This window comes from Equus asinus, chromosome 13, assembly GCF_041296235.1.
Source record: "Equus asinus isolate D_3611 breed Donkey chromosome 13, EquAss-T2T_v2, whole genome shotgun sequence".
Taxonomy (NCBI): domain Eukaryota; kingdom Metazoa; phylum Chordata; class Mammalia; order Perissodactyla; family Equidae; genus Equus; species Equus asinus.
In genome coordinates, this window is record NC_091802.1 from 10,657,471 (window position 1) to 10,729,559 (window position 72,089).

Below are 72,089 nucleotides of genomic sequence, written 5' to 3' on the forward strand. Positions count from 1 at the left end.
GTATATTTATTAATGCTATTTTAGGATGTGTTTCTGCTACCTCATTTTGTATTTTCTATTTACTGTACTTTCTTTCTACTTCTTTCCATCTTTGGAATTGTTCAAAATTTTCTTCCTTCAATTGAAAAGTTTGGATTTTCTACTTTTCATTGGTGGGATCAAATTATTCTTTAGAAAAATAATACATTCCATTTATACCCTTCTCATTATTAACCCTGACTTATTATGATCCTTACTTATGTTTATTCTTGCCCGCGTCAATTTCTTAAGCTTAAAAAAATCTATATGTTTCCTTAGGCAAGACAAGTACCTTAGCAAACTTCCATCACCTCCAGCCTTTCCTCCTTGTGCAAGTTCCCCACATCCCTTCCTCAGCCATACTCCTAGTCTGGGGCTTTATTTTTTAATTATCTGATATATATTTTTTTCAGGGAAGAAACATTGCTAATTTAAGTAACATTACACTTTTCTAAAATACATTCTCCCTTTGACTTTGCATACCTCAATGCTTCATCCCAGACTCATTTCTCACCCTACTGAGGTACTTCTCTTAAAAATGCTTTCAAGGGAGATAGAGTTCTGGAATGGTGAAGTGAGGACCTTGGTGAGCCACTCTCCCACAAAAAAACCCCAAAATACTAGCAAAATCAATGATTTAAGAATTCTGGAAATGTACCAAAGCCACCAGATGAACTGAAAATCACCTATCCAAGAGAAACTACCGAACTTCAATAAGACACTGGTGTCTGTCACTCTTTAACTTGGAGCTTTTCCCGTCCTCTTTCTCTCCCCAGTTTGGTGGCCCAGAATCCATGAAAAGTCAGCCGTCTCAGAGCTAATGGAGAAGACTGACTTCGTTCAGATCTCTGTTAAAAGCCCCGTCTCTAGTCACAGTCAACATTTTGTCCACACTAGGTACCTGGACAATCTCCATTCCCAAGGTGTTGGGGCAATTTGACTTGACGCACAGCTTAGCTCAAGGGGGAAATAAAAACTCTCCCTAGGGCAGCATCAAAAACAATCGCGATCTGCTGGCAACATCTCAGCTGCCTAAGGCTGTGATTTTTGTTGGAGCCAACAAGAGCCTAGCCAACAACAACAAACGTTTAAAAGTGAGCCCTGGAGAGCTAGAAAACCACAGGGAACTTTGAAAAGCTCCAAGTATTCCTGGGGATCTAGAGGGAGGTGCACATGTACATGCTTGGGAAACACCTTGGAAAGAAGAAAGCCCAGTCGCTCACCTCATGCTGACCTTCAGGCCCTGTGCACTCAGGACATGAAAGCTGAGGTAGCTTTGTAAACTTCCTGAAGTTTGAATGTGTGCCTTCAGACACAGATCCCCTTGTCAAAGGGTGGAAGACATATAGACAAGGCAGTTAAGGAAATCTGCAGACCAATCGTTGGCTCACTGCTAAATTATGCTGAACTGGGAGTGAGCCCTAGGAAACCAGACTTAAAAATAAAAACTTTTAAAAAAATTAAAAAGGCTAACAGAGAACTCAAGGGCTGCACACTGCAGGGAATATAGAGTCTGCAAAATTAACTCAGGAAATTCACCAAACAAAGAAGCAGCCACAAGAAAAACAATAACAAAAAACCAGCAACAACAACAAACTTGGGGAGAGGGAATCTGGTTTCAAGTTGTTAACAACATATTATTTTAAATGTCTAGTTTTTGACAAAAATTTACAAAATATGTGAAGAAATAGAAAAGCATGTCACATACACAGTAAAATAAACAGCCAACAGGAAATGGGGGCACAGATTCTTAATTTAGTAGATAAAGACTTTACATCAGCTATTATAAATATGCTTAGGGGCCAGCCTGGTGGCACAGCGGTTAAGTTCGCACATTCCACTTCTCTGCAGCCTGGGGTTCACTGGTTTGGATCCTGGGTGTGGACATGGCACAGCATGGCAAAAGCCATGCTGTGGTAGGCGTCCCATGTATAAAGTAGAGGAAGATGGGCATGGATGTTAGCTCAGGGCCAGTCTTCCTCAGCAAAAAGAGAAGGATTGGCAATAGTTAGCTCAGGGCTAATCTTCCTCAAATAAATAAATATATTTAAAGAACTTAAGGATATCATGTCTAAAGAATTAAAGGCAGGTATAACAACAATGCCTCACCAAATAGAGAATATCAACAAAAAAATAGAAATAACTCCAAGTAGAATAATTCAAAGAGATCCACATCTAGACACATCATAGTCCAACTAGTGAAAGTCAAAGACAAAGAGAAAATCTTGAAAGCAGTAAAAGAAAAGCCATTTACCATGTACAAGGGAGCCTCAATAAGATTAACAGATGACTTCTGGTCAGAAACCATGGAGGCAGAAGACAGTGGAATGACATCTTCAAAGTGCTGGAAGAAAAAGACCATCAATCAAGAATTCTATACCCAGCAAAAGTCTCCTTCAAAAAGGAAGGAGAAATTAAGATATTTACAGGTAAACAAAAACAGAGAACTCATCACTAGCAGGCCTTCCTAGAAATACTAAAGGGAGTCCTTCCAGCTGAGATGAAAGGACATTAGACAGCAAGTTGAACCCACACGAAGAAATAAAGAGCACTAGTAAAGATAACTATATAGATAAATATAAAAGACAGTATAAACATATTTTTGTTATATCTCTTTTCTTCTATCTGATCTAAAAACAACTGCATAAAGCAATAATTATAAACCTGTATTGGTGGGCTTATAATGTATAAAGATGTCATTTGTATGACAATAATAGCACAAAGAAGGAGTTAGGGAATGGAGGTATACTGGGGCAAAATTTTTGTAGACCATTGAAATTAAGTTAGTATCAATCCAAACTAGATTGTTTGAAAATAAAATGCTAATTGTAATCCCAAGGGCAGCCACTAAGAAAATAATTTGTTAAATGGTTTCAAAGACGGTTTTGATGTGGTAAACTTTTTGAGGATTTATGTGCCTGACAATATTTTTAATTCATGGTCCTATTTAATAATAGCTAAAATGCATTAAAAAACTTCTAGAATTTGAAAACTTCTTGTCTCGTGAAGGAGAGAAATGGCATGGTCTGGACCCTGATCTTGGTATCTGGCCCTCTTCTGCTCTAGACTGCCATTTGAGAAAGACAGAGAGATGCATCCCACCACTTGCTGCCTCGCTAGGGCTTTCCTCCTAGCTTTTGTGTCTGGCTCAGGGATCCATCAAGCTTCCTCCCGCCTCTGTAGCGTCTCCAGGAACAGGAGCAAAGAGCCTCTCCTGGTTTGCAATCTTGCAGGAAACCTGAAGTTAGCCTCATTTGGAATCCTGGCTTTGCCGTTGCTAAAAATGAAGTCACATCTCTAAGTCTCTATTTTTTTTTTCTTTTACATAATGTGAAGTTTGGAGAAGATGATCTCAAGTTGTTCTAGCTCTGAAATTCTGTGATTCCATGTGGTGAATGAAGAGGCGGCAGGTAAAAGACGCTGAGATATTTTGAGACCATACAGTTTCCAAGGAGACAAAGAGACATAATGGGGAACACCCAACAAGAGAGAGTTATTAGCAAGAACAGATGTCAATTTTGGAGGATGGAATGTCAATCAAGTCTCAAGGAACACAGAGAAGAGGGAGGATGTTGGCAGAGGTTCACAAGAGAAAGGGAAAACCGCTGATTGAAGGGGGGTTTGGAGGAGAAGCAGTAAGTGTTGAGAATGACTAACATGATTAACCACCATGGGAGCAGAGGCAATATTCTCTTTTTAACTTATTAATAAATATTTCTGACATAACAAAAATACACAGAATAATATAATGAACACTTGTGTCCCCAGTGCCTGATCTAAATTATTACTCATTACCAATTTATAGAAACTTTCCCTCCATCACAACCAACAGGCAGTAACCATTATCCTGAATTTGTTGTTGATCATTCTCAGTAGTCATTCACACTTTTACTACATGTGCATGAATGCAAAGGCAATATTTTTTCTTTAAACAATCAGCTTTGATGTTTGTGCAAGGCAGTGGCCTCACTGAACCCAGCCATCTTTTCACAGAGTGATTCTGTTGTTTTATTTTGGCAGTTTGCTGAGGCTGAGGACAACAGGCCCCTTCTGAGGCGGTTTTAAGGATGTTTGAAGACCGAGGAGTATGACTATTGAAATAGTATGATTATTGTTTGAGGTAAAGCAAAGCGTCCTTACTGAAGGGGTCCCAGGCTAGGAAAACAATAAAATGGATGGAATAACTCAGATCAGAGCATGAGAAGCATCTTCCTACTCATTGGAGTCTCTCATAGGTGACGAGCTCACTGGCAGAAGCTCCCACCCACGTGGGAAAGGGCCACGCTCCTGGAGCATCGAGGTCAGAAGGAAAGAGACCATTTCAGTGCTGTTCAGCAGAGTGTTCGTTTGGACCAGTGGGAATTCTCTTCCCAGAAACACCAGCATTGGGAAACCAGGCATCAAAACACAGCAGGGAGTCATTTACCAGTTCAGGGACAAGCCGCAGAGCAGGCTGAGGCTTGGGGCCACGCTCCAAGATCAGAGTTGGCCCATGATGAGCCAGTGAGATGAATACAGACAAAGTTCTGCCTCTTCCTTTCCCTGTAAGAGGCTCTTAAAACTGCCTCTGGAGGGGCCTGTCATCCTCAGCCTCAGCAAACCGCCAAAATGAAATAACAGAATCATTCCATGAAAAGATGACCGGGTTCAGCGAGGCCACTGCCTTGCACAATTCTATTAGTGAAAACCCACCTGGGCCATCTTTAGAAGTCTGATCTGCAGGGAACATGACTAAGCCCTGGATCAGTGTTAGCAAACAGATTAAAATGCACTCCCATCCGCACTAAATGTAATTTGGGGAGAAAAAGCAAGAGAATTTTTACAATTTTGCTCTTGAAATTGTCTATGAATAACTCATTTAATTCTCAATTTGCTTTTATTTTTTCCCCAAAATCTGTGCATAACTGGGAATTCTTGAGAAGTGAGGAAATCAAATCCACAGATTACTTTCAAATGTGTGAAATGCTGTCTGAATGCTAAAGTTAACAACTCATGAAGCTGGAATATTACATTTGTATGCATTTAATTAAACATTCATTCTCTATTTTATGGTTTCCGTTCTGCATTTTAGAACCAGTAATCATTTCCAGGCTTCAAACATTGTTGCAGGTTCTTGAAAAGCTCATAGACCCTAGGCCCTGGGCCCTGGGCCCACAAAGCCTGGAGAATAAACAACCCAGTTGAGGAGATGTTATGAGAAGTGCCTGGGTCTGTGGGCACTGACTGGCTCCTTTGTCCCAACTCCCCACCCCTTCCCGCTCATGGTCACTTGAGGTGGTAGTGAGGGCAGTATCCTGAAGACAACATCCCCAGATCACCAGAGTTTGTTGATTCCCTGCTTCCTCCCTCAACCAAGGGAACAGTGGGGACCTTGTTTTGTTCCCTGCTGCACCTCCAGTCTAGAAGAGCGCCAGGCACATTGCAGGTACTCAACGTAAGTATTTGTTGCACGCATAGTTACCTCTGGGAAATGGGATCGAATGGTAGATAAATAAGGCTCCAGCTATGTCTAGATTGTTTGAATGATGTATAACGAGAATGCATTCACTTATTATCCCTCTAATTCAAAAATAACGTAATTGCACAATGAGGTATCACCTCTCACCCATCAGGATGGCAACTATCAAAAAACGGGAATAACAGGTGTTGGTGAGGATGTGGAGAAATTGGAACCCTTGTGCATTGCTGGTGGGAATGTAAAATGGTGCGGCTGCTATGGAAAACAGTATGGAGTTTCCTCAACTGGAAATAGAACTACCACATGATCCAGCAATCCCATTTTTGGCTATATACCCAAAAGAACTGAAGAAATATTTGGCCTACATGTTTATAGCATCATTCACAATAGGCAAAAGGTGGATGCAACTCAAATGTCCAAAGACAGATGAATAGATAAGCAAAATGTGGTGTACATATATGCAACAAAATATTATTCTGCTTTAAAAAGGAAGGCAATCTTGTCACATTCTCCAACATGGATGAACCTTGAGGACATCATCCTTAGTGAAATGAGGCAGTCACAAAAGGACAAATACTGTATGATTCCACTTAAATGAGATACTGAGAGTAGTCAGAATCATAGAACCAGAAAATAGAATAGTGGCTGCAAGGGGCTGGGGGGAGGTGGGGATGGGGAGTTGTTGATTGACAGGTATAGAGTTTCAGGTTTGCAAGATGAAAATGTTCCAGAGATTGGTTGTATGACAATATGAATCTATCTAACAAAACTGAACAGTACACTTAAAAATGGTTAAGATGGTACATTTTATATGTGTATTTTACCACAATTAAAAATAAACAAAATTTTAAAATAACATAATTCTAAAAGTAAATGGGTCGGAATACACTTATAATTTTAAGTTTAGAATACTTTTTTAAACAAAACAAAAAAAGTCCCCTCAAAATAAACAAATGATCAACACATTGGGCTAGATAAATATTTCAAATTTCCATGATAAAAGAAATCATAAACAAAATAAAAGACAAACAATAGGCTGGGAGAAAATATTTGCATATATACGTTGGGCAGTATTGATCATAAGAGAAAACTATTGTATGGGAGGAGGGAAGTGACTTGGATTTAGTTAGTAGAAATCAAATTACTAAAGTCAATGAATTCAGAGGAGACACCAGGAGAAACAAATAAGACAAGGAGGAGGCGGTTGCATAGTGTTGATGTGTTTGTGATCACAAAAGTCACCGAGCTGAGAACACAATTATTCAAGCAAATGGAACTGTGCAGGCACCACTCCAGGCTGGCTCCATCACAGGACCTCGCCTATGTCACTGATGCCATAAACCACATGCAAATAAGGCAAGTAAAGTCTGAGAGGAGTCTGGGAAGAGTTCGTGCAGTGTCAAAGAATGAGCCCACAAACAAGTGGACTTCGGTTGTTAATAAGAGTCTGCACTGAGTCTGAGAGCTCAAAACATTCTCGGGGACTGCAGGTCTGCTGTATCTCCTGTGATGTGGCTACAGGGTAAAAAGACCAAAGTTGCCTCCCCTCTTCTGCTTGGTGCTGTCTCTGCTCTCAAGAAGGTAAAGCTCATTCTCCTAGTGACGTGCTGAGTCGGCTTAGGGTACTAGGAATTGGTCACCTTGCCCTTGGTTGCCTTCCCCGCCTCTTGTTGCATCTAATGCAGGGCAATCCACTCAAAAATATTAGGGTGCGTAGAAGAGAGCATCAAAATTGTAGGATTACTATCCAGAATACATAAAGATCTCCTATAAATCAATAAAAATACAAAACAACTCAATTTTTAATGTGCATTGGATATGAACAAGAAACACACAGAAGAAATGGCTATGTATATGAAAAGATTCATAGCTTCACTAATAATCAGTGAAATTAATTTAAAACAACAATGAAGTATCATTTTCACCTATCAGACTGGCAAAAAAAATTAAAGATTGGTAACAAACAGTGTTGGTGAGGATGCAGGCAAATAAAGATTCCATATACTTTTGGTCAGAACTTAAACTTCAAAGTCTTCAGAGACTCAGATATGACTTATGCACCTCATTGCATCAAGGTCATATTCCGGCAGCTCTCACCAGGGCAGAAAAGAGAATAGTGTCATTTTCATTGGATATCCTGCTACATAATTTATTTTTACATTTAACTCTAATCTGTAATTTAAATTTGTATACTCTCAAACAACCACTGGGTCAAAGAGGAAAATCAAAAGGCAACTTAAAAAATATCTCGAGACAAATGAAAACAAGAACAAAACTTACGGAATGTAGCAAAAACAATACTAAGAGGGAAGTTTATAGTAATAAATGCCTACATTAGAAAACAAGAAAGATCTCAAATAAGCAACTTAACTTTACACCTCAAGGAATTAGAAAAAGAAGAGCAAACTAAACCCAAAGTTAGCAGAAGAAAGGAAATAATAAAGATCGAGCAGAAATAAATCTAATAGAGAACAGGAGAACAATAGAAAAAAATCATAAAACTGAGTTGATTTTTTGAAAAAATAAAATCAACAAATCCTTAGCTAGACTAACTAAGAAAAAAAGAGAGAAGACTCAAATAAATAAAATCAGAAATGAAAGGGGAGACATTAAAACAGACATCTTGGAAATAAAAAAGATCATAAGGGACTGTTATGAACAATAATATGCAAACAAATTGGATAACCTTGAAGAACTGGATACTTTCCCAGAAACATACAACCTACCAAGATTGAATTAAGAAGAAATAGAAAGTCTTGGGGCTGGCCCCGTGGCCGAGTGGTTAGGTTCGCGCGCTCCGCTGCAGGCGTCCCAGTGTTTCGTTGGTTCGAGTCCTGGGCACGGACATGGCACTGCTCGTCAGACCACGCTGAGGCAGCGTCCCACATGCCACAACTAGAAGAACCCACAACGAGAAATATACAACTATGTACTGGGGGGCTTTGGGGAGAAAAAGGAAAAAATAAAATCTTTAAAAAAAAAAAAAAAGAAGAAGAAGAAGAAGAAATAGAAAGTCTGAACAGACCAATAACAAATAAGGAAATTGAAGTGGTAATCTAAAAGCTCCCAACAGGCTGGCCCGGTGGCACAGCGGTTAAGTGCGCACATTCCACTTTGGCAGCCCAGGGTTCACAGGTTCGGATCCCAGGTGAGGACATCGCACCGCTCAGCAAGCCATGCTGTGGTAGGCGTCCCACATATTAAAAAAAAGCGGAGGAAGATGGGTGTGGATGTTAGCTCAGGGCCAGTCTTCCTCAGTGAAAAGAGGAGGATTGGCATCAGTTAGCTCAGGGCTAATCTTCCTCAAAAAATAAAATAAATAAAAAATAAAATAAAAGCTCCCAACACAGAAAAGCCCCGGACCAGATGGCTCCATGGCTGAATTCTACCAAACATTCAAAGAGTTAACACCAATCCTTCTTAAACTCTTCCAAAAATAAAAGAGGGAATGCTTTCAACTCATTTCATGAGGCCAGCATCACCCTGATACCAAAGTCAGACAAAGACACCACAAGAAAAGCAAACTACAGGCCAACATCTCTGATGAACATAGACGCAAAAATCCTCAATAAAACACTAGCAAACCAAATTCAACAACTCATTAGCAAACCAAATTCAACAACTCATCAGAAAGATTATACACTATGACCAAGTGGGATTGATCCCTGGGAAGCAAGCCTGGTTTAACATACAAAAGTCAATCAATGTGACACACCTTATGTGCAGAATGAAAGATAAAGACATGATCATCTCAATAAATGCAGAAAAAGCATTTGACAAAGTTTAACATGCATGCATGATAAAAACCCTCAAAAAAATAGGTATAAAAGGAAATTTCCTCAACACAATGAAGGCAATTCATGAAAAGCCCCCAGTTAATGTCATAATCAATAGGTGAAAACTGAAAGCTTTTCTTGTAAATCCATTACAAGGTAAGGATGCCCACTCTCACCACTTTTATTTGACATAGTGGAAGTCCTAGAGAGAGCAATCAGACAATAAAAAGAAAGAAAAGGCATCCAAATCAGAAAAGAAGTAAAATTGTCTGTTTACAGATGACATGATCTTATATGTAGAAAATCCTAAAGACTCCATTAAAAAAATGTTAGAACTTATAGATGAATTCAGTACAGTTGCAGGGTATAAAAATCAGTTTATTTTCTTTACACCAACAATGATCTCTCCGAAAAGGAAATTCAAAAAAAAAAATCCTATTTACAATAGCATCAAAAAGAATAAAATACTTAAGAATAAATTTGACCAAGAAGGTGAAAGATCTATACACTGAAAACTATACAATGTTAATGAAATAAATTGTAGAAGACACAAATAAATGGAATTCCATGCTCATGGATTGGAAGAATTAATACTGGTAAAATATCCATTCTACCCAAAGCCATATACAAATTCAACACAATCCTCACCAAAATTCCAATGGTATTTTTCACAGAAATAGAAAAAACATTTCTAAAATTCGTGAGGAACCACAAAAGATCCTGAATAGCTAAAGTAATCATGAGAAAGAAGAACAGAGTTGGAGGTATTACACTTCCTGATTTCAAATTATATTACAAACTATAGTCATCAAAACAGTATGATACTAGCATAAAAGCAGACACATACACCAATGGAACAGAATAGAAAGTCCAGACATAAACCCAAGCATAATATGGTCAACTAATTTTCAGCAAGGGTGTCAAGGATACACAATGGGAAATGGATAGTCTCTTCAATAGAAGGTGCTAAGAAAACTGGATATCCACATACAAAGGAATGAGATTGGATCCTTACTTTACACCATAAACAACCCAATTAAAAAATGAGCAAAGGACTTGAACATTTTTCCAAAGAAGACATACAAATGGCCAACAGGTATATGAAAAGATGCTCAGTATCTCTAATCATCAGGGAAATGCAAATCAAAACCATGAGCTATCACCTCACACCTGCTAAGATGGTTATTATCAAAAAAATAAAAAATAAGTGTTGGCAAGGATGTGGAGAAAAGAGAATCCTAGCACACTGTTGGTGATAGTGTAAATTGGTACAGCCATTATGGAAAACGGTATGGAAGTTCCTCAAAAAATTGAAGATAGAACTACCATATCAGCCAGCAATCCCTCTCTTGGAAATCAATCCAAAGGAAATGAAATTAGTACCTCAAAGAGATACCTGTTCTCCTATGCTCATTGCAGCATTATTCACAGTAGCCAAGACATGTAATCAACCTAAGTATCCATCAACCGATGAATGGATAAAGAAATTGCGGTATATATATGGACAATGGAATATTACTCAGTCTTAAAAAAGGAGATCTTACCATTTGCAACAACATGGATGAACCTGGAGGACATTATACCATGTGAAATAAGCCAGACACAGACAGACACAAACTGCATAATCTCACTGATATGTGGAACCTAAAAAAGTCAAATATGTAGAAGCAGAGAGTAGAACTGTGGTACCAGAGGCCGGATGTGGGGCAAATAGGGAAATATTGGTCTAAACAAAGTTGCAATTATGTAGGACGAATAAGTCTAGAGATGTAATGTATAGCATGGTGACTATAGCTAATGATACTGTATTGAATGCTGGAAATTTGCTGCTAGTAGATTTCAGGTGCTCTCGCCACACGCAAAAATAGTAACTGTGTGAGGAGATGATATGTTGATTAGCTTGATCATTTCACTATGTCTATGTATACCAAATCATCATGTTGTACTCCTTAAATATATACAGTTATTTTTAAAATAAAATGAATAAATTGGTATATATTTTTCTTTTTTCCAAATAATTAGCTAGTTACCCTAGCACCGTTTGTTGAATAATCTACACTTTCTCTACTGGTTGAATGCCCCAATATAATGCATATTACTTACATAAACGTGTGTCTATTTCTGGGCTTTTCTATTCTGTTACATTGTATCAAGGATCACAAACTGGAGCCATGTGAGCCCAATCAGACCTCCAGATGTGTGCTTTGACTTGCTTTGTTTTTGGCCAGAGGTGATTTTTAAACTGTGAGTTTTAACGACTTCAGGCAGTTCAGAGTCAACCGTGTCTTAGGCCAAGTTACTAGCCAGAGCCCTGAGGGCATCTGAGGTTTTTCTGCCTGGAGAGAAACTAGCAACATGTTGTTTTAATATTTGTATCTTTGTAACACCTTTTAGTATGGGGCAGTGGACATTTTCTCTCATTATTCTTCCTTTTCAATATTTCCTTAAGTACTCTAATTCTCCAAATGAACTTTTACATTATTTTGTCAGCTTCTGGAGACAAAATCCTCTCTGGGATTTTGACTACAATCACATCAAATTCCTAAATTCATTTGGATGGAATTTGCATCTTGACAACATTGGGTCATCATTCAGAAATTTTGTCTCTATTCTTCTCTTATATCCCTCAGTAAAAATTTTTTTTTCTTTTTAAAGGTCCTACATATTTCTTGTTAAATTTACTTCTAAGAATTTTCTTTTGATGCTGCCAATACAAATGGATATCTTTTTCTATTATTTTTTCAAGATTACAAAAGTAACATATAGTCATTGTCAAAAATAAATAAATAAACGATACAGGAATGTAAAGAATAAAAAGTGAAAGAACCATTCAAAATACTCCCCCATGCCATTTCTGTCCCCAGAGATATGGTAATATCCTTCTAGAGCTTTTTCTATACTTACAATACACACACGTGTGCACAGACACTGACTAGATCACACTATACACACTGTTCTGCATCTTGCTTTTGTCACATGGCAATTTATCATAGATACCTCTCCACGTCCACACCTATAAATCAACTTCACTCTCCTCATAAATTGCACTGTGTTACATTAAATTCGAATCATTTTTCATTAATTAACCATTCTCTTGGATTTTCACAGTACAGGATCACAGCATTTGCCGTTATGTTAAAAAAAAAAAGAAAGAAAAATTTTGTTGGTTTTTTGCAATTGCTAGAACATCCAAAACAATGTTAAATGATTGTAGTGACAGAAGAAAGTCCTTCATGTCCCTAACTTTAACAAGAACATCTCTAGTGTAAGTTTTAATGTTATCTGTTGGGTTCAGATATTTTTTATCATGTTAGTAAAGTGCCTTTGTATACTAATAGTTTTTTTAAAATCAGGATGATGCTGGATTTTTCAGTGCTATGTTGGCATCTATCACAATGATCTTAAGTCTTTTCTCTTGAGACATAGTGATAGAACTAATTTTATTAACAGATTTCCTAATATTAAACCATTGTTGTATTCATGGTCCTGGTGAATTAGTCTCTTAACATTGCACTAAATTAAATTTGATGTTTCCGTTAAGATTTTCATACACGAGACTGTGATCAGCCTGGGGTTTTTTTTTTTTTTTTTTTTCCTCTCTTTGTCTGCAATTGATTTCTTTATAAAGCTCTGCCTTCAGCTCACTTCCAAACATCCTTTTAATTCTCAAAAGGAGTGCGGCACAAACGGGTTTGATGTTCATCAAATTAGTTTCCTCTTCCTGGGAACACAGCTAAACTACGTCATTAGCCCCTTGCAATCTAACTGGCCATGTGACCCACCAAAGGTCAGTGAATGGAACTGGTGATGAACTTAAGAGCAGAAGAGCCTTTTCTGTGCTTCCTCTCATTCCCCTTCCACAGTGACCTTGGAGGTCAGGGAGCTGCAAGATGGAAGGGGCTGAGACCATTGCTCCCTGCTTGGAAGAGAATCTCCCAGGAGAGCCACCCTGCTACAAAAATCCACATGGGACCTTGTGAAGCCCTTGGGACTTGAGGTTGTTTGTTACACCAACTAACATCAACATACTTGACCAGTACAAAGAGTTTTCCATAGCATCCATTTTGAAACATACTTAATATAATTTATCTACCTGATTCCATCGAAGTGGAATATAAGACATATATGGAATGGAATACAACATAGACAAAAAGTGGTGTCCTCACACCCAATACTCATGCAATATTCAGCACTCTGGTCTCTACTGTGTATGTATGGCAGGATAATACTTTTGAGATATTAACCTACATCTTTTTTTCTGCTAATATTTACCCCCTCCCCCTTTTTAAGCAAATAATTGTCTCAGAGGGAGGATGGGACAGGACAGAAAACAGAAAATATTATGTCTATTGGTTTCTAACAACCTAAACCCATCGGGAGCTTTTACTACATGGCTCAGAGGCAAATATTAAGACGGGAAAGTGGTGTGGGGGGAGAAAGCTGGGCTCACCCAAGGAGGGAAGAGGAGGGGAGTTGGGGAGAGCACAGACTTCTGTGAATCCCAGACAGCCCTGCATCTCACCTCAGAGCCTCTGGGAAGGCAGTGAGACCGAGAGAGGGATGGTGGTGAGTGATGGGGATAAAGATTCTCACGACTCTCATGCAAGGCGCAAAGGAAGCAGCCGAAAGAGCTCCCAGACGGGAGGGGTACATGGGCAGGAGAAGAGGATGTCTTAGCAGCTACCACGTGCACCCTGGACCACTTGATTCCATAGATACAACCGAGGACATGTCCGTATACCAGGGCAAACAGGTGATTCCAGAAACAGAGAGCCTCTTCCCTGAGGGCTGGCATTACACAGCCCCCTCAGGGGAAAAGGAGGGAAACCCCAAAGGGACTGCACGACATTCTAGGGATAAACAAGGAGAGAAACACACTCCTTTGAGGAGCTTGCAATCATTATTGGTGTTCTTGTTGACACTCTGCTGGGTCTGCTTCTTTGGGGCGCTCCCAGGGGAGAACCATCTTTGGTTGAGGGGCTCAGGGTGGGGAGGGGACGGTGAGAGGGTAGGTGAGTGGCTGTGTCCTGGGTGGGGTGGGGGCTATCCTGCCTGTGCGGAGCCCACTGGGCTGGCTGGAAACGGCGGGCGCCGAGGGGAGGCAGCGGGGTGAGAACGGCAGAGCCATCCCCCCTTCCTCCTCCTCCGGGGGCGAGGGCGGGCGGCCAGCAGGGGGCGCCAGAGGACCGGCAGTGTCGCGGGAGCGGGGTGCGGGCTCGGGACACCGCCCCGGCGAGAGCCTCAGCCGGCCGCCCTCCCCCGCGAGAGGGGCCGCGCGCGCCGTGGGCCGGTGGGCCGGGGACAGGGAGGACGGAGGGAGCCCGGGACTGTGCCCGGCAGCCGCGCGCTCGACGTCACGGCCGTTACCTCCCGCCAGGACCAGGGAGCCCGCCTCACACACGGTCTCGAGTTTAGACGCTGGACCTCGGGCCACGTGAGCTTATGCCCAGTGCTCTGACGGATCAAAGGAGGCAGCATCATAAAGTGATCGTGTAAAATAGGTGACATTTATGGTATCAGGTTTTGGCTTTTCTCCATATTTTAATGTTCTGAAAACCTCAAAAGATGGCACTGGCCCTCAGTCTGTTACCCTCTGCGGGGCCTTGCCCTGGGCCCTCCTCCATATCCCAGGGGGCACCCTCCTGAGTCCCCAGGCCTGTCTGTCTTCACACACACATACCCCTGCACATCCCTCACCCACCACTCGGTTCTCAACTCCAGGCCTCTTCCCATCCTCCCTCAGGCTCCATTTCCCTGCCCGCCCTCACCCCTCCTCAGCTTGGCACCCCCCCTTCCTTGGCTCCTTTTCTTCTGGGCCATCTGTCCCAGCCCCAGCCTTGTCCCTCACCCTGACACACACACCTGAACCCAGGAGGGAGGCCTCCTGGGCAGGGCTCCCTCGCAAGGACACTCCTCTACCAAAACCTGCTTCTCAGCCGCGGACACCCAGCCCCTGCCTTCCAGCCCTGAACCCCAACATCTCATTAGGCTCAACCTCTTCCCAGAGTTCCTGGGGGGTAAATGCAGGAGCAGAGAGTGGAACCCCAGTGAAAATGGGATCAGTGAGGACAGAGGTCAGCGGACAAAGCCAGGGTTCTATGTGTGGTCCACAGAACCAGGCGACCTGTTGCTAGGTAACTAGATCTCCCGTTACCTCCTGAACACCTCATCCTGAGCTGCTGATCGTCAGCCTGCAGCCATCTTCCCCTGAGTCTCTCAGACACCCACCCTCTGTGGGACTTTGAAGAGCAGGAGGAAGGGAGAAGCAAGAGCTCAGCCACCACCCCTGAACCCCCTGTGGCTCCACCACCCACTGGTTTCACTGTGAAGATTTGGCTGCCTCAGCCGTCAGGTCGCCACCACCATGAGTCTGGGCATCATGGAGGAGGAAGACCTGGCCGAGTACTTCCGGCTGCAGTATGGGGAGCGGCTGCTGCAACTGCTGCAGTGAGTGTCTGAGGGTCTGGGGCCTCCCACACCCACCCACGCCCCACCTTTCAACCTGTCCCCTCCTACTCCTATAACCCAGCACCCCAACACCCTGTCCCATCACCCTGGCTTGCTCCTCGGATACCAGCACTGCCCTCTTTCCCTCTCCCCACACCAGTCCTTTCACTCTGGCAGGGGATAAGCCCCCCTCCCCACCATGGGTATCTGTCTCCGTGGGTGGCTCCTAGTCTCAGCCTGCCCCGGGTGCTCAGAACCCACAGGCCTCTCTTGCCCATGTCTTGGGCAGGAAGTTCCCCAACATCGAGGAGCAGTTGGAGTCTCCATCCATCCAGCTACTGGAGAAGAAGAAGGAGGCCAAGATCATGCACCAGGCTATGGAGCAGAAGAAGAAGGTGGGGGACTCGGGGCGTTGGTTCAGGAAGGGCCACAGGGCTCAGGGAGAGCCTGAAGGCAGCCTTCCATTTTCTCGGTGGCAGTGGCTAGGGCCAGGAGTCCTGGGTGGTGATTTTGTGTTCCCTCTGCGGAGATGAGTCATGGGGGTACCCGTGTCCTGGGATGCTCTGCTCGGAACTAGGCATGGGGTGGAGAGTGGGAGGCCTGGGGCTAGAAGCACTGGGGCGGGAGATACCGGGGCCTCCCTCCATACCCATGTCAGGGGCTCTTCTGACCTCTCTGCTCCCCCCACCTCAAGACATTTCAGCGCAGAATGGAAACCTTGAACCTGCGCTGGGAGGAACTGGGCGTCAAGGAGGCCCAGCTGAAGGCCCACATCCAGAAGTTTGAGCAATTCATCCAGGTATGAGGGGGTCACATCCAGGTATGTGAGCAGGCCAGGAGCACCCACACTCTTTGGTTGGGCAAATTGCCCCTCCTCCTTCTCCTCTCCCTCTTGTTCCTCCCCCTCCTCTTCCTCCTCCTTGCTTTGGCTGACTCTTCCCCCTGGGTTAGAAGTCTCTTCAGTGCTCAACAATGCCTGGAGCTTCTCCCTTTATGCCCCACTTACTGCTGTTTGAATTTCCTGTTTACCTGTCAGTCTCTGCCCCTTCTCCACTGCTGTTTACCATTTCCTTGCCCACACCTGGTACATACAGTTTATCCAGTGAATGAATGAATGGATGGATGATGATGATGAATGAATGAATTGCCACACTCAGGGCTAGGCACTTGGGCATACAGAGACGAATTAAATAGGGTTTAAGTCCCCCCCAACTCTCACCACTCTTCCATCCTCATGCTGAGGGTCCAGGTAGCGAGTGGTTGAAGGACGAGGCACCAGAGTCCATTCTGAGACGACTCCTCTCAATTGGTCCTAAGGGGAGTGATTTAACCATTTTAAAATCCAGACGTCTCAGACCCACTCCGGACAGCACTGATGGAGCCCTGAGGGCCTGGCCCAGCTCCAGCGGTAATTGCTGGCCTCTGCCACAGGGGCGTCCCGCTCTCAAGTCTCTTCTCTCTCTCTCTGGGCCTAAGCCAGGTGGGAAAGGAAGCTGAGGGATCGGGCATATTCTCCAGAGGTCCAGTCCTTCCTGGCCAGAGAAAAGCTTGTGGAGTGGTTGGGGTGGCAGGAGATTTGGGGGTGAGGGGTTCTGCAAATGGCTCCTAAAGGAGGAGCAGCATCAAAATCCTGGAGCGCTGGTTACAGATACAGACCCCCGGGCTCTCTCCTCTCTGCTTGAGGTCAGGCCCAGGCAACTGTATTTTTAAAAAGCTTCCCAGGGGATTGTGATGCACAGTTGGACTTGAAAACCACTGGTTTAGGGCCCCTCATTCCTCTCCTGGGCTGGGGCACTGTGCGAAGCTTCCGTGTGCCCTCCCCAGGGGCCTCAAAATCTCCTCCAAATGCCACCACCACACACACCTGTCCGTGGAGAATCACAGGCACCCTGAAGAGGAAAAGGAGCCACACACGTGCATTGCGAGGGGTGGGTTTGCCCCCTAATCTTGGAGGAGGGCTTTGCAGAAGGAAGGAGAAGAAGGGTCAGGCAGATCGCAGCAGCTGAGCCTCGTGTCTTTCTCTCTGGACATCTGATTGCCTGCACCATCTCCTCCTGCTCCAGCCTGAGCTACTAGGAACATGCTCTCGAGAATGGCCTTGCCCCGCTTGGCCTTCTGGACCAGGTCCATCTCCTATCTCATCTCCCTGTAGCTCGAGCACTGTTGCCCCAGGTTTGGGAAGGAAGAGAGGAGAAACTGAGGCACCAAGTACCAAGTTGAGAAAATCCGGGCCTGCTGGCCCAGATGGGTGGCCCAGGGATCCCATCCTCAGGATGGCCCAAGCTCAGCAGACAGAGTCCTTGTGGGGGCACCACCAGCCTGGGCTCCAGGGAGGTCAGGGTGAGTGCCTGACGGGCGCCACCTCCCCGGCCCAGGAGAACGACCAGAAACGGATCCGCGCCCTGAAGAAAGCCAACAAGGAGCGAGAACTCAAGAGGCAGCGCCTGCGCGAGCTGACCAAGGCCAAGCAGGAGATGGCAGCCCTGCGGCTGGAGCACCAGCGGCTGAGCGCCAAGCTACAGAACTACTCCATCTTCAACAAGTTCCTGGAGAAGGTGGTGGAGAACTCGGAGGTGAGTGGAGGGGGGCGTGCCTTCCTCAGCCCCACCTCCTCTTCCCCAGGGCCTGGGGCTATGGGAGGATTGGGGACCATCTGCAAGGATGGTCACCTGCTCTGAGAGCAGCTGGAAAAGGCTCCTTTGAGGCTGGACTCAAGGGTTGGGGGCCTGCTGGTGATCTTTGTGTGTGTGTGAGTGACACCTGTGAAAATGTCTCGGTATGGGTGGTGTGTTTATGTCCACGTGTGTGTGTTTGGGGGGGGCAAGGTTTGGTTTGGGAGCACCAACGGTAAGTGCTGCCCGCATCCGGACGTGGCCCACATGGATCCCTGTTTCCCCACCTCCCTGATGTCTCTTGTTTACTTGAGAGTAAGTGGGGAGAGGAAGGGAGAGGAAGTGGAAGAACACCCCACCCATCCCAGAGCTGGCGAGCTTCATCTGCGCTAGGCACTGGGCTAGGTGCGGCGCACGGGGAGTGAGCAGTCCTCTCACTAGCGCCCGGAGGAAAGCCATCACATCACCCTGGACAGAGGAGGAAATGGAGGCTCAGAGAGGTTAGGTAGTCTGCTCAGGGTCTCACAGCTTGTAAGTGGCACTGCTCTTGCTTCTGATCACTCCTCTGTGGGCCCCACAGTGCCATGGACAGCTGCTCTTCCTAAAGTCACCTTGATGACGGAGCTAAGGGAACTTCTCGGCCCTCTTCCCAGGCACGCCTCCTGCAGGATTGGACACGGTTGATGCTCCTCCTTGAAACACACCCTTGCCCTTTCCTCTGGGACTCCTCCCTCTCTCAGCTGCTTTCTTCCTACCTCTGGTCCTTCCTCCTCAGGCTCCTCTGGGGCCTCCTCTTCCTATCTCCTTAAGTGTTCCTCGGGTCTTTGTCGCAGACCCTCCACTTCTCTCCCTGAGCAATTCCCTGGACCTCTCACGGATGCCGCCAATGTCAGTGGCTATCTACCCTGTTTCCCCCACACCCCATGTGACAGCAGCAGGTACAGCCCCTCCCCAGGGTGGAGTAAGGTATGAGGTATGCCCTCTCAGCCTGTGGATCAATGTCCTGTGGGGTGCCCCAGGGAGACAAAGGATGCACAGTTTTTTAAAGTGCTGGCAATTTCCATATAGAACTGTGTCTTCGAACTGAAGAGATTGTATCTCACCGAATTGTATCTCATCTGCCTCTGCCATCCCTAGGCCAGCCCTGCTGCTGCTGTGTCTGGTGCTGGTAAATGGCATGGCCACCCACCCACAGCTCTCCAGAACTTGGGCCTCATCTTTGACTCCTCCTCCTCCCTCACCTCCCACAGCCATCAATCAGCAGATCTGGTCTATTCTGCCTCCTAAGTATTTCTGGAATCCAGCTGCTGCCCCTTCCTCATCCAGACCACCAGTGTACCTCTTCTGGAGTTCAACTTTGCGTTATTCCTGGCCACCAGCCTGTCTGCCATTCTACAGCCAGTGTGATCCCACCCTCTCTCTCTTTCTTTCTCTCTCTTTCCTCCTTCTTTTATTTCTTTCAAAATATTTTAAGCATACTGAAAAGTATAGAGAAATATATATTAGCACCCAAATACTCATCACAGCTTTGTGAAATCTTAATATTTCTCCCTATTTGGCCCCGATTCTTTTTTCTTAAATAAAACACTGCTGGTAACTGACACCCCTTGTGTGTCCCCTTCGAAACCTCATTCTTCTTCCTCTCTCCTCAGAGGTAACCGGCATCCTGATTTTTAAGTTTTCATTCTCATGCTTGTTTTTATTATTTTGGCAACATATTACATATCCACAAACTATGGATAGTATCGCACATGTCCTTTTGTGACTTGCTTTTCCCAATCAGTGACTTTAAAGAAAAAAAAACTTACCATGGAAAATTTCCAACATATACAAAAGTAGAGAGAATAGTCTATTGAGTGGCCATTACTCATCACCTAATTCCAACAATTATCAACTCATGGTCATATTCTCTATACTTCCCCACCTCCGCCATTTTGAAGCAAATGACATTTTTTTGTCCATAAGTATTTCAGTATATAACTCTAAAAGATAAGAGCTCTTATCTTAGCCAAAATACCATTGTCACACCTAGTAAAAATTTGACAGTAATTCCTTCATATCAAATGTCCAGTCAATATTAAAATTTCCCCAATTATTGCACGAATGCTGTTTGTACAGTTGGTTCCTTCTAAGCAGGATCCGAACAAGGGCTCCACACTGCATTTGGTTGATATGTTTCTCGAGTGTCATAGACATTGTTATGCTGAACAAAAGGAGCCAGACATAGAAGAGGGCATACTGTACGATTCTATTGATGTGTTTTAAAACAGACAAAATGAATCTTTGGTGGCAGAAGTCACGATTCTGGTTTCCTTGGTAGTGGGGGGCAGACATGGACTGAACAGGGGTACAAGGCCTTTCTAGGGTGCTGGAAATGTTCAGTCCTCCCTTCTCACATGTTGGCTAGAATACTACCATAAAGAAAAGGACTCCATAAAGAGAATCTTCCCTTCCTCAACTGTTTGATTACTATGTGGATCTTAAAGAAAAAGCTTGTTAAATGCTTGATTCCTTATTACAGTTTTCAGAATAACGAGTTGGTTCTCCAGCATCCTCCAAAAGTGGCCTGTAATGTTGTATCATTACGAACTCATGGGTTTTAACATAGTTGATATGTTTCAATTCTTTGCACTTATTCTTACTAATGTGCAACGTGTCCCATCTTTGGACAGTGAGACTCTCTTCAAATTGTCACCTGAGTCCTTTTGACATCAGCATTAAGTTTTGGGGAGGTGCTCCTGGTAGCTCTGATGTAGTCCATTCATTTTAACTGTTGTATGTCATTGCATCACGTGCCAAGTGAACTTTCAGAAACACTTCTTATGGAGTTCTCTCTCTGCTTCTTAAAATCCTTCAAGTGGATGGAGTCCACACTCCTTCTCAGGGTTTACTGGGCACTTTTTTTTACTTCTCCAGGTTGATCTCTGCCTCCACACTGAACTCAGGCCATTCATGCTGAACTCTCTTGAGCATCCTGAACATGCCACACACCCATCATCTTTACCCAGGCTGCTCCCTCTACCTGTAATATTTCCTCACCTTCCCCCACCTGCCTTAGCCTGGCTGTCTTCTACTCATACCGCTGGCCTCATTTCATCCATCCTTTCCTCCAGGAAACCTTTTCTGGCTGTTCCCACCTCCCCTAATGCTGGGTTGGGTGGCCCTTCCCCACAGAGGAATATTTGGGGAAAAGACAGCAGGGCAGTTCCCAGAACACCAGTCTATCACTGGAAATGCATGAGATGGAGAAAGTGCTCAGGGAGTGTCCCCTGGGTGGCTGGCAGGCACACTTTGATAAACCCCTGGAGAAGTGAGTTGACATCCTGGAACTGGAGCCCACACTGCCTTCTAAAGAGGGAGGGTTGCAGGGCTTCTGTTCTGCTGAGTGGGGCCTGCGAATGAGGGCCAGTGGCATGGCTCCGCACCATGCTGGAGGAGGCGGCTGAGCCTGGCAGGCCACCTGCCCCACAGGACCCTCTCCAGTCCCTGCTGGAGGGAGAACTCAGCAAATGGTGGACAAACACCAGAGAGCACTGGTGTTGAAGATCTTACCCCCAGGCTCCGCCCAGCCCCAGCCCCCAGTCAGAGATAGGGATTATCACTCTGTGTTGTAACTGACTATTTACTCCTCTGTCTGTCCTCCCTCCACACCATCCCAAGTTGTAGGCTTCATGAGAGCAGGGTCTGGCTTTCTTATCTCCTGCTCTGTCTCAAGTATTTAGCACAGTTCCTGGCTCATAAGCGGTTCTTGGTACATTCTTGTTGAATAGGATAATTACTGCCTTGGGAGACATTGCAAAATGCACCCCTCATCCCCCCCACCCCACCCACGCCAGCATTTCTCAACCTCAGAATCAGCTGGGGGACCTTTTGCAAAGATCAGATGTCAGGGACCCCTCAGTCCTGTTTATTAATGTGAATACCTGGGGGTGGAGCCTGGCAGGTGTCCTTTTTAAAGATCCCAGGGTAATTCTAACAGGCAGTCAAGATTGAGAAGCCCAGGTCCAGTTGCACATGCCCCCAACACATGGCCCATGGCTCATACCAATCCAGGAGGAGCGAGCAGCGGGACTCCAATGTCCTCACATCCTCTGCGTCTTGACCTTGGCCCAGGGCCTCCATGCTAGGCCAAGGCGTCAAGGCCGGGAGTTGGCTGGTTAGCAGGGTGGCTGCGTCAGGCCCCCGGGGGCCGCGGTGCAGTGACCTGAGCCCCCCGCTACAGTTCGAAGAGATCCACGAGGTGATCGCACGCTACAAGACGCTGGTAAGCATGCACCACGACCTCATGCAGTCGGCGCAGGAGGGCCAGGAGAAGATCGAGCGCGCCAAGGCACGGCTGGCACGCTACATGGAGGAGAAGGACGACGAGATCCTGCAGCACAACAATGAGTTGGCGCGCCTGCAGATGCGCTTCGACCGCGCCCGCAGCGATGTCATCGTCTGGGTGAGCGGCCCAGGGCGGCGCAGGGGCTTCTGGGCGCTGGATGAGAGAGGGCCGCGCGCGCGCGCACACACACACACACACACACACTCTCCCTCTATGCTCACGCCCCGCCTTCATCCTCTCCCAGGAATCTCGCTGGGCGCACATCCAGAACACTGCCGCCAAGAAGACCCTCTTGCTAGGCACCATTAAGATGGCAACGCTGAACCTCTTCCAGATCGTGAGCAAGCAGCTGAAGGAGTCGACCTACGTGTCCCTGGAGGACACTCATAAACAGCTGGACATGGTGAGATGAGGCGCCAGGGCCGGCTGGCTGGGTCTGCAGAGTCAAGATGGCTCTGATTGGTTGCGTGGAGGAATAACCCCGACGGAGCAGTGGTTCTCGAATATTAACAGGATCAGAATCACCTGGGGGCAGGGGAATATTGCTGGACCTCACCCCCAGAGTGTGACTCAGTAGGTCTGAGATGAGAACCCATGGATTTCCATTTTCAACAAACTCCCAGGTGGTGGTGCTGGTCTGGGTTCCACACTTTGAGAACCACTGCCTTACAGCTACCACCTGATTGGCCCCCAGTGATCATGGGCAGTAGCAGCAACCCACTACTGAATTCATTAGTTGTGCAAAACAGTCATTAAATTCTAGTGAGATCCTAAACGCTTGTGCCCAAGGCCCACTGTTTGGGAAAAGAGAAAATTTGGGGCCGGGGGTTGGGGACAGGGGGTCAGCAAGGTTAGGGAAGTGTTAGAGTCGTCTTAGTATTTTTTCTCCAAAGTAATTGAAAGGTAACTGAAAAGGAAATAACTTTTTTCTCTGTATGATTCAAAGCTATTCGATGCCATGTCCATGTGCCGTCTAAAATCACCTCACTTCTGACCAAAGGCACACACATCCTGCAATTTGGGAAACTTGGCACCAGCAGGTGCCTTAGCCCTGCTTCTGGTGACGTGCAGAGGACCTCTGCTCATTATTGATTCCTTTGGCAAAAGCCTTTAGCTCTGCTGTGAAATGGGAGGAAGTCCGCCTCTGAAGGCTGGGAGTTTTGTTAGTTCTGTTCCCTGCTGTACCCGCAGCGAATAGAACAATGCCCGGCACATAGTAGGCCCTCAATAAGTGTTTGGTGAATTAATATAAAACACAAGCCAAAAAAAGCAACTGCCTGAGAGGCGCTTCCCCTATTGAACAAAAAAAAGTGAAACTCATGAAATGTAAAGGATTTCCCCCACTGACAAGGCAGCAAGAAGGATTTCCCCAACGCAGAGAGTCAGCCTGTGTGTTAAAGCCGGTTAGAGCAGAATTATTGACAGTCCAAAAACCATAAGGGAATTTGTAAGAAAGTTTGTTCTGAAGCAGCAATTCTCAAACTTGTGGGTGTTGGGAAAGCTTTAGACTCTTAAAATTTATTGAAGACCCCCCACAAAGAGCTTTCATTTATATGGGTTATATCCACTGATATTTACCATATTAGAAACTCAAACAGGAAAATTAAAAAGACTTCATTCATTTTAAAATGACAATAAGAAGTATGTCAACATAAATGGCATTTTTAATGAGAAAACATTTTCAAAAAGTGTTTGTGGGACAAGTGGCATTATTTGACACTTTTGCAAACCTTTTTTTTTTTTACAGTTACTTGTGGACTTTTTTTTCTTAAAGATTGGCCCTGAGCCAACATCTGTTGCCAATCTTTTTTTTTTTTCTCCTTTTCCCCAAAGCCCCCCAGTACATAGTTGTAAATTCCAGCTGCCGGTCTTTCTGGCTGTGCTGTGTGAGACGCCGCCTCAGCACGGCTTGATGAGCGGTGCTGGGTCTGTGCCCAGGATCCGAACCAGCGAAACCCCGGACTGCTGAAGCAGAGCGCACAAACTTAACCACTCAGCCACAGGGCCAGCCCTGCAAATCCCTTTAAAGTCTGGCTTCAGAGAGGACAGGTGGATTCTCATATCTGCTTCTGCACTCATTCTGTTGTCAGCCTATGTCGTGGAAACGTCCCACTCTTGTAATAGCCACTGTACACTCATGAGAGAATAAGAACAAAAAAGACGAAGAACCTCTTAGTATTATTGTAAAATGAGTTTTGGCCTTGCAGACCCCTCTCCCCAGCAGTAGGGTCTCAGGGACTCCCGGAGGTCCTCAGGCCCCTTTCCTTCAGCTGTTATAAAGAAAGGTGCGGCAGGAGGTGGTGAGCTCCGGCTCCTTGCCCCTGCCTGAGCATTCCCTGCTCAGACAGTAGCTTCCAGTCCGTCCACTCCAAATTTTGAGCTTTCTGACTCCCTCTCAACTTGATTTGCCTCTACAGGAATACAGCATATTGCCCAAATGTTATTTTTAAATATCCCACTTCATTCCCATAGGATGTGAGCCTACTGACAGAAACACACATGATCAGGTAGCCTGAAAAATTAAAAATAAGGACCTGGGAAAATATGAGTTAAAATCCGAGGTCAAGGCAAGAGAGAGAAATACAGACTGTGGATTCTTGGATTATAAGGGCCTCCAACAGGGACCGTAGTTGGCTCCGAACTTCCTGGTAACCGGATGGAAATCAACAACACATGGTTCTTGTACCAAAATCAGAAAACATAAGGTTTCCTCAGAGAGAGAGAGAACCTTTTCCAAGCACTTAGCTCTAACAGAAATTGCTCAAGGAGGCTCCGGAGACACCCAGTGAGTAGTGTTCTCAACAGCGTCCCTACAACAGGTCCAAGCATAGCCTTCGTAAGGCAGCCGCTCATCTAGAGCTAGGAGCCTGGTGCTATTGTACGGCTTAGGAAAGATGATTCTGCAAAAGGCCGAGACACTTTGAATTCAACATACTGTGTCATGAAAGGTCCAGCCTGATCCCTGAGTAAAGCCCACACCGCCTGGAGCAGCATTTTCCAAACTGTGCTTGGCAAATCCTAGAATCCCAAGATGTCAGTAAGTTTCCTGTGGGGGAATAAGAGGACTCCATGGACTAATAAATTTAGAAAACGCCAAGTTAAACAAAGTTAGATTGTTTTAAAATACAGCACTTTGCAGAGTCTTTGCTGTGGTCCTGCCCTGAGACTCTCTAAGCACATAGCGTTTCTAAAACTTAGCTTGACCAAAAATCCTGTTTAGGGGTATGTGATCGCTTATCCTAAGAACATAGTTTGGGAAATGTGAAGCTTGTCTTCTCCGTAACCTTGGGAAAGTTGCTTTAATTCATTGATTCTTTGTTTCCTCTTTTGAAAAATGGGGATCATATCAGTAATAGTAACAATATTAGCAAGTGGGAGGGTTGTTGACAGTTTGGGAGAGTCTATGTAGTCCTATTTCTAGGAATATTCTTGAAAAGGAGAAATTTTAGAACTGAGATCTTAGAAGCCATCTAGGTCAGCCTTTTCTCCCTCTCCTCTTTTTATTTTTTTATTTTTAATTTTTTTTTAATTTTAAGAGTTTATTTGAGCACAAATCGATTGGAATTGGACAGCGCCAAACCAGAAGCGATTAGGGGTGCTCCCGGCCAGGAGTCCGCGTGGACTTGCGCAGAGAAAGCACGAAGCAAAGAAAGGAGATGATCTGATTGGCTGGAGCCTGGAGCCTAGCTGGCTGTGATTGGTTGTCCTTAGCCTTTTGGTTTCGTAACCTTGAGGCATTTACAGGCTTAGGTTTCGGTTTGTGTACACAGGCCTCTGTGACATTAGAGCCACATCAGTCTAATGATCTCCTTGTTTAATTAAACCTTTCCATCCTTTCTTTTTTTTTAAATTGAAGTGTTGTAGACATACAATATTATATTAGTTTCAGGGTACAACCAAGTTATTCAACATCCATATACATTATGAAATTATTACCACAATAACTCTAGAAACCATCTGTTACCATACAAAGTTATTGCAGTATTATTGACTATATTCCCTATGCTGTACATTGCTATCCCCATGGCTTATTTATTTCATAACTGGAAGTTTGTACCTCTTAATATCCTTCACCTGTTTGCCCATCCTCCTACTTCCCTCTCCTCTGGTGACCAACAATTTGTTCTTCGTATCTATGAGTTTGTTTCTGTTTTGTTTTGTTTGTTCGTGGGTTTTTTTAGATTCCACTAAGAGGGAGGTAATATGTTATTTGTCTTTCTCTCTCTGACTTATTTCACTTAGCATAATACCCTCTAGGTCAATCCATGTTGTCGCAAATGGCAAGATTTCATTCTTTTTTATGGTTGAGTAGTACTCCATTGTATACATATACCACATCTTCTTTATCCATTTATCTATTCATGGGCACTTAGGTTGCTTCCATATCTTGGCTATCTTGAATAACGCTGCAGTGAACATAGGGGTGCATATATATTTTCGAATTAAGTGTTTTTGTTTTCTTCAGATAAATACCCAGAATGGAATTGCTGGATCATATGGTAGTTCTATCTTTAATTTTTTGAGGAACTTCTATGCTGTTTTCCATATTGGCTGCACCGATTTACATTTCCACCAACAATGCGTAAGGGTTCCCTTTTCTCCACATCCTCGCCAACACTTGTTATTTGTTGTCTTTTTGATGTTAGCCATTCTGACTAATGTGTGTGAGGTGATATCTCATTGTAGTTTTGATTTGCATTTCCCTGATGATTAGTGATGTTGAGCATCTTTTCGTGTGTCTGTTGGCCATCTGTATGTCTTCTTTGGAAAAATGTCTATTCAGGTCCTCTGCCCATTTTTTAATCAGATTGTTTGGGATTTTTTTGATCTTGAGTTGTATAAGTTCTTTATTTATTTTGGATATTAACCCCTTATCAGATATATTGTTTGCAAATATCCTCTCCCAGTTCAGTAGGTTGCCTTTTAATTTTGTTGATGGTTTCCTTAGTTATGCGAAAGCTTTTTAGTTTGATGTAGTCCCATTTGCTTATTTTCACTTTTGTTGCCCTTGCCTTAAGGGGACAGATCCAAAAAAATATTGCTAAGACCCACGTCAAAGAGCTTACTGGCTATGCTTTCTTCTAGGAGTTTTAGGGTTTCAGGTCTTACATTTAAGTCTTTAATCCATTAGAGTTTGTGTTTGTATATGGTGTAAGACAGTGGACCAGTTTCATTCTTTTGCATGTAGCTGTCTTGTTTCCCAACATCATTTATTAAAGAGACTGTCTTTTCCTCATTGTGTATTCTTGCCTCCTTTGTTGTGGTTTAATTGACCATGTAAACATAGCTTTTTTTCTGGGCTCTCTATTCTGTTCCATTGATCTATGTATCTGTTTTTGCACCAGTACCATATAGTTTTGATTACCATCACTTTGTAGTGTAGTTTGAAATCAGGGACTGTAATATCTCCAGCTTTGCTCTTCTTTCTCAAGATTGCTTTCGCTATTCAGGGTTTTTTTTGTGGTTCCACACAAATGTTAGGATTCTTTGTTCTAGTACTATTAAAAATGCCATTGGTATCTTGATAGAGATCACATTAAATCTGTAGATGGCCCTGGGTAGTATGGACATTTTGACGATATTAGTTCTTCCAATCCATGAACACGTTATATCTTTCCATTTATTTGTGTTGTCTTCAGTTTTTTTCATCAGTGTCTTATAGTTTTCAGAGTACGTCTTTCACCTCTTTGGTTAAATTTATTCCTAGGTATTTTATTCTTTTTGATGCGGTTGTAAATAGGATTGTTTTCTTAATTTCTCTTTCTGATTGGTCATTATTAGTGTATAGAAATGCAACAGATTTCTATATATTGATTTGGTATCCTACAACTTTACTGAATTCATCTATTCTGATATTTTTTGGGTGGAGTCTTTAGGGTTTTCTATATATAATATCACATCATCTGCAAATAGTGACAGTTTTACTTCTTCCTTTCCAATTTGGATGACTTTCCTTTCTTTTTCTTATCTGATTGCTGTGGCTACGACTTCCAATACTGTGTTGAATAAAAGTGGTGAGAGTGGGCATCATTGTCTTGTTCCTGATCTTGGAGGAAGTGCTTTCAGCTTTTCATCATTGAGTATGATATCAGCTGTGGGTTTGTCATATATGGCCTTTTTTATGTTGAGATGTGTTCCCTCTGTACTCACTTCTTTGAGAGTTTTTATCATAAATGATGTTGAATTTTGTCAAATACTTTTTTCTAGCATGTATTGAGATGATCATAGGATTTTTATCCTTCGTTTTGTTAATGTGGTATATCACAGTGATTGATTTGCAGATATTGAACCGTCCTTGCATCCCTGGGATAAACCCCACTTGATCATGGTGTATGATCCTTTTAATGTATTGTTGAATTCAGTTTGCTAATATTTTGTTGAGGATTTTTGCATCTATGTTCATCAGGGATATTGACCTATAATTTTCTTTCTTTGTAGTGTCTTTGTCGGCTTTTGATATCAGGGTAGTGCTGGTCTCATAGAATGAGTTTGAAAGCACTCCTTTGTATTGAATTTTTGGCAAATAGTTTGAGAAGGATAGATATTAACTACTCTTTATATGTTTGGTAGAATTCACCTGTGAAGCCATCTAATCTTGGACTTTTGTTTGTTGGGTGTTTTTTGATTACTAATTCAATTTCATTACTAGTAATTGGACTGTTCAGATTTTCTATTTCTTCTTGATTCAGTCTTGGAAGATTTTTATGTTCTAGGAATTTGTCTGTTTCTTCTAGATTGTCCAGTTTGTAGACGTATAATTCTTCATAGTAATCTCTTATGATCTTTTAAATTTCTGTGGTGTCAGTTGTAATTTCTCCTCTTCATTTTTTATTTTATTTGTTTGAGCCCTCTCTCTCTTTTTTTTTTTTTAAAGATTTTATTTTTCCTTTCTCTCCCCAAAGCCCCCTGGTACATAGTTGTGTATTTTTTTAGTTGTGAGTCCTTCTAGTTGTGGCATGTGGGACGCTGCCTCAGCGTGGCTTGATGAGCAGTGCCATGTCCACGCCCAGGATCCGAACCAGCGAAACCCTGGGCTGCCGAAGTGGAGCAACCACTCGGCCACGGGGCCGGCTCCCTGTTCTTGATGAATCTGACTAAAGGTTTATCAATTTTGTTTATCTTTTCAAAGAATCAGCTCTTAGTTTCCTTGATCTTTTACTGTTTTTTTAGTCTCCATTTTATTTATTTCTGCTCTGATTTTTTTTTTTTTTAAGATTTTATTTTTTCCTTTTTCTCCTCAAAGCCCCCCGGTACATAGTTGTATATTCTTCGATGTGGGTCCTTCTAGTTGTGGCATGTGGGACGCTGCCTCAGCGTGGTTTGATGAGCAGTGTCATGTCCGCGCCCAGGATTCGAACCAACGAAACACTGGGCCGCCTGCAGCGGAGCGCGCGAACTTAACTGCTCGGCCACGGGGCCAGCCCCATTTCTGCTCTGATTTTTATTATTTTCTTCCTTCTACTAACTTTAGACTTTGTTCTTTTTCTAGTTCCTTTAGATGTAAGGTTAGATTGTTTAGCTGTGATTTTTTGTTGTTGTTTCTTGAGGTAGGCCTGTATCGATATGAACTTCCATCTTAGAAATGCTTTTGCTATGTTCCATAGATTTTGGAACATTGTATTTCCATTTTCATTTGTCTCAAGGTATTTTTTTTTTTATTTTCTCTTGATTTCTTCATTGACTCATTGGTTGTTTAGTAGCATGGTGTTTAGCCCCACACATGTTTGTTTTCCAGTTTTCTTCTTATAATTAATTTCCAGTTTGGTACCATTGTGGTCAGAAAAGATGCTTGATATGATTTCAGTCTTCTTTAATTTATTGAGACTTGTTTTGTGGCCTAACATGTGATCTATCCTGGAGAATGTTCCATGTGCACATGAAAAGAATGTATAGTCTGCTGTTTTTGGATGGAATGTTCTTTATATATCTTTGAAGTCTGTCTGATCTAATGTGTCATTTAAGACGAATCTTTCCTTGTTTATTTTCTGTCTGGATGATCTATCCATTGATGTAAGTGGGGTGTTAAAGTCCCCTACTATTATTGTATTACTGTCAATTTCTCCTTTTATGTCTGTTAATATTTGCTTTATGTATTTAAGTGCTCCTATGTTGGATGCATAGATATTTACAAGCATTATATCCTCTTGTTGGATTGACCTATTTATCATTATGTAGTGCCCTTCTTTGTCTCTTGTTACAGTCTTTGTTTTAAAGCCCTTTTTTTTTTGTCTAAGTATTGCTACCCCAGTATTCTTTTCATTTCTATTTGCAGGGAATATTTTTTTCCATCCCTTCACTTCAGTCTGTGTGTGTGTTTAGATCTGAAGTGAGTCTCTTGTAGGCAGCATATATATGGGTCTTGTTCTTTAATCCATTCAGTCGCTCTATGTCTTTTGATTGGACCATTTACATTTAGAATGATTGATAGGTACATACTTATTGTCATTTTGTTCATTGTTTTCTCGTTGCTTTTGCAGTTCTTCTCTGTTCCTTTCTTCTTCTCTTGCTCTCTTCCCTCAAAGTGATTTGATTACTTTCTTTAGTGTTATGTTTGTATTCCTTTCTCTTTATTTTTTGTGCCTCTATTACAGGTTTCTGGTTTGTGATTACCATGAGGTTTGCATATAACAACCTATGTATATAGCAGTCTATTTTAAGTTGATGGTTGCTTAAGTTTGAGAGTGTTCTAAAAGCACTACATTTTTACCTCCCTCCATGTTTTACGTTTTCAACATGTTTTACATTTTTTTATTTTGTGTATTCCTTAACTAATTATTGAGATATAGATGATTTTACTACATTTGTCTTTTAACCTTAATACTAGCTATATAGATGGTTAATTCATTTCTCTTACTGTACGTTTGCCATTACCAGTGAGATTTTTCCTTTCATAATTTTCCTATTTCTAGTTATGGCCTTTTCTTTTCCATTTAAAGAAGTCCCTTTAATATTTCTTGTAGGGCCAGTTTAGTGGTGATGAATTCCTTTAGCTTTTGCCTGTCTGGGAAACTCTTGATCTCTCCTTCAATTCTGAATGATAACTTTGCCAGGTAGACTATTCTTGGTTGTAAGTTTTTTTCCTTTCAGCACTTTGAATATATTGTGCCACTCCCTCTGGCCTGTAAAGTTTCTGCTGAAAGATCAGCTGGTAGTTTTATGGGAGTTCTCTTGTACATAACTGGTTGTTTTTCTCTTGCTGCTTTTAAGATTCTTTCTTTATCTTTAACTTTTGACATTTTAATTATAATGTATCTTGGTGTGGGTCTCTTTGGATTCATCTTTTTTGGGACTTTGTGCTTCCTAGACTTGTATATCTGTTCCCTTTGCAATTTTGGGGAAGTTTTCAGCCATTATTCCTTCAAATAGGTCTTCTGTCCCTTTCTCTCTCTCTTCTGCTTCTGTGATGTGAATGCCATGTGAATATCCCTATAATGTGAATGTTAGTGCACCTGATGTCCCAGAGGTCCTTTAAGCTATCCTTTATTATTATTATTATTATTATTCTTTTTTCTTTTTGCTGTTCTGATTGAGTGATTTCCACTACCCTTCCAGATAGCTGATCTGTTTTTCTGCATCATCTAATTTGCTTTTGATTCCCTCTAATATACTTTTTCATTTCAGTTATTGTATTCTTCAGCTGTGATTGGTTCCTTTTCATATTTTCTATCTCTTTGTTGAAGTTTTCACTTTGTTCATCCATTCTTCTCCTGAGTTTGGTAGAGATCTGTAGCTTGCTTATCTCCATTTTGTTTAGTTCTTTTTCTGAGGGTTTTTTTTTTTTGTCTTCTTCCTTCTTTTAGAACATATTCTTCTATCTCCTCATTTTGCCTAAATCTCTGTGTTTGTTTCTATGTATTAGGTAGATAAGCTATATCTCCTGGTCCTGAAGGGGTGGCCTTATGTAGAAGGTGTCCTGTAAGTCCCAGAGCACAATTCGCCCTGGTCACCAGAGGTGCTCCAGATGTGTGTCCTGTGTAGGCTGCATGCATCCTCCCCTTGTGCTTGTGCCATGATTGCTGCAGGCCTGCTGGTGAATGGGGCTGGCCCCCCAAGGCGGCAGCCACTTTGGAGGGACATCAGCTGAGGCAGGCAGGTTGTGTGGGGTGAGTCTGCAGGGGAATGCCAGAGCAGGGTGAATGGTGCCAGTAAGTTAGAGAGTGTCAGTAATGGCACCTGCCAGGGCTCGGCCAGCTAGGTAGAAGGGGAGTAAAAAAACTGGCACCCACCAGTCCTTCCATCCCTGGAGAAAGTCCCAACAGATCCCTGCTGCTCTTGCACACGCCCTAAAATTAATCAGTGAATCTCCTTCACTTATAACCCAGGCACTTTTCAAACTGCTGCTTCTGTGCTGGGATTTTGGAGTGAGTTTGTACACATGCCCTTTAAGAGCAGAGTCTCATTTTCCTATAGCCCTCTGGCACTCTCGGAAGTAAGCCCCACTGGTTGTCAAAGCCAGATGTTATGGTGGCTCATATTCCCATTGCAGGTCCCCCAGGCTGGGGAGCCTGATTTTGGGCTCAGGCCCATGCTTGTTTGGGAAGACTTCCACAATTGTGACATCCCTCCCACTTGCGGGTTGCAGTGCTGGGGGTGTGGGTTCTGACTAGATCACATCTCCGTGCCTCATACCCATCTCGATGTGGCTTTTTCTTTATATTCTTAATTGTGGAAAATCTGTTTTGCCAGTCTTCAGGTCGTTCCCAGAGATAATGTAGTTGTAGTTTTGGTGTGTCTGTGGGAGGAGGTGAGCTCAGGATCTTCCTGCTCTGCCGTCCCCTTTTTAAAGAAGAAGAAACTGTGTCCTAGAAAGATGAAGTGATTTCCCCAGAGTTGTGTCAGGAGCCCAGGTCTCCTGAGTTCAGAGGCAGCAATCTTTCTGCTGTGTCACACTGATTGCCTGTTCTTTAAAACAGAAGCTAGTGAATACAATTTGAACGTCTCTTGATGACTCAAGATTATCATAATGAGCATCAGTTCTGGGTTTCAAGTAAATGACCACATCGAAGGCTAGTAAATTGTGGAGAGCTCTTTTCCCTGATGCAGTATGGCCCCTGTCTGCTAAATGCTTCTAGTCCTCATGATCCTCTCTCTTTCTTCAACCTCTGTTAGATTGTCAGCCTTACTTTGTCACACTATCACTGTGTCGGCCTCTAGGAATTCCCAACTCCATTCCTACTTATTGCTTCTAGTCTGCTAAGCCTGATATTCCATTTCAACTAGAATCATTGCCAAATGAGGGAAAGTGGCCTCAAGAGGTTGGTCACAGGAAAACAGTGACTCCTTACAGGTTACGCCCAGATATGCTCCATTTTTGGATGGGGTAGCCTGTTGCTGGGTGGGGTTAACTCCAGTCCCTTTGCCTTGTTAGATCCAGCAGTTTATCCAGGACCTGTCAGACATCTGGGCAGAGGTGAAGAAGAAGGAGCAACAGCAAATTCGGGTTTAAGGAGCAGTCATGGTTCCAGAATGTTCTGAGAGAAACTGAGAGAGAATAAGTTCCTGGTGAGCTTGCAGTGCAGTCAGCCCAGCCCGGCCCTCTGGGACCCCTGTGCCTTTCTGCTGGTGAACACCCTGCCATTTTTCCCCTTGGGCTTCAGTCCATCCCGTCCCTGAAAACATTAAATTCTATAAGAAGTTTGTTCCTAAGTTTGCTCTCTTTTTGGTGGTTTATTCACGGGGAAGAGGGTCCACTGAGGGGAGAACTCCTAAAAGCACCTCTTCTCAAAGCCGCTCACTTAGGTACCTGGGGACTGGAAACCAGATCTCAGGTCTGGCGTCTCAGAGGCTCTGGACTTGCATACGGTAAGTGTTCACATGGGTAACAGACCAGCAGGGTGAGTACACAGGATGCTTCTTTCCTGTACCACTTCGCAAAGCTTTTTAAAAGTTAGTGTCTCTTAACCACCGTGGCCGAGTGGTTAAGTTCGTGCGCCCCGCTGCAGGCGCCCCAGTGTTTCGTTGGTTCGAATCCTGGGCGCGGACATGGCACTGCTCATCAGACCACGCTGAGGCAGCGTCCCACATGCCACAACTAGAAGGACCCACAACGAAGAATATACAACTATGTACTGGGGGGCTTTGGGGAGAAAAAGGAAAAAAAATAAAATCTTAAAAAAAAAAAAGTTAGTGTTTCTAATTGGGGTGCAAAGACTAGAAACTATGAAGGCAGCTTCCCAAGTCAGAGTTGCAAAGGTGGCAAGTCAAGAACTCTTCCCTGACCTCGGGCGCAAGCCCTGCTCTCCTACCTCCCTCCCCGCCGTGGACCCTAAAACGTGCAATATGGTACCAGCAACGCTCGTGTAGGAACTGCAGGCAGGCTGCCAAATGACAGCATCTTAGCAGGCCCAAATGATGGCAAAACTAAACTGAGTAGAGATAGACGTAAAGTCTTGCGCTTAGGATCAAAAGCTCAACTGTGCGTTTCTAAATCATCAATGACGAAAGTCATGTCAGAGACCAGTAGGGTATTAGTGACAAAGGAAGCCGCATTTACTGAGCATACACTCCATGGCCCTCATCCCTGTGAAAACTTGTGCGGCACCATTATCCCCGACTTACCGAATAGGACACTTGCCCAAGGACACTGGCTACAGTTGACAGGGCCATTCGAATTGGGTCGGCCTGCCCAGAGCCTGTGCTCCCTCCTGCAGCCAGGCTGCCTCTCAGAAGGCAGAGGCACTGCTGCCTTCCCCTCCAAACCAGGCTGAGGAGCAGGCCTGAACGAGGCTCCTCATTTCCTCCCTGGGCCTGTAATCCTGGAGGGCCCTCACTACCTACAGGAGACAACACTGCTGCGGCCTCCCCTGCTGGGATCCCCCTGGGTAGCAGTAACCCCTCACCTTTGTATACACCCCCTTGCAGCAGTGGTTCTCATCCCATGCTCCCGGACCAGCAGCATCAGCATCACCTGGGAACTTCTTAGAAATGCAAATTCTCAGGCCCCACCCCAGACCTGAGAATCAGAAGCTCTGGGGGGTGGGACCCGGGCATCTTGGCTTTAACAAGCCCTCCAGGTGATCGGATGCTTGCTCAAGTTTGAGAACCAGTGCTTTGCAGTGAACCAAACACTTCCAAGGACCTGACTCCTTTTGTCTCCTACCTCGTGGGGTAATGCATATCTGTAATGCAGCCTGTTTCAGCCAGAATGCAATCAGAGAAGCAGAACCCTTCGAAGATATAGATGTGTATAAAAGGCTTTCTTACAGGAATTCGACCTTAGGCTGTTGCGGGCGCTGGTTGAGCAATCTCTGCAAAGCTGATGTCTTCACTTCTGGTGCTGGAGCTTGAAGCCCACGGGGGAGGTTGTTGGGAAAGAAATATGGATGTAAAGTGGGGAGATCAAGAGTAAGTTGGATACATACGCACAAGCGGGAGTCCATAAGGACAGAGGACCCAAGTCAGTTCCTATTGCTTCTGAGCTTGGTGGTGTGGGCGTCTGCAGAAGCCAGGGCCCCTCGTTGTGCAGCCGAGCACACACACCTGGCCCAGGGGTCGGAGCAGCTGAAGGAGGATCCAGGGAGCGTGGAGCAGTTGCAGCAGCCCGGCCTCACACGGATGAGGTGAACCGGCAGAGCAGCGACAGTTCGTGAGCTGCAAGGTGGCTGCCGCTTCCTTTCCACCCTCCAGACCTCCAACAGGGGTCTCTCTGTGACCACTCCCCCTCAGAAACACCCAGGCAAAGGAATTCTGGGAAATGCAGTTCAGCCTAGCCACGCTACCCAGTCCCCAAGCCTCCACACTACTGTTGTGTTTCACAGCTGAGGAAAGGAGGAGGGAATGGAGGGGGCTGGCCTGGCCAGAGGAACTTTTCTCTGCAAGGGAATGGAGGGCAGAGGTCATCTGCAAACCCAGGACTGCGAGTTCTGGGGGTGGTGCTCAGAGAGTCTCTCACTGGAAGGAGACACCAGGGCCTCCCAGAAACAGGTTTGCGGGTGAAGGATATGCCTCTGTAATAGTTTCCCACGCCCTTTGAGCCTCCTGGGCTGTGTCCTGGAAGACAGGAGAGGGTGCAGGACAGACGGTTCCCCCAATCCTCCTGGATACACATCCCCCACCGTTTTCTGCTGTGTGTGTGAGGTGGTGGTTGAGAAGTTCAGCCTGTAAGGACTGAACGCACTTCCTGGCAAGGGGGGGGGGGGCCTCAGCCCCTCCCCATGGCCCCGCCAGAGAGCCAGAGGCCCTGTCTCTCCCTCCCTCCCTGCCTTCTTCCCCCTCCCTCCTCAGCTTCTCCTCACCTCTGAGTGTCAAGTTTCCCAGCTTGACAGAAATGGGGAATGGTGAAGAGTCACACTTAGAATAACTGTGATCACACACAAGTTTAACACACACATGTTTACCCACGTGTGTATAACTCACTCTGAAATTACTGCATTTTTCAGGTTTCATAAGGGGCCCAGTCCTGGGGCAGAAGAAAATCTGTGGGTCTAGGCAGATTTCTTGATTATAAGGAAAGCCACAAATCCACAAACTCATTCCCAAGCCCACAGAAAGGGGCAGAGCAAATGCAGAAGGACCAGGAATTCTTGCGAGCCTGAGTGAGAGGGCTTCCCATCAGGAGTGGGGTGGGCAGTGGTCATGGACAGACCCTCACTCCTTCCCCCCAGGCCCTCAGCATGTCCACCCTGCGCCCTGGACCCACATGAAGAGGCCCAACACTGCCCAATCAAGAGAGCTTTGGGCTCCCAGCTGCATGAGATCACATTTTAAGAAAAAGAAGATGGAGTTAAGGGCCTGACGGGAGTTTTCCCAGCAAGAAAAGACAGCAGCTCAATAAAGCAGGAATAACTGATTGGTTCCAGAAATGCATGGTTCTCATCAGCAAAGGCAGGAAGTAGGGCTCTGAGTGTTTGATGGGTAAAGGAAGGCAAGAGAGGGAAGGCCGTCAGAGTCACTCTCAGTGCTAGAATGCTCCATTCCTTCCTGAAAGAAAGGAGGAGAGAGAGGAAAGGAGGAAGGAAGGAAACGGAGGTGTAGGGCCTCAGCTATGGAGGAGCCCTGCCCACAAGCAGCCCGTAAAAGGACATTCCCATGTCTGTCACATATGCCACGTCGTCCCACAGCCCCCAGAACAGCAATTGAGGTCCTTCGGTGCTGCTGGTGAGGACGCAACTAGAACAAAGAGTTGAAAGCTTTTCGGAGCCATCTCTGTCTCTCTGGAGTAGCTAAGGAGTCCGTGCTTCTGTGGGATTAGCTGTTAGTCCTGGGAATGACCTCCCTCACATGATCTTACCTCACAGCCCTTTCCCAGACTCCAGGCTGGAGTCCCACATCTAGTGCACAAGGCTTTCAGCCAGCTGGAGGGGCCCTGGAACCTTCCTCTTCTCATTTCAAGCCATCTTAGGTTGCTCACTAAGGCTCCAGAGTGAGCTCCTCTGTTCTGGGACTTTCAATCCAGGAATGTCTGTCAGAAGTGCCGCATGTGCATAGCAGGGTGCTGAGGGCAAGTGTGGAGGGCCACAGGTCCCTGCCGGAGGCAGCCTCTTTTCCCTTAAGAGATAATGTTACCAAAACCAAAGTGGGTTCCAGCCTGGCAAGTTAAATCAGACTCTCCACAAGAAGTAGTTGTCTCACAAAGTAAGGTATGTTTGCAGCAAATAGGAGACCATGAGGAATCATTTCCAGAGTCATGGTGTCCCCAAACAAGGGAAGCATTTATTTCAGACAAGGAATGAATATTCAAAAGGGAGAGGTGGGTATTCGCTTGCGCAGGCTCAGTTGGAAAACATGCTTCCACATACACTGCAGGTTGCAGTAATAAGGCCTCAGCTCCTCCTGGAGAGGCCTTAGCCTTGGAAATAAGGCAAAGGTCACAGGTGTAGCTCTTGTGGTGAGGCTTGGTCTGGTTCAGGGCCATTAGTGATTGCATCGCCTTAACATAACAAAAGGAAAAAGAACAATTTGGAAAAACAATTAAAGTATCCAAACCCACGCTTGAGGTCCTTGGGGAAGCTAGTCAGTGACAATAAGAACCCACTGAGGGCTGTGACACTAGCCGAGTGTAGGCCTCACCTCAGCTTTCCTCACCTGCCATGGCCTGATGTCCCTCTTAACTTTAATCCTTTGGAACTTAACATTTTGAAGTTGGGACGCTCCCAATGAAGACATGGAGTCGGGAATGATAGGAGCCAGGCTCAGAGGCATCCACAGCGCGATACCACCCTCCGGGGGGGCAAATAACCATTTTAGAAATTTTATGAGGAAACAAGCTGGGATCTAGAAATATCCAACAGAATGAAAGCCAGCTGCATGGTGATGCGAAACTGATCGTATTAGTTTTCCACTCTGGGTAACAAATTACCACAAACTTGGAGTCCTAAACCCACATCCACTTGTTATCTCACAGCCGTAGGCAGGTCAGAAATCCGTGTCGGCTCAACGGGGCTCCCCGCTTAGGGCTGAAATCAAGATGTTGGGCGGGTCCAGCTCTTCTGTGGAGAATCTAGGAAAGAATCCACTTCCGAGCTCGTGTAGGTTGTTGGCAGGATCCAGTTCCTTGCAGCTGTGGGTTTGAGGTCCTCATTTCCTTGCTGGTTCCCGACTAGGGTACCCCCTTTGTTGCTAGAGGCCACCTGTGTTCCTGGTCATGTGCTATGTCCTCCATCTTCAAAGCCAGCAACGGAGTCATTGCCATGCTTTGAATCCCTTGACTTGCTCTTCAGTACCAACCAAAGCAAAGTCTTTGTTTTATTTATTTTTTTTTTATTTTTTGAGGAAGATTAGCCCTGAGCTAACTACTGCCAATCCTCCTCTTTTTGCTGAGGAAGACTGGCCCTGAGCTAACATCTGTGCCCATCTTCCTCTACTTTATACATGGGACGCCTACCACAGCATGGCTTTTGCCAAGCAGTGCCCTGTCCACACCTGGGAGCCTAACTGGGGAACCCCGGGCCACCAAGAAGCAGAACGTGAGAACTTAACTGCCGCGCCACTGGGCTGGCCCTGAAAAGTCTCTGTTTTTAAAGGACTCATGATATTAGATTAGGCTCATCCAGATAATCTCCCTTTCGTCATAAAACATGGGAATAACACCAGGGCGTGAAGGTCATGGGGGCCATATTAAAACTCTGCCTACCACACAGATCAAGAAAGGACATCAAAACAGCTTGAGAAGGAAGACGAAGCTGGGGAGAGGGCAAGAGGGACTGTGACAAGGGTGGTCAAAGGCCAAGAAGAGGCATAGATGGAAAGAAATCTTTCAGCTGTGCACCTGACCCCACATTTACTAGAGAGAGTTTCATTAAGACAGGGTTCTCCTGGGGCTTAGAGCCCTCGAGGGGGTCAGCAAATGGACTTGAGTCAGTCTGGGAATCTCCTGATGTTTCATGGAACTTTTATATACGTGCATTTATGGATTTGTCATGAGTTTGGGGAGTGGGGTTAGGGGCAGGAGAAAGGCCATATCTTTCAGTAGATTCTCCCAAGAGTCTTAACCCAACAAGATTAGAAACTACAGCTTTTTAAAAAATTAACAGCTTTATTGAGATATAATTCATTTACCATGAAATTCACTCATTTATGTACAACTCAGTGGTTAATATATTGACAGAGTGATGCAACCATCAGCACAATCAATATGAGAACATTTTTATCATCCCTCCCCCCAAAAAAACTCCATAACCAATAACAGTCATTCCCATTTCCTCCCAAACTCCTAGTCCTAGGCAACCAATAATCGAATTTTTGTTTCTCTGGACTTGCCTATTCTGGGCATTTCATATAAATGGAATCATACAATATGTTGTCTTTTGTGTTTGGCTTCTTTCACTTAGCATAACATTTTCAAGGTTCATCCGTGTTGTAGCATGTGTCCTTTTTATGACTGAGTAATATCTCTTGGATATATATACCTAGGAGTGGAATTGCTCTTCATATGGTAACTCTGTTTAACCTTTTGAGGAACTGCTAAGCTGTTTGGAACTACTGCATTTTGAGGTACTCTGGGAGCATTTTCATTCCAGGAATTAATGGCAAATTAGCAAAAAGGAGGCCAGCTGGAAAGGAATAGTCAGAAGGAAAACCAGGATTTGATGAAGCAATGATCTAGGACCATTCAAGATTGATGAATAGAATACCCAATTATAGGCTGCCCAGACTCCAGGGAAAGAGGCTGGACCATGACTTAGAGACAGGCAGGCATCCCAGCCTTACCCGTAATTCACTTCATAACCCCGACATGTGCCATCCCCCATTCCCACCCATTTTCCCCATCCTCCACCCTCACGCCTGGGCTTCAGAACCCTCTGTCAATCAACAAACAATGGTGTGATTGAGTGCCTTCTATATGCCAAGCCCTGACAGAAGCAAAGTGGACAGATTAGTAAGCAACTGATATGGTTCCTGCCTCTTGGAGCTTATGGTCTCTCGGGAAAGAGAGACATTAAACTGATAGTTCTAAATCATTAAATAACTAAATAATTATCTCTGCACAGCTGTCAAGAAGTGCTGGATGCTGAGATCATCTAAGGGGATGGAGGTGGGGAACCAACCAAGTCTTTCTAAGGAGGTCACATCATCTTTAGGAAGAGACTTATAGGATGAATAGGTGTTTTTTCAGCCAGACAATGGTGAGAAGGAGGAGGAGCAGGAAGAGGGAGTGTAAGGCTTTCCCAACACAAAATGGGAAGACCCTGGGTCTGGAAGGGATGGTCAGAAGGCCAGTGTCACTGGAACGGAGAGTGAGGACAGGAGATAGGTCATGCAGAGATGATCATGCGAGGCCTCTGGGGTACGCCTTTCCAAGGACCTGTGTTTTATTCTAAGGGGACTGAAGAGCACCAGAGAATTTTATTAAAGAAAAAATTAAAGAATAAGAGACCGAAGGCTGGGCTCTGAATAGCAGTTTATTTGTATTTTGTTTTAGAGTGACAGGTTTAGAGATCCAATTTGACACAGCATCTAGCATCTGGGGACTGAGATTTGGGGGAGGAAAAAGGGAGTAGATCTTTAAATCTGAAAAAAAAACCCTCAGAAACCTTCTCTGTCCTGTGCTAGAAAGGCATGTCTCTGAGTGCTGCGGGTGAAACCTGGGCTGAATCCGGCGGGCGCAGGGCTTCCGCCCCCTACACGGAGCGCCTTCCCTGGGCGCTGTCTCACAGTTTGACACAAGGCAAGCTGCCCGACCCAGGATGATGGCATGCAGTTGTCTTAGCAGAAGCCAGACCTGCACTGCTGTCAGCAGTCTACACAGCATGTCAGTCTGAAGCCAGGGAGGAGCATGGTCAGATTTGCCCTTGGAAAAGATTGCTCTGGCCCCTGTGTGGAGAAAGGATTGGCTGGGGCACAAGGACGGCGGGAGGCTGCGGTGCAGGCGGGAGACCGTCTTGCTAAAGGACAATTTTTTTAAGTAAAATTATGACTGCCGTATAAATATAAAATGGACACGTCTTAAAGATTTTATTGAACTCATCAATTGAGAACCAGTATGATGTATAACCCACTTCAAAGGAGAAGCCAAAGAACAGACACATTTCGAACAATCTGGAATGCTGACGTTAATTTGCTAATAGATGCAAAAATGAGCTCTGCCACAGGGCAGAAGTCAGTTGCGTCTTTCCTGTACAAAATCCATTTGAATTTCTAAGAACAGAAATTATTTGCATCACCTCCATTATTTAACATCTGTCTCTACAGAGTTGCAAAATGGTAAAGAAAAAAGAAAAAGAAAAGAAAGATACAAACCCCTGTAGAATCAGATAATCCTAGAAGAGTCCTCTTGAGACACCACCATTAAAAGGAAACACAGCAATATTTTTGCCTATTTCAAAGTCTTTCACGAATTTGGCTGACAATGTGGAGCTGCTACAGTGGCCCATGCACAGCCGGCCTTATGCAGAGGGACAGTGCATGAAACAGATCCAAGTGGGGTGCTGTGGTTGGGTGGGGGTGGAGAGGGTCCACAGATCTCCCTTGCTCCCGACAAGCAGATCCTGGGACTCCTCAGGAAGCCTGGGACGCTTCAGAATCCGGTTTGAAAACTTCTGACCTGGGTATTTCCTAGGTTCCTGCCTACTTAGCCTTCTGCGATACCTGGCCTTTCTAGTTCCCCAAATTTTACTTTCAGTTGTTTCTATACTATTTAAGTACCACCTTTTGCTTGTAGTTCGATATCTTAGAACGTTAAAGATGAATCGTGCAATTTTAAGAGACAATCTAGCATAGTGGTTTTAAACACAGACTCCTGGAATCAAACTCTGAACTCTGCGACCTTGGGCCTGTTTCTTAATCTCTCTGTGCCTCTGTTTCCTCCCCTGTAATATGGAGATAATAGAAGCTCATTGGGTTGCTTTGAGAATTATATCAATTTATATACATACATCATTCAGAACAGAAACTGAGACACAGGAAGTATTAAGTATTTCCTAATTGTGATTCTCATCATTGAATGAATTCACAAGCCTCATTCTGACTCACTTTGCTCATGAGAAGCCTGGTGCTTGGGATCATGATGCCAGTCTCTCACCAAAATTGTGATCTTTAACTCATCAACAAGCATCAGGAGTGAATACACAGACAGATAGGAAGATTCAGCCATATAAACAACAGCAAACATGTGGTAATCTTCAGCAGCAGCATCTTCAAAGATGTATTGAGTACCTGCAGTATCCACAAGTGTGAAATGTGAGGCACGAGAGAGGGGATGCCCGCCTAGCTGCCCTGCTAACCCATCCTTGGAATCACAGAAAACTCGGAAGGAACCCCTGGCGGCCTCTTCCCGCCTGAGGCACAGCAAATGTGATGAAGGGAGAGGTTAAGGGTTGTTCTCATGCCAAGTTTTTGCCCAATCTTCTCTCTTTCCCAACAAATTTATCCTGCATATGCCCTCTCAGGCCCCTAATCACAGACAGAGAGCTGAGAACTGGTTAGAGGAAGGTCCATGCAGTCCCTCTCCCTGATGGGAGATGCTAATAATTATTACAATAACACTTACAAAGAGTATTCTTTGATACTCTGCTCTTCAAAGAGGTGGTACTAATTCTGCTCCTCTTGAGTGTGAGCTGGACTTAGTGACACTTCTGAAGACTAGACTATGGCAGAAGTGAAGGTGTGTGACAGCTAAGACCAGATCACAAAAAGCACTGTGGCTTCCTCCTTTCTCTCTCGGGGTTCATTCAATCGGAAGCCAGCAGCGATGCCCTGAGGACACTCGGGCAGCCCTAGGGAGAGGTCTGCATGGTGAAGAACTGAGGCCTCCCGCCAACAGCCATGTGAGTGGATCTCGGGAGCAGATCCTCCTACCCCAGATACGCCATCCGATGCCTGCAGCCCCGCTCAACATCTCGACTGCGCCTCATGATAGACCCGGAGCCAGACTCACCCAGTTAAGCCGCTCCCAGATTTCCAATCCTCAGAAGTCATGTGAGATAATGATATTATTGGGGGTTTGGGTTGGGTTTTTTTTTTCTTTTTTGTCACTTCACTTTCTCAGAGAGCTCTTTCTTCACTGACAACCTAATCTAAAGTAGCCACCCAATCACTCTGTAGTGAATAAGCCTATTATGTTTTTTATAGCATCTATCACTACTTAATTTTCCTATTTGTTCATTTAACTAGCTCCACTATAATTTAAGCTCCATGAGAGCTGGAATAGTTTTTGTCTTCTTCAGAGAAGTGTCCTCATTGTCCAGAGCGCTGCCTGGTACATAGTAGGTGCTCATTAAACATTTGTTGGGTGAATAAAATGAATGAATTCTTTAATAGAAGCTCCTATGACGATTTTTTTGGATCTCTACAATTCTGAACACAGTACCTCGAACATGATTGGAGTGAAACTAACAGTACAGGCTAAATTCACACACTTTACAAGATGGTAAAGAGGTGAAAAATAAACAGTGGTAATCTCAGAATCCCTCATAAAATGAGTGTGATCTTATTGATTTATGCCCCTAAGTTTGAGATAATTTATCACTCAGTCATAGGTAACTATTAAAAATAGCTGGGGGTTTTTCCTTTCTGCCTAATCATTTGAAAATAAGTTGCAGACATCACGGCCCTCAGCTCTAAATACACCAGCATGTTTCTTCTAAGAACAATGACACCCAAGAATTTTATTTCAATTTATTACAAATTATCACACCCATGAATTTGAATATTGATTAAATAATGTCTAATATAGAGTTCATAAATTTCTCCCATTGTCCCCAAAATATCTCAGTGGTTCCCCACTTCATTCAGAGTAAAAGCCAAAGTCCTTACCCAGGCCATGAGGCCCGCCACGGTCAGGTCCCACCCCTGCCCCCGCCCTCTGGTGTGCAAGTCTGCATCTCCTACCCTCCCCCTTGCTCCCTCCTCTCCAGCCTCACCAGCCTTCTCCACGTCCCTCCCATATCCAAGGCACCCTCCCACCTCACAGCCTTTGCTGTTCCCTGTGTGCAGAATTCGCTCTCCCCTCCTTAAAATCTTGCCTCAAATGGCTCAGATGTCTCCTCCTCAGTGGGATCTGCCAAGCCTACCCATTCTAAAATTGCAGTCCCCACGCCTGGCCCTCCTACCCGCTTGCCCGATAGATTTTTCTCCATAAGCGCATCTTCTTCTAACATACTGCATAATTTACCCGGTGATTTTGTGTAATGTCTATCTCTCCTATTAGAACGTAAGCTCCATGAGAGCAGGGGTTGTCATCTGTGTTTACTGCAGTGTCCCCACCTGGTGCCTGGTACAAGCATGAGTGGATTTTTGTAGGATGGATGAATGAGTGACTGAAATGAGTGGACTGAGAGAAACGCCTCCCCTGGGCACTGGAGAAGAGGACACCGAGTGGCGTAATGATAGTGAACTGAACGCCGCCCCTGCTGGAGAAGTCTGCTGCATTTTGGGGAGACCCAGACAAGATAGGGGCGAGCCTTGCTAGCCAGAGGGACTGAAGGACAAAGGTGTGTAGGGGGTGTCTTATCCCTGCCACCAGGATTACCTGTGCTCTGTCACATCCTGTATCTCAGAACATCCCTCATCTCAGAACATTTTTATACTCTCCTTGAAGAAAGAGTTAATACTAATAATTACTGGCACAGCATATTGAATGCTCACCGTGCAACAGTCATGGTGCCAAACGCTTTAAACCCAGTGTCTCATTTAATCCTCTCAACAATCCTACAAGGTCAATATTACCATAAATCTCATTTTCTAGACAAAGATGATTCAAAGGCTTAACTGACTTTTAAAATTAATATTTAATTTATTGAAATCACAATTCAAAAAACCTAGTTCTTCCTTAAGCTTCGGCTTACGAGTCTTATTCTATTTGTGTCCAACATATTTTAACTATCACTTTTAAAAGGATTTTGAATGTTTGATGCCACTTGCAAAGTTAAACTCCCTTAAACATTTTAAATTGCATTTAAACATTTATTGCGTGCAGGTTCTTTTTGACTACTTTAATGGTCTGACTTAACAAACAAAACCTTTCCAAGTGTTTAAATTTAAATTATTCATCCAATAAGTTCAACTTATGGTTAATTTTGAGTTCTCTTAAATGTTCCAGTACTCTATAAAAGATTAGGAAGTTTTCGGTTTAAAATTATAAATCTGAATCAATTACAAACTTGCTAATTTTCAGTTGGAATTTCAAGATTTTCACTCTTAATAGGCCAAATCCTATTGAGCTATAAATACCAAATGTGAACAGATTCTTTTACATAAAAACATTCATACCATGATTTGGATTCCCTTAAACTTTCTATACTTAATTTAAAATCTTTAAATACGCTCGCTCACCAAGGAAGCTGTAATATTTGTTTCACACCGTTTTGGGGGTTGCCTTCTCGAATCTTCTGAGTTTACAGAACATCCACTCTGCCCTATCATTGTTGTATCATTGACCTCATAATTCAAAGGAGGTGCCCCATGGCCTAGGACACCTAGATGTAAGGTATATGTTACACCCCTCCCCAGGAAATTCTACCACCTGATTTGATTTTGCGTATCTTTGGCCTTTAAGATTAGTCGAGTCATTTCTGTCTAAAGCTAAAGATCTTTGACCCAGATGGAATCCTGCCTTCTTTCACATTCTTCTGTCCCTTTGGACCTTGCAAGTCTTAGAGATACTAAACTGATAACTGATTGAATCGTGGCTTAGGAATCAGCCATTTTTCAGGTAGTAGTGAAACTTCAGGCATCCATCAACAATGGGAACGGACTTGGCTGGTCATCAGTTCCTTCCCAGGTCTGTGACATCACCCCCTCTACTTCCACAGCTTGCGAGGCCAGCCAGCTCTGAGGGCAGGAAATAGGGAGACTTCCTCCAGGAGCTCTGTGTCGGAGTCCCTCCTGTCCTGAAGGACAAGGGTCACACAGATGGGACCAAGAGACACAGAAGCAGCAAAATTGCTGCTAGATACGCTCCTCTGGAGGAAGCACAGATATGCCTGAGTACTTCTTTATTCATCTCCTTTTCAACTACAGTAAGCCTGGTCAGGCTGATAAGGCAGCTGGCGTTGTTCCCATTCTTCATTAAGTCATTCAACAAACATTTATTGCCCATGTATTACAGGCAAGGTCATTGCCTTCAAGAAGCTCACGGTCTCCGAAGGAAAATACCAGCCAGAGCTCAGGGCTGAATGGAATCCGCATTGCAGGGGGGCATTGATCAAGCGCAGTGGGGTCGGGGCAGGGAGAGTAACCTCTCTTGGCGGAAGGTAATTGGAGAAGGCTTAATGAAGGAGGGGATATTTGACATTCATCTGGGTGTACTGGGTACCTCCTCTATGCCCGGCACTGTTGGGGGTGAACAAGATAATTTCAGGTTGTGAGAAGCTAATGTTTATGGAGCACTTACAATGCACTGACACTGTTCTAAGTGTTGGCACAGATTGACTCGTTTAATGCTCCCAGCCCTCTGTGAGGCAGGAAACCACTAATATCCCCATTTTGTAGGTGAGGAGACTGTTTCATTGCTCTATTGCTGCATAGCAATCCACCCCAAAATTTAGCGGCTTGAAAGCAATTATTTTATTCTGTCACAATTCGGGGCTCAGCAGGGACAGCTCGTCTCTGCTGCATGTGCCAGTGTTAGCTGGGCTTCTGGCTGAGGTTGGAGAGTCAAGATGGCCTTGTCACATACCTGGGACCTTGGGGCTGGCTGTCAGCTGGGGCGCCTCAGTCGTCCTTTGTGTGACCTCTCTCCGGCAGGATAGCCAGGACTTCTTACATGGCCAGCTTCCCAGAGTGCAAACACAGAAGCTGCAAGTGACATAGCACCATCACGTCCATCACATTCAATTGGTCAGTGAGTGTCCCAGAGCCAGCCCAGGTTCAAGTAGAAGGGAAACTGACTTGGGAGGAGTGGCAAAGTCACATTGCAAAGGGCAGGCAGGATGGAAGGAATTGCTGTGGCCACCTTTGGAAACAATCTTCAACATATACGGGGTTTAAATAAATTGCTCAAGGTCATACAGCTAATAATTAGGCTGTGGGGAGTCAGTAGGGTAAAGCTCAGATATGCAGAAATGTGAAGAAGGATATTTCAGATAAAATGAGGCATGTGAGCGAGGGCCCAGAGACACAGAAAACCGGATTATAATTGTATAGAGAGAGAGGCAAAAAAGGTAGGCTGGGGCCAGACCATGATGACCTTGAACACGAGGCTCAACTCTCTGGACTTGATCCTGTAAGCAGTGGGGAGCCATGGGAAGGTTTGGAGCCGGAGAGTGAGCTGATCAGGACTGTGCTTTAGGGAGATTAAGCCAGGCCAGTGGATGAATGGAGTCAGCCCAATAAATGAGGAGACTCCTGCAGGAGTGATGAAGACATGACCTACATAGCATATGTGGGAGCAGAGTGGTGGGTATGAATGCAGGAAATATCACAAGAGTGGATTTGACCCCATCTTGGCAACTTGGTATTTTACAGATGAGGAAATTGTGGCTCTGAGAGGTTAAAGCTCCAGGATCTCTTAGCAAAGCAAATGGCTAAGGCAGACGGTAAGAGGTCAGTGGGCAAAAGAATAAGTGGAGGGTGGAGCCCAGGAGTCCAGGCCTTCGGACCACTAGTCCATTCAAGCACAGTGGGAGTGTCACAGTGGGAACCAGAAAAGTTGGGGCTCTGGTGACTTACCTGTGGGCACGTTGGCATCAGCATGGTGTGGGGGTCAATCCCACGAATTGTCCAATAAGGAGATGACTTGACTTGAGCCAAGAGAGAGAGCCCTCCTTGGTGGGTAAGCTGCACTCTTTCCCCTGGCGAGGCCTGGTCCTTCTGGGCTTAGATGGGGGCTGGGTGTGGACAGGGGAATGGAGGCTTGAATTCGGCCACCTCCGCATATACCCTGAGTTGCTTTTGAGGGTCTTTCTGAATAATAAAAAAATGTTAAAAACAGCAGGGAAGAGAGAAGAGAGGATGCTATACGCAGTTCTTTCAAAGCTCTTAGTTTGAAAAGACACTAAGGTTTTTTTGGAAAAAAGAAGCCTGGTTGATCTCATTCTTAGCATCTCTGGCTGAAAGGGGGCTCCCCGCCCCCTCTGTACTAGCTGCTCCTTGGGATTTCTGTCTTCTGTTCTTCTGACACACTTCATGCAGGGAGAGCTCATTTTGGCTCCCTCAGAAATTGGACTCTAAATTTAGAACTGGCCTCAAAACTTCTGATCTTTGAGCTCAACTTGTCTGACTTGCCCCAGCCTGCAACAGCCACCTCTTATCACTATTACTGCTGTTCCTATTTGGGTCTCCAGTCGTCTTAGAAACATGAGTTGGTATGCTTGGTCACGGCCAAGAAATGCAAGCCAGAGCCCACCAGTCTACCCTACTAGGACCCTGTCCCTATTCTTCTCTTGTGAATAATGTTCTCTTGGAGCAGGAAATGTTTCCCCTTCATTTTCTAAGAGCTGGGCCCCTTGGGCCCATTCCAAATTCCTCTGGTCTCCCTTCCATCTGTTGAAAGTTCCTTCCCTGCCTTCTCATCTCTGAAATCACCAGAAAGCGGAGGAAGCAGTCCTTGGTTTGCACCTTAGCCCAGCTGCTTGCCTTGTGGACTCAGGCCCATTAACCCCTGACCTTCAGCCATAATGCTTCCCCTCATCTCCTTCCACATCCCCATGTTGAGAGAAGGAGCCAAGAGCCAAGGGTCCTCCCAATCCCCACTGGGTGCTCCTTCATACGTCCAGTTCTAACCAAGGAGATGTCACCTCCCTCAGAGTCCAGCATCATCCATCTAAGGTGCAGCATGCAGCTGGTTCTGAGTTCTGGGCTCCGCCCCTCACTTTCGTATGTCTCTGAGCAAGTCACTTGACTTTCTAGCTGAGCCTGTTTTCCCATCTATAAAACGAAGAGTGGAATGAGGGACCTCTAACCTTAGGGTGCACCCCACTTGAGACATTCTACGCTTCTATGACCATGACCAGTTTTTACGAGAGAAAGGGTCCTTTTAGCACCACACAGTTTCATCCACAACATCCCTGCAGAGCAACAGTCATGGAACGCTTTAGAGCATTCTAGCATCCTTCAAAGAAATCCAAAGACATAACCCCCTAAACTCAACTCAGAATGACTCTGCAGGAGGACAAGGCCATCTGGATCTCATCTGCGATAGGTCCACAGGGTTCTAAAGCTAAAAGCTAAATTCTCTAGAGCAGTGTTTCTCGAATTGCTTTCATAGAACACTAGGATTCTATGTGCTCTTGGGCTTTGCCAACCCATAGTCCAGTAAGTTTGGAGAAAGCTGGGTTTCCTTACTGCCTTTTGTGCCTTGAATTTAGAGTCACTGCCAAGACATCCTGCTTACTCTTCACAACAGCCTTTATTTTTTCCATTTTGCTATTTCCATTTTACAGAAAAAAATGAGGCTCAGAGAGGTTAAGCGACTTGTCCAGAGTCGTGCAGCTTGGAAGTGAAGGGGCTGGGGTCTGAATCTGGAGCCCACGTTCCTAACAGGAGGCTGTATTTTCATCCCATGTTAGTAAGCTCCGGAAAGAAGTTACTGGCCCTAAAAGGCTGCCTTTGTCCCAGCTGAAATACCTTAGGGAGAATGGAATAAAGGGCAGGTTTCTGGAAAAGGAAAAGAGACAGCAAGAGGGCACCATTTATGTGTATATAAAAGCCTCAGGTATAGGGCCTACAGCTGTTTCCTGGGGACAACTCATTCCAGGGGATGAGGGCTCACAAGTGTGTGTGCCGCTCCTCACAACTGGAACCAGTCTCTGGAGCAAGTCAGGCGAAGGAGCGCCATCCTCTTTACGAGGAAGATACACAAAGACTTGCGGAGGTTCAGAGAAGCCCATTCTAGAAATATCCATTGTTGCACACAGATTTGTACAACACGACTCACCTCCCCAACATGGCTGCTTGGACGGGGTCGGCATCAGCCCCTGTGTGGCCAGTCTGCTACTAGGGAATTCTGGAGATGGAATTAGTTATTAGTCACTAGCTCATTCTTTCATTTCTCTGACAAGCACATATTGAACACTGCTGTGCATGGAGACACAACCGTGAGGCAGCCCATTGTCCCTGTTCGCAAGGAGAGACAGACCTTAAACAAAAATAACGCTGACAAGTGGTATAGTTACAACGGAAGTAAGTTCTCTGAAGAGAAGGAACATCATTCCATGACAATATGTATCAAAGGAACGTGATCTAATTAAAGGGGGGGGGGGGTTTGTGTGGCCCTGGAGGGCACTACTCACTTCTCCCTTCAGGAGACCCTCTTGCAAGGAATGTAGTTAACTGACAGCCCCCAATTGCCACAACTTCAAGTGAGCCTCAGTGTTCACACCAAGGCTGCTCCCTCCCCAGGTAGCTCGTAGGCAATGACTGAGCATAGTGGGGATGCTGTGCTGGCCGTGTTGGCTGACACAAGACTACTCGGATGGGCAGGCCTTGCTCAGGGCTCCCCATTGGCTTGGCTGAGACTTCCTCAGAGCTGCACAGCAGTCTGAAGCCCTTCCCTCCCTCTCTCCTTTCACAGGTGTCAGGCCTGAAAGCTCTCCCCACCTTCTGCTCCCTCACGCCCCTTCATCCTTCACGTCATTTTGGCATCTGCTTCTTGTTAAAAAAAGGAATTTATGGAGTAAATTTTAAAGATCTGATCGGCTTTATTCAATGATTCATGAATTGGGCAGCATCCAATCTAGCAGATAGAAAGGAGCTCTGAGGAGCTGTACAAAATCACAGACTTTTATAGGCAGAAGGGAGCAGAAACAAGGAAGTTATACCAGGCAAAAAAGTGGGTTGGTCATTGCAAGGTCACTTTCCTTTAGGGGATGGCAGGGGTCTATTAGACAGATCACCTAACTAATGCTGGTCAGGCAATTCCTGATTGGTTGGTTTAAGATTTCCTTTCTGGAAGAGCAGAAACCGTCATTAAGTCAAGTCTCAGTTTGGTGACGTGAAGCTTAGCATAAGTGACTCCATTTTGGGCCTGTTGTCTTCTTTTCAACACAAGGAAAATTAGAAATTAAATATTTTGAGCTGAATGATAAATGAAAATATAATCTATCAAAATTTGTGGCATACAGCTAAATGAGTGATTAAACCAAAATGTCTAGCTTTATTAGAGAAGAAGAAAGATATAAAATCAATGATCTAAGATTCCACTTTTAAAAGCTGGAAAAACAAGAGCAAAATAAGTACAAGAAAGGAAATAATAATGATAAGAGCAAATATTGTGACATAGAGAACAAACAGAAAATCAAGAAAGCCAAAAGTTGGTTCATTGAAAATATCAATAAAATTAGTAAATTCCTAGCTAGACTCATCAAGGGGAGAGCTAGAAAGAAAACAAATTATGAATATAAAGAATAAAAGAGAAGATATCACCACAGAGCCTGCAGACAGTAAAAAGAATTTTTAAGATAATAAGACAATTAAAATAATAATAAGAAAATATTATAAATTTATGCCAATAAATTTGACAACATAGATGAAATGGACAAATCGCTTGACAAATTACAACTTGCCAAAATTGACACAAGATGAAATTGAAAATTTAAATGCTCTTATCTGTTAAAGATATTGAATTCATTACCAAAACCCTTCCCAGGAAGAAAACATCAAGCCGAGATATTTTCACTGGTGAATAGCAAACATTTAAAGAAGAAATAACATGAAACTTACAGAAACTTTCAGAAGATAGAGCAGGAGGGAACACTTCCCAGTTCATTTTACAAGGCCAGAATAACCCTGATACCAAAACTTAACAGACATCATAAGTAGATAGAATCCAGATTTCAGTATCTTAATGCATCAAGATTTATTTCTTACTATACTACATATCCAAAATAGGTCATTAAGAAGGCTTTGCTCATCATAGACACTCAGGGACTAGGCTGATGAAACTTTCTTCTCAATACATGCTTCCACTGTGATTGAGGCAGAAAAAGGAGACGTAGTGAATTGCATACTGATTTTTAAAGCTTCTGCCCTAAAGTGACATGTGTCACTTATGCTCATATTCATGATCACATCCCAGGGAGATGGGGAAGTCCTATCATGTTCTTGGAAGGAGTATGGCTAGTGACTATCTCAGGAGTCACAGATGTATACATAGTAACAGAAGAGCCTAAATAAGTCACGTGAATGACCCACCCAGTGAGAGAGCACAGAGTGGACAAGAAGGGGGCCCTGGCGCCTGGCCTTAAGCAGTGCCACCAGCCTGAGAGAGGAGGATGAGCCTGTGAAGGAGGCTGAGGTAGAGCAACCAGAGAGAGAGACAGGGGAAAAACCAGGTGAGTTCATGCAGGGATTGGCCAACTGTGTCTAATGTGACAGAGGGGTCATGTAAGATGAGCATGTGAACAACTAGGATGTCACTAGTACCAGAGCAAGACCTATGTCAGTAGAGTGACAGAGATAGAAGCCAGAAGTAAATGAGTAAGAACTGAGTGTGAGGTGAAGAACGAAAAATGGAATATGGGCACCCTTTTAAGAAGCTGGTTGTAAAGGGAAGGAAGGCAGTAACTGGAAATGGATGTGTGTTAAGAGAAGCTTTGTTTGTTATTTCAAAGGGAGAGCTCAGATAACGTTTAAATGTTGACGGGAAGGATCCAGATTGGAGGAAGTGGTTAAATACATAAGAGAAGGGAGTCGGGGACAGTACAAAGTCCCTGGAAGGTGGGACTTGGAAGACCGCAGTGAAGGATGCCATGAAGTGGAATGGGGGGATCTGTGGCAAGTTGTGTGAGTGGAGACAAGTTGGCAGAGGAGGCAGAGAGAGAGGTGAAGTCGAATGGAGCGAACACATAGGGAGGCAGAGCCCCCAGGAGGGAGGAAATCTGCAGCAGAGTCTTGCTGATCCCTGCGGCTGCTTCCATTCTGGCGTCCAGTGCTAGCTCTGGACCTTCTGTATCCTTACAGCAACTCCCTTTTTCTTGAAAATATTTCATTCATTCAAAAAATATTTATGGAGCATCTGCTATGCGCCAAGCCGGTCCTGAGCATGGAAGAAAGAGCAGTCGACAAGACAAATGCCATCCTTGTCCTCAGAATCTATTCCTGCATCCAAAGAAGTCAAGTGGCCCAACCTCTTTGGCAAGGCAGGGGCCTCAGTTTGGACTGATTTACTGAAAAGCGGCAAATAGAAGCAAGAGCAATGGGGGTCAGAGGAAAATGGACTTCCCATGAGAGGAAGGGGGTTGTTGGATAGGGCTTGTCATCTGGAAAGTCTTGGGGACTTTGGGGAAGGCACAGGTGTGTCCACACATGTCTCTGGGGCAACTCAGTGCAGAGAATCACTCTGTGCTTCGCAAGTGTCGTGACGTGCAGGTGGTGCTGTTGACGACACGTGTGCGAAGAAAGACAACCCAACAAAATGACACCCTCCTGGGAAGCACGCCCATTCTGGTTTTTTGTTGTTGTTTTTTACTTTTGGTTGTAGAAATTTGAAATCGTATACAAAAATGGAGAAAATAGTACAGTGAACCTCCGTGGCCCATCATCCTCGCTTCTATTGGCCTCTTCCTCCTCCAAACGCCTCCAGCCTGCCCCTGTCCCCATGTGGCAGTTAACTGTGTACTTGCTCATGAAATCTTAGTTTCAGCTACTCCTGAAACGAGCACTATTTCGAGGGCTTTTCTGCTATGTGAGCCAACAAATTTCTTTCTGTATTTGAGTTTGAAGCAGATTATTTTCTCTAGAAATGGAAAGAATCCTGTCTAATATAGACACCCAGAGTTTAGTGCCGCCCAACCTTATCTGCCTGTCACCCTGGGCCCAAGTGCTTATCTATGGCTGCATAACAAATTACCCTAAACTTAGTGACTTTGGCAACCAGCCTCTAAGATGGCCCTTAAACATTCTCACCTCCTGGTATTCACGCCCTTGTGGAGCCTCCTCCCATATCCTGTCAAGGTTAGTCTGTGAGACCAACAGAATATAGTGGAAGTGATGCCGTGTGACTTCCAGGCAAGGTCATAAGAGACATTGCACTTTGCACCTTGCTTCTCCTGGGCACATCCCACTGCACTGTGGTGTCTGAGTGAGCACACAGGAGGGTACACGACCGAGCCTTGGGGAGTCAGGGAGGGCTGCCTGGTGGAAGCAGTGACTGAACTGTGTTCTAAAACCTACCCCCGCAAATGCTCAGTGGACACAGGTCTCTGAAGGCAGTTCAGTGATGACATTCATGCCTTCAGGACAGGCTGTCACGCCTTCCAGGATGTCAAAAGACACATCTGGCCAGTGTATGCACCATTGAAGGGAGAAAACCAGACAAGGCCCCCAGACACTATTTTCCTTCTGGGCCACACAGGATCATTTTCTCAGGGACCCCCTGCAGCCAGTGCCCCAGCCTCTGTGGTCAGCTCAGAGAAGTGAAGCTAAAGGAAGAGCCATAGTTTCCACAGGCAAGAAGTGGGGGGTGGGCTGTTGGAGAGGAGGTGTTGACCTCCTGCAAACACACAGACACACATCCTGTGAGCTGAGCTACTGCCTATGCTTGAGCCACCCCCACCTCTGTCAACCAGCTGTCTCCATTCCTATCTGTGCCTTCCCCAAACGGGGAGCCCAGAACCTGCTAGAATGTCCCTCCCCCTCCAACAACAGCTCCTGGCTCTCCCGCCCACACACTTCCCACTCCGGCCCCCTCCTTCCCAGCAGGGTCTTCACCAGGCCTGCCTCCTCTCCCTGGTTCTCATTTGCACTTCATTGGTCTTCTTTTCTTCCCTTTTGCTAGATTTCCTTGCTATGTGATGTGACATTGAGTGGGCATGAGCATGCGTCTCTGTGCACATTCCTAAGAGTGTGTGTGTGTGTACATGTGTGTATACCACTGGATATTGGTGTGTGTGCCAGACCCGGCATATGGGTACGTGCATGCAATGGGCTCAGATATGAGGTAGGCAGAGGTCCAGACCCTTTAGCACCTCCTGCAAAAGGCCTCCCTGCCCTGGCCCCAGCCTACCTCCCAGGCTCATATCTCATGACACCTGCTTGGAACTCCCCCAACTCTTGCTCTCTCTCTCTCCTCAGCCTAGGGTTTCTGGTCCCAATCTCCATCCATTATTAGGCAAACTACTGCTTGTCCTTTAAGACTGGGCTCAAGCGTCACCTCCTCCCAGGAGCCACCTTGAGCCCTTGTGTCTGAGCTGGATGCCCCCTACAGCAATGGCCCCCATCTCATCTCTGCCCAAGGGCCAGCTGCTTGAGGGCCAGGACCTTGCCTGTGCTGGTCCCCTTCCCCCAGCATCCAGCACGGCGCCTGGCTCAGGGTAGGAACTCATTGCAGGGGGTGAATGCAGCCACAGAGGCAGGGCAGAGAGGAAGACAGAATTGGAGGCAGGGAATATATATGTATATATATATTCTTTCCCCCAGCTAATTAATCTAGACAGAACTTTTCTCCTGGTAGGTTAAGGTTCAAGGGAATTGTAGGGATGTTGGGGAACGTGGGTTCATTTTATCCTTGGAATTGAGGGGGAACTGTGTCCCCCATCCCATTACCCCCATACACACTGGCACCACACCAGGCTGTGCTCTGGAAAGAATGTGAGTTATCACTCCTGTAATCTTCCTGGCTTAAGACCAGGGTCAAACACACTCGCAGCTCTGACCCTCACTAACCATCCTCCCCACCCCAAACAAACGTTGAAGTCAGTCCTGGCCTGAGAATGTGCTGGAAGACATAGAGGGGAGGAAGGCCCCGCCCCCTCGGCCCCCACTGCTCCCCCAGCCAATCGCGGAGCCCCTTTGGTTTCCGGAGCAAGGGTGAGGGGCGGGAGACGGGGAGTGGGACTGGAAGGGATTTCCAGCCAGGCAGGCTGCATGCTCCGGGGACTGACGCAACTGGAGAATTTGGCTTCTTTTTATCACATATATCATTTTGCCATATATGGTCACCAAGAGCTACTGGCAGCCACGCTCGGGCCCAGATGGTGGGCTCCCAGAGTGAAATGAGCTACATACCAGCCCAGAACAAACAGACCATTGCTCACTCGGCCGGACAGGTGGGTGGGCCAAGAGAGGGGTTATATATAGTTCTGGTCGCATTCCTTCACTAATGCATGTTGGCCCCCAAATGCGCAAACAATCTCCATTTCTGGTTCTTTTTACTGAATTTGCTAATTGCTATTCTTCTATAACCAAGGGAACGAAAAAATTCCAGGAGGAATGTGGGGGAAGAGAGCTGCTGGCCATTTCCCTTCCTTGATCCTGTGACAGTCCCCTCCTCCCGCTCCCCACCCCTTCTTCTCTCACAGCGCCCCTGAAGGCTTTCCCATGGTGGCCACCCCCAGAGGGCCTGCCCAGCTGCCTCCCCTCATTTCTCCTAGAATCCCCTTCTTCCCTGTACCTCTCCAGCCCAGGTGAAGCTGGCCAGGTGCAGATGACCCCCTGAGGCTGGACAGAATTCAAAGCAGCATAGACAAACAGCAGACAAGACCCGCAGCTCCCAGGCCCTGTCCTTGCCAGATGTTGGTGGCTCACCGTCCCCAACTGGCCTGACCCAGCAAGAGATGCCACCTCAGCCTTCCAGGGACCTGAAGGTAGCCCAAATGGCAGCACAGGAAGACAACCCCTGAGATTATGAGACCCAAATAAATCTTGGTGATCCCCAAAGGCCTCTGTGGGGACTTCACTTTCTACCTCTAGCCTGAGGCAGTCAAGATTTCCCGGGTTTACACCTCCAGCCCACATCTCCAGAGCTCCAGACTCGCAGGTCAGAGGTGGCACTGTTTACCTGCCAAGGTGTGGTACAAGCCTAAAGCAAAGACAGATGGAGCAAGGCTAGACCAACTCTGAGTGGTAGGCACAAGCTTGGGGCTGTTCCTTCACAGGAGCAGCTGAATCTCCCATGTCAGGGGCGAGGAAGGCAGCTAGCCTCCCGCACAGTGTCTAGAAGTCGCCATCAGAGAGAGCACACTCTGGGTAGAATGTGGCTCTGTGATCTCTGTCTTCTAATTCACTCTAAATAGTAGGGACTGCTTCTTCCAGCATCGAACTCCCTGTGCCCCTAGAACATGGGGAGCTCAACCCTGCTATATGTGAGAAATACAAGGGAGCATTTACAAACTACTGCTGTCGAGGCCCAGTACATTCTGATGCAATGGTCTGGGGTAGGTCTCAGGCATGTGATGTGATATATATCTGCTCCCCCACGCTTTCCTGGTCATCTGATGAGTAGGTACAGCTGCAAACCAGGGTGGCTCTTTCTGGGGTATCTGACCCAAGCCCACCAGCTCCTGATCCCCCAACCTGGGTCAGCCTCAGGTCCACCCAGCAAAGCCGCTGACCAGGGAGCTGAAGGGTCTAACTGGCCAGTAAGGGTGAGCCCTGGCCTGGGAGTCAGAATCCTGACTCCCACCTGGCTCTGCCCTGAATTACCAGGACCCCGTAACTCAGTGCTCCTAATTTCCTACAACCCCAATTTCTTCAACCACCAACTCAGGAGGCAGAGAAGTTTTATAAAGACCAACGAGATTGTTTACCTAGTAGTAATGGTGCTAAACAAATACTCTGCACCCACCATGCTAGGTGCTGAAAACATGTTATTTCCTTTGGTTCTACTGCTCTGCCCACTTTAAAGCTGAGAGAATTGAGGCTCAGAGAAGCTAACTCACTTGACCAGGGTCCCACAACCACTAACTACATGAGGGAGCTGGAATACAATTCCAGAGCTTGCATGCCTAAGCACCACCTTTGGTTTACACACCAGAGGAATATGAAGGGACTTATTGCTGGCTGTCTTTTCCCGGAGGTCAAGGCTAAAGCTGGCAAGACATACTCTGGGAGGATGGTTCAGGTCGTGCAGAGAAGTGCCCTTGGCACACTCCTTGATGTTGGTGTGGGAGCGTGGTTTCCCCACCCTCCATCGTGGGCTGCCAAGGAGTGGCTGCAAAGCTTTCTTCTTCATTTAGTAAGAGCACAAGATGGTGGTTGGCCCAAAGATGAGGTGACATTAGCCAGCTGAGAGAGAACAGCAGCCTTCTCTGCCCAGCAGGAAGGAAAGAAAAAACAAAGGAGCATGGCAGAGTGAACTGTGGGCCTGTCTCCAACTCTGAAAGCTAGTAGCCTGCAGGTTCAGATCTCCCTGCATCCCGCCGCTCCACTTTTCACCTTCTTTTGAGCAAACCCAGAAGAGGAATTCGAGCGTAGAAGAGAGTGGAAGATGAGGTTAGTGTCGTGAGGGAGTGAAGGTAGAAGCAACCTGAATCCGAAAACTGGGGTGTGGTAACTGGAATTGGCAAGTCCAAGAAGAGCTAAGAGGCCAAGTGGGAAAGGTCAGAGACATGACTTTGTAAGTGTGTGTCATTTGTTGACTTAATGGAACTTGAACTTAAAAGATGAGAGTTCAAGAGGTTATTGGTTGCCTCTGAGGTATTTTGCCTGAATTGAGGGTAAGCTGCCACCCGTGGGACTTTTTGTTGTGGTGTTTGAACAGTCTGATTGCAGTCAGAGCGTGGATAACCACAGAATTAGCATCCCTTGCCTCTCATCATCTTTATTAAACATACACATACAAACACACAAACACACACAAGCCTCTTAAGTTAAAAGAAAACCAAATTTGAAAAACAATAATGTTATAAGATGGAATAGAGAGAGACAAGTTTCTGGGTTCCCCATGGCTCCCTCTTCGCTAAGGCCAGACGCGATGGTTCTTGCTCTTCTCCCTCTCTGATGATCTCAGTGGGGGAGAGAAAACCTTGCCTTTTTGTCTCACCTGCTTGATTTAATGACTGACTACACTCCTCCCTCCCCTAAGAGAGGCTCAGCTCAAGTTGCACTTGGAATGCCATGCCTGTCTTCCAATCCAGGGCTCTGTCTGCTGCACATTGCCGGAGGGCTGGAACGGGCAATGTGGGCTAGGTTTGAAGGTCGAGGAGAGAAGCCGCTCACTCACGCTCTGATGACGAGGCTTCTTGCTCCAGCACTGACACAGGGTTCACTATGTTATAGCAGACATGAAATGTCAGCAGCAAAGCGCCCTTCTGGATTTACTTTCCCACTTCCCTCCGACGGGGAAGAAGCAGGTAAGGGAACACAGGAAAAGCTTGCATAAAGCTTCTTGATCCAATCAGGTACACGCCAGAGGAAATACGTTTCCCAGAGGAAATAAGAAACCACCAGATTGATGCCGATAAGGTCCAGGTGAGGCAGGGCCAGGAAAACCAGACTCGGAAGGAGCTGGGGTCTTCAAATCCTGTCATTCTTTTGAAATGTTTTCATTACTGAAATTTTCAAACACATACAAAAGCAGAGAAAATAGTACAAAGAACCCCCTCCGACCTATCAGGCAATTTCAACAATTAACAGCATGCTGCCATCCTTGCTTCATCATTTCCTGCCACGTGTTTGGGTTTCTTTCTGGAATATTTAAAAGCAAATTTCATGTACATTAATTCACCTGTAGATACGCCAGTGTTTATCTCTAACAGAAACAGATTTTTAACACAACCATCATACCAACATCACATCCAACAAAATAAATAATAATTTCTTAATATAGATAATCTGTGTCCAGTTTTCTCTGTCTCAAAATGCCTATTTTTAGTTTGCTCAGATCGAAACAAGGTCTGCACGTCGCACTTGGTTGACATGTTTCAGGTCTTTTCATTTGTGACACTTTCTGCTCGCCTCTGTTTTTCATGTCGTGTATTTGTTGAAGAAACTGGGTCATTTGCCCTGTAGAGTTAGTCACACTGGCTGGCTGTATCTTCATCGGCTGTGCATCCATATCACCTGGGGAGATTTTAAACCTTTCAGAATTCCTGGCCTCACCCCTGGTGATTGGGATTCAACAAATCTAGGCTAGAGCTCAGGAGTCTTTTTTTTTCAGCTGCCCAGGTGATTCTGATGTGCATTCCCCAGTTGAGAACCACTGACCCCAATAGTTGGGCTTTTCTCAAAAGAGCTACTGATTATCCAGAAGGAGAAGGGGAGGGAGGAGGAGGAGGAGTTGCTGACAGATACTTCTTGAGCACAGAGCACTAACTGAGATTGGGATGGCCGTGTCGTTGAGAGAGAAATAAAAGAGGTTCCACTTAGCGGTTTAAAAGTTCAGACCAGGGAACCAACACTCTGACTCCAAAAATGCAACAGCCTTCAAGTCCGAGACCTAGCCCATGTTTTAACTCTCTGTCCTCTCAAGCAGACTAAGTGGGAGTTAGCAGATTATGGTGGGAATGAACGAGGCGGTGGGAATCAGACCGGCTGCCCTGAATGGGAGCCTGCCCTCCTGTGGACGGTGTAGGTGCCCATCTTTCTCTGTGTCCCAGGCCCCCTGCCTTGAGGCCAGCTTTTACTTAGTACTGCAGATCAGCTTCATCCTTTGTGAGCCTGCTTGTGGACAAGAGAAAGACGAAAATGAAAGATAATGCCAATAGGGTAAAATGCTTTGTGACATTCAGCGCATGGAACGAATCCCTTATTTGGCATGTAAAGAAAGCCATATTCCACCATAATTAAAAGAAAAATAGCTTCTTTCTGTCCTCTTAAAAGTCTAACAAGTATTTAAAGAATATCAGCTTGAAAGGGTACTCTTTATGATTGAATATAATGAATTTCCCATTATTCAGAGAGGTGAGTCAGATATTAAGATTCAAATTGGGAAAAAAGCATAAAGGAAAAGACGAATAAGTTTGGCTCATTAAAACATAATGTATTTAAGGCAGACTAAAATGATACTGTAAACAAAGTTAAGTCAAAAGCAACAGCTTAGGAAAAAATATTGGCCACGTATTTAACAATTTTTTTCAAATAAATAAAACTCTCCCACAAATCAATAAGAAAAACACAAGCAACTAAATAGGAAAAGGGCCAAAGCTAGGAAAAGCAATTTGCAAACAAGAATTTCTGTGTGGCCAGGAAACCAAAACACGATCAACCTCAGGAGTAACCAAAGAAATGCAAATTAGAGCAGCAATAAGATACATGTTTTCACTTATATGCTGGATAAAAAGGGGCAGGCAGAACAATAAACAAATGAACAATCTAATAAACAAATGACTAGTTAGGATAAAGTCAGGCATTAATAAGTGCTGTGAAAAAAATATTTACTGCAGCATGATAATGAAGAAAATTCGGAACCCACTTAAATATCCCTCAAATGGGAAATAGTTTTAAATAAATCTACCCATCCTATAGACTATTATGTAGCATTTAAAAAGGATGAGGGGCTGGCCCGGTGGCACAGTGGTTAAGTGCGCACGTTCCACTTCAGCAGCCTGGAATTCACCAGTTCGGATCCCGGGTGCAGACATGGCACCCCACGGCAAGCCATGCTGTGGTAGGCATCCCACATATAAAGTAGAGGAAGATGGGCACGGATGTTAGCTCAGGGCCAGTCTTCCTCAGCAAAAAGAGGAGGATTGGCAGCAGTTAGCTCAGGGCTAATCTTCCTCAAAAAATAAGAAAATAAAAAATAAAAAGGATGAGATAGGTCTGTATGTACTGACATGATGAGTTCTCCAAGACATAAATTTATTAAGTAAAACCAACAAAACACAAAATCTTGCAATTCAGTATATAGAATTTAATCCCATTTATGTAAAAAAATACCAAATTATATACGTGTACATGTATGTATGGAAATGAAAAGATCTAGAAGAATACACAGCAAATGGATAATATGGCCTTATTTAGGCAGGGAATTAAGATTTGAAGGGAGAGTCAAGGGGAATTTTTGTTTTTTCTGTATGGTTTGAACTTTTTATGATGAGAATGTTTTTATAAATGCCTCACATATTAAAAGGAACAAAATGTTACATAACATAGAAAACGATGGAAGCCTTCCCAATTCAATTTACAAAACTAGCATAACCTTGATATCAAAACTTGACAACGTTAGCACAAGTAGAGAAGACTAGAGATCAATGTCACTTATGAATATGGATGGAAAATTCCTATGTAGAACATTAGCTAATGGAATCCAGCAGTATCTAAAAACCATGACTAAGCACGGTTTATTCCAGAATCACAAGGATGAATGGATATCAGGAAATCTATTAGTACAATTTATCAAGACCATCAGTACTGCCCTTGGACCTGGGCAACAGGGCCCCACCTCCAGCTCTGCTTCTCCCAAAGGGTAAAGTATTCCTCTGGGCCAAGACTTGTCCTGCGTTCCTCCTCCCTACTAGACCACACTTTTGGTACCAGGGCTGCAAAGTTGCCTGCCCCAATGGTCCCAAGCCCATTTCCAGGGCCTACACTGACCTCTTCCCTGGGTCCATCCCCTCAAGAGTGGATCTTGCTACCAGAATAGAGCACACCCCAAGGCTGGAGGGATGGCCAAGATGAGGCTCTTTGTAGGGGCTGGAAGTATAGTTGGGTGGAGCTTGGATATGTGGGCTGGAGTGTCCACAGCTTTGCACATGAAGCTCCTCATGGTGTGGGATGGAGCTGGAGGTAGGAAGAGAAGGAGGGTGGGCTGTGGCCTGGGGAGTTGAGGATGGGCAGGTTCTCTCTGTGAGAATATATTCTAGCATGATATTCCAAGGAGTGTGAGAATTCTAAATTCAAACCTGGCCTCAAAGATTATTATGAAGGTAAATGTCAAGGTAGGAGACAAGAACATATTTTATTTAACGGTTTGACATTTTGGTTTGCAATTTCTAAATATTTAGAAATATAACAGACCAGGCCTCCGTTTGTACTCCTGGCTCAGGCCCCACAGTTGTTAAGGACAGCCCAACAATAACAGAACCCAGGAGAAAAAGACATGATACCAAAAATAGAAAAGACATCGGAAAGATGAATTGAGAGGAAAAAGAGACACTGAGAAGGAAGAAGGAAGTGGAGACTTTTTAAAACGCAATCACCAGACCGTTAATATATGCTAACCATGCCTTCTCTCTGCTAAGTGGGGTGAGGAATACCAGTGCAAGGAGGGGTGGAGAAGAGACCTGTGAATTCTGAAACTTTGTGGGAGTGAGAATGAGGACTTTAATTTAAAAGTTTGGAAAATGTTCTGTCTCTAAAGATGGAGTTTTCAATTTACCTTTAAGGCCAGCTGTTTTTTATCATTATTTATTTTGCAAAATACACTAGAACTGACCCTTTATTGCACAAATATAAAGCAGGTAAGCATCCATTGTTTTCTGACAAACTGTGAAGTCAACACAACCTGAATACATCTATTAATTGTGGTGGTTTCCTCATGTCAGTTTCTGTGTCTGCTGAGTCAGAGTGTGTAAGAATGTGCCATTACTCTGGGTTTTTCTATGGAGAGGTGGTTTTGTGTTTATTTTTTAAGGGAGATTTGATTTCTGGAGATAAGAATCCAAGGGACAAAGCACAAGAGAAGGTATTCCAAGATTTCTAACTGGTCTATCTTTAACCTTGTACCCAAGAATGACTTTTTTCTTTTTAAATGGCTTTATTAAGGCATAATTTACATATCATAAAATTCACCCATTTAAAAGGTACAGTGAGACAAGTTTTAGTAAATTTATACAGTTGTAAAACTATCACCAGAATCCAGTTTTAGAATATTTTCATCACCCCAAAGATTTCCTTTGTGCCTACTTGCAGTCAATCCTTGCTCCCACCCCCAGCCCCAGGCAACTACTGATCTACTTTCTGTAAGGTTTGTATTTTCTAGAAATTTCATATAAATATAATCAGACAATATGCAGTCATTTGTAGTTTGGTTTCTTTCACTTAGCACAGTATTTTTGAGGTTCATCCATGTTGTAGCATGTATCAGTACGTCACACTATCATATTTATACTATTACTGAATAGCATCCCATTGTATGGATATACCACCTTTTGTTTATCCATTCATCAGTTGATGGACATTTGGGTTGTTTCCAGTCTTTGGCTATTATGAGAAATGAATATTTCTACATTGCTACACATCTTTATGTGGACATGTAGTTGGCCTTGCATCCATGGGCTCCACATCCGGGGATCCAACCAACCGTGAATCGAAAGGCCTATGCTAGTTGTGTCTGTACTGAACAAGTACAGACTTTTTTTCTTGTCGTTATTCCCTAAAAAATACAGTATAACAACTATTTACATTTCATTTACATTGTATTAGGTGTTACAAGTAATCTAGAGATGGTTTGAAGTACATGGGAGGATGTGCGAAGGTTATATGCAAATACTACCCCATTTTTAACTTGAGCGTCAGTGGATTTTGGTACCCTTGGGGGTCCTGGAACCAATCCCCTGCAGACACCAAAGGATGACTGTAGGTTTTAATTTCTCTTGGCTGTATATCTAAGAGTGGAATTCTTGAGTCATATGATAAGTTTATGTTAAAATTTTTAACAAGCTGCCGAACTTTTTTCCAAAGTGGCTGTGTTGTTTAAATTCCCATCAACAATGACTGAGGGTTCTGGTTTCTTCACTTCCTTGTCAATACTCAGTGTTGTCAGTCTTTTTGAATATAACCATTCGAGTGGAATACTTCATTGTTGTTTTAATTTGTATTTTCCTATTGTCAAATGATGTTGAGCAAACTTTCATGTGTGTATTTACCATCTAAATATCTTCTTCAGGGAGGTGTCTATTTAAATCTTCTGCTCATTTTTTTATTGAGGTAGAATTGATATGTTAGTTTCAGGTGTATACCAATGATTCGATATTTGTACATATTGCAAACTGATCCCCGCAATAAGTCTAGTTAACATTCGTCACCAGAAAGCTACAAATTTTTTTTCTTGTGATGAGAACTTTTCTCATTTTTTAATTCAGTTGTTCATCTTCTTATTAAGAATGATCTGGTAAAAACATAAATTGGATCAGGTTATCTTGTTTGTTGAAAACCTTTCAACGGTTCCATGTTTGCCTCCCTCTCCTGCCACCTCCTCTTCTCCAGTTAGCTCCCACTCATCTTCTTCCTTCAGCTCAGAGCTCTCTTCCTCACGCTAAGCCAGGAACCTCCAATATGATATGTTTTCTCATGGCCCCCTAGATATCTACTTCACGACACTTACAACCACTGTAGCTAAATATTTAAATGTGTAGCTTAAATCTTTGTCTCCCATGCCCTTAAATATAAGGCTTGGTGAAAGGGCCCTGGGCACGGGTGCCATCTTGTTGCCTCATTGTGTCTTCAGCATTTAGACAGTGCTGGCACACAGTGGCCATCCCAAGCATGCTTGTTGAATGAATAATTGAACAAAAGAGGCCCTGATTCCCTAAGGAGTGAGGTCCCTGAAAGGCCACGTTCACTCCGAGCCAGGAGATGACAGCAGTATGAACTGACAGAGGGATCGGAGCCACAGGCATAATCAGAGCCACAGAGAGGAACTGTGGACTGAGAAATAACAGGATGTCTGCGAGAGGAACTTGTAAAACATGAAGTATATGTAACAAGAGCCTGTCCTCAGGACGAGCTTCCAACTGGAGAGACTGTACACTCGGAATTCCTTCCTGGGGAACAATAATTTACTCTGAATTGAGAGTTGATGAGAAATTACAGTGGATGAGGTCACAAAAACGCTCTACTATAGAAGAGTCTGTGAGAAAGGCCCCTGTGACTCGATCTTGAAAGGAGAAATTTCCTCTTTCTATACCCCGGGTTAGAGCATAAAAAGTTAACTGGAGACCACTATTGTCAGGAGACCCAACAGAGGGGCCCCCCTGGCGCCCAGACTGTGCATGTAATTTTGTCTCAACCGTTTTCTCTTTCTCACAGTCCCTATTTCCCTCTTTCTCTCTTTCTGTCTTCACTGAGAATGGATACATATTCATTGGTGATTGTATTTATATGAAGTAACCTGATGTTAATCAAAGTTTGGATACATTGAACATTTTGAAACATCACTCTCAAAAAAATTGTAAATGTCCTCAAATGGGGTTCTTACATATTATACGTTTCCCATGGGTTGGTAGCCTTGGGTAGATGAGCTATTTGAGCAAGAGTCCCTTTTATTTCTCAAAGCTGTGTGACTTTTGATGCCAGAAGAGAGAAAGAGAACTGACCAGGAGTGCAAGTTGCTGACCTGGTTAGGGTCAGCTGTGAGCTAGATGGGCCACACCCCCAGGCTGGGAATCCCCCAGAGGTAGGGGTTGAGGGACAAGATATTCAGAACTGGGTCTTGAGCCCCGGCAAAGTTTCACGATCCCGTAGCAGAGTGTGATTCAAAGACCCTTGTATTGAAGAGTGCCTCTTAATTTGTGGGCATCAGCTTATTCATTCTTACATACACATTAGAAAAAAAATCTCTAAAGAATATGGTTACCTGTTGTTGGGGAGGGGTAGGAGATGGGGGTCAGGGATTAGAGGCAAAATTTTTACTAGATAATTTGTAATAATTTTTGTATTATGAAACAATGTCAAATTTACACAAAACTTGCAGGTATGGTAAAAACACCTTTTTTTCCTGAACTATTTGAGAGTAAGTTGCTGATATGCCCCATAAACTCTGAGTACTTTTGTGTGAATTTCCTACAATGAGGACCCTCTCTGATGTAACCACAATACAATCAACAAAATCGGGAAGTTTAGCACTGATATATTTCAACCATTCAAGGTTCAGCAAGTGTCCCAATAATGTCGTTTATAAAAACGAAAGGCTCCAATTCATAATCACGTATTGTCTTTAGTCTCCTTCAGTCTGGAATAGTCTTCAGTGTTTCCTCAGCCTTCAGGATCGTGAAGATTACAGGCCAGTAATGTTAAAGAATGTCTTTCAATTTGGGTTTGTCTGATATTTCCTCGATTAGATTCAGATTATGAATCTTGGGCAGGAATATCACAGAAGTGATGTATGATCATCCCATTGCAGTCTGTCAAGCGGCACATGATTTTAATTTGTCCCATTACTGATGACGTTAACTTTAATCACTTTATTAAAGTGATGTCTGCCAGGATTTCCCCACATAGAAACAAGTGACTGTTGCCAAAAGCAGAGAGAATAGGAACTGAATGTCAAAGACAATAGTTGATGTAAAAACAAGAAAACACAGAACAGAGGCTCTGACCAGGGGCAATGAGAGTCCAGTGTTGGGAAACAGGGGATGTATCGGCATAAAAGTGGGAGCCAGCAAGGAAAGGAACAGGCCCCGGGGCTGGAGGGTGATCATGGGGCAGTGAGGCCCCTGCTCAGTGGCATTTCTCATTGGAAGCCAGGCCACTTTCCCTGGACTTGGGACCCAAGTGGGGACAATTGGCAACACCTGGCTGAGGCGGCTGTTCAAGGGCAGAGAATCAGCTCCTAGGGAGACCTGACAACGTCTTCAAAACAATCCTGTGCTTGGTAGGAGACTTTAGATGAAAGCACAACCTGGAATTTGCAAGCCGTTCTTCCCAGAGGTGGACATCAGCCCAGCACTTGAACTTTGGCAGCGGTGCTGGTATGGAGAAAGCTGTCGGCAGTCATGAACTCTTGGTAGACTCCATTTTTTAAATGCAGGAAGTATCTGCCACATTACATGAATTATGTTTAATGCCACTCATTCTAATGCCTCTCCCCACGGCTTTTCTCTCTCCACCTCTCGGCCACAAAGCCATGGAGTCTGCTTATCATTCCTGCATGCATGGGATATTTTAGGAAACTGTTTGTATGTTGGCGGCTGTCCCTGGCCTGACCAGAGCACACCTCCACAGACAGACACATTCTGCAGATTTCTAACAAAGCAAATATGTTGATTTTGGCATAGGTTAGCCCCAACTTATCAGACTATATTGCTTGGTTGACTAGGAGAAAATATCTAGGGAAAACACGTTTTATGATTCTAATTGTTATTATAGGTGCTCTCAAAAAATAAATCTGTGATCTGCAATATATTTCAGTGAAAGAACTCACATCTGGTTCCAATTAGCTCTGGAGTCTGTTGGCTGACTTAGCACGGGAGCCTTTTCTGGAAGTCAGCTCTGTGTCTCAGGGATTTTGTTTTCACCCAGAGAGGCACAGTGGAGACCTTGTTCCAGCACAAAGGCATTAACTGTTAGTGTGACCCCTCACAAACATGGCAGTGCTAACCAAAGACCTTAAAGCATCGGGATCCTGTCCTGGAGGACCGAGATAGGCAAGTCTGAAGGCAAGGGCAGAATGGATGGAGAGAGAGAGTTCCAGAATAGCTCAACAGACACAGCTTTGGGCATTGCCATGCTACCCTCCATTCACAAGGAGGACCAATAGAAGCTTTGATAAGGACAGCGATACCTCTCCCCTCATTCTGGGTAAGAGGACAGAATCAATAATAAACATTATGCTACGCTCATTTCCATTATGAGCAAGACGGTAACATCTATAACAGACATCCTGAGAGAGTTCATTTTCTTCTCTTAAGATGATAAGAGCTATACTGTACACATTGGCACATCTCACTTTCTTTATGGGCAAGATGGCAGGATTGATGGTAAAAATGGGTGAAATGAAACCAACACAGCCAATAGCTGCACTGGGCCCATAGACTCCAAGGGGTCCACAAAGCAATGTCCAGGATGAGCTGCCTTCGACCTGAATCCTTGTGGTTTTAAAACCTGCTGGCAGTAGCAGTTTCTGGCTAATTGGGTATTACGGCTCCTCCTGCACCCTTTTCTGTGGGTAGGAAGAACAACGTAGCTTCAACCTCCAGTTCCTCCCTCTCAACTTACATTGTCCCCATGGACGATGGGAGTCTTGTGGAAAAATAGCATCCTGCCCTCCTCCTGGGACATGAATGGGTCTTGCTTGGGGTGGCCTCCCCTCAGTCTCCATCTACATGGCCCTTCCTCCCCAATCGCATCCTACACACGCCAAGACCACCTCAGCTCTTTGCTTAGCTGCACCTACATCGCCTCTCAAAGGAGACAAGAGACCAGTTTTTACCAGTTACACCACGGAACAGAGTGAGGTAATGATATCCTTGAACAAACTTGACTTGATGGGAGAAGGATGGTTTCTTTCCCGATTGTATACTCATATCCGTGTTAGAGACTTTCGCCTTCAAAAAGGCTTTGACATGTTGCTCCATGTAAGGCTCGGTGATGCGTCGGATGACTGGTCACTTTTTGTCACAAGTAGGGAGCTACATTAGGTATAGGGATAAATGGGTATTTCTCTGGATGGGAATGTATGAATAATAGTTTTTAAAATAGCCAACAGTAATTGAGCACTTAACATGTGCAAGGCATTGCTCTAAACACATCCCAAGGAGTACCTCATTTAATCCTCACTACAGCCCTCTACGGGAGGTACCGTGACAACACCAATTTCACAGGTGAGGAAGCAGTTACAAAGAGGTTAAATGACTTGACAGAGTAACTCAGCTAGTTCTAGAACAATCCCTGGTGACATTCTACTAATTCATTTAGATTTTATAGTAAAATCTCGTTGTAATGTTTGTGAACGACACGACACACTCATAGGTATTGAAAATTCCATGAGAATAAATTGCAGAAAGATCCTGTTAGGTTCCTGGTCACAGTTTTGGCTCTGTCCACCCTCAGTCTCCTGACACTTCTAACCCTGTGTCATCCCTCAACAATGTCCCCTCCTTTCCAGGCCCCAGACACCACCCTTATTCAGGCCTTTACTCTGTCTGCCTTGAACTCTCGTAATGGCCTCTTAACTAGTCTGCTGGCTTTCTGCTGCTTCCCTGCTCCAATTCAGTTATCGCATCACTGCCAGATTAAGTCAACACAGTACAGCTCTGTCCTGGCCCTAGCCAGCTCAAAGCCCACCAATATCTGTGTTCAAACCCTTTCACAGCATGCCACAGCCAACTTTTCCAGAGTTGCCTGAATTATGCTCTTTGACTCAATACGTTTTTGTTGAGTGATGACCTTGAGCCAAAATACTGTGATAGGTTATGGGAATTCAAAGTTGAAAGGTCATAGTCTTTGTCCTCAAATTGTTTTTCATAGTGAGAAGACACACTTGTAAACAATGCAAAATCAGAAGTTAATAGTTCCAACGTGGGAATGTACAAAGTAAGGAGGAGAAGCACCTCCATCTGCCCAGGGGCATCAGAAAGGGCTTCACAGAGACAGGGAGCTTTGAGCCAAGAGAATGAGTCAAAGTCCCTAGTGGACCAGCCAGGGGAGCGAGTTCCAGGTGGAGGACATGGTGCATGGTGACAAAGTGGCAGAATGTGAGTGTGTTCGTGGAAGGGTGAATGGCTAAGTCTAGTGGGAGCACAGAGTTTGATGGGAAGTAGAGGAAGTTGAGAAAACAGGGGCAAGATAAATATTCATGAGCTGAGTTATTATACGGGTATAAATCCAACTCTAAACTACAGAAGATTTTGAAGTTTGTCTGGAAAAATAAGTGCGAGAATTGCCAAGAATTTTTTTTAAAGAAGAATAATGAGGAAAGGAAAACTATTTCTCTACTAAATATTAAAATATGAGATCACAATGGTTGGAATTGTGCAGTCCTAGTGAAGGTTAGGAAGATAGACAAACGAGTAGAAGAAGGAAGTACAGAAATGGGTCCAAGTATATCTTACTAGATTTACAAATGTTAGAATTGTGGCATCTCAAATCAGGATCAAAGCGATGGATTATTCAAATGATGTTGTTGGAACAACTACTTGAACTATTTTGAAAAAAAGTTGGATTCCCTACCCTTCCTCATCATTCACAAAACAAATTCTAGATCAGTGCTGTTCACTAGAACTTTCTTTGATGATGGAAATATTCCGTATCTGTGCTGGTCACTATGGTAGCCACTGGGCACATGTAGTTACTGAGCACTTGAAATGGGGTTAGTGCACTGAGGAACTGAATTCTTTATTTTAATTGATTGAAATTTAAATACCCATTTGTGGCTGGTGGCTACCATATTGAACAGCACAGTTCTAGATGGACTAAACATATAAATATACGAAAGAAAATAGGAAAGTACTACAATAAACTATGAGTAAATATGTTATCTTGGGGTAAAAAATGTCTTATTTGAGATGTGATATGCACACACACACACAATGGAATACTACTCAGCCATGAAAAAGACAAAATTGTCCATTTGCAACAACATGGATGGACCTGGAGGGTATTATCTTAAGCGAAATAAGCCAGACAGAGAAAGACAAACAGTATGATTTCACTCATATGTGGAAGATAAACAAACACGCACAAAGAGAACAGTTCAGTGGTTACCAGGGGAAGATGAGTAAGGGGTGAGCACAGGGGGTGGAGGAGAGCAATTATAT

The 72,089-nt window shown here is 44.6% G+C and overlaps 1 protein-coding gene across 1 annotated transcript; it reads left to right on the forward strand.

Annotated features, from left to right (window-relative positions):
- The first annotated feature begins 15,530 nt into the window (after nucleotides 1–15,530).
- CCDC42 (coiled-coil domain containing 42) lies at nucleotides 15,531–34,282 on the forward strand. Its single transcript, XM_014864099.3, has 7 exons — nucleotides 15,531–15,699; nucleotides 15,989–16,094; nucleotides 16,394–16,498; nucleotides 18,075–18,272; nucleotides 22,534–22,755; nucleotides 22,883–23,041; nucleotides 34,007–34,282. Exons 1-7 carry the CDS (start codon nucleotides 15,617–15,619, stop codon nucleotides 34,082–34,084), a joined length of 951 nt encoding a protein of 316 aa, XP_014719585.3. The 5' UTR covers nucleotides 15,531–15,616; the 3' UTR covers nucleotides 34,085–34,282.
- Nucleotides 34,283–72,089: the final 37,807 nt, after the last annotated feature.

Excerpts from the sequence above, each read along its gene's own strand:
- CCDC42 (XM_014864099.3), top strand. The coding sequence starts at position 15,617 with ATGAGTCTGGGCATCATGGAGGAGGAAGACCTGGCCGAGTACTTCCGG. Across the intron at positions 16,499-18,074 it reads AGTTTGAGCAATTCATCCAG|GAGAACGACCAGAAACGGAT; the intron begins GTATGAGGGGGT and ends TCCCCGGCCCAG. Across the intron at positions 18,273-22,533 it reads AGGTGGTGGAGAACTCGGAG|TTCGAAGAGATCCACGAGGT; the intron begins GTGAGTGGAGGG and ends CCCCCGCTACAG.